Below are 72089 nucleotides of genomic sequence, written 5' to 3'. Positions count from 1 at the left end.
CTAGCTCATCATGTTGTTGGAAACACGCTCAAAAATCATTATTATTGCTCAAAGGGTGTTTACAAATGATGAAAAGGGAGAAATAATTCAAAACCGGGTTTGTAACAATTATATTTGTTACAAACCGGAGAACTACGACCCTCGGCTGTAGGTCGTTACCACTGTATCATATAAGACTGTCCTGCGACTGTCGTATTCACTGTAGCATAAAAGACTGCTTGTGTGGGTCAATGTTCTTCGTCTTCTAGGGTTTCTGCGGTAGCAGAACCAACTCTGCAACTCGATCAAACTCCTCTCTTTTCTTCCCCTAACTCTCCATATCCCTTCTATGTGATCCCAGCTCCCTTTATATACTCGACAGGTCTCAAATCTTTCGTAATAATTCCATAGAATCCTCTCTTCAATTCTTTGCAGATACGAGAATATTTTTCCTCTTTTTCTCTTCCACACGCATCTTCTTATCCCGAGAATATCTTCCACAATAACTCTGTTTTCTTTCAATTAAAGACTCGGGATTTTATTTAATCTTCCTTCTGTTCGGTTAGAAACCCTACCAAATATAGCATGTATCTCGCAGGAAAGATATCCTATTTTATGCTCCACATACTTTCTGTTTTTAACCCAAAGACCCGAGACTTCCTCTTTCCCTATGTTGTCGAGATATGAAAAAATCTTCTCATTAACGCGAGTTTAAAGCTCTTACCAATCCTGTTTAGTCGTAACAGGGTGGTATCAATCCCAAGCAGGAAACAAAACCGACCAAGTCACAACGCAGAGTCCGACCAAACCATGTTGAAAAATCCCGTGAGTATCAACCTCCACTGTATTGCTCTGCAATGGATTATCTATCCAATTTTAGCTGATTCCAAAGACCATACCACCCCTGTCTCTCTGAACTGAGCCGATCCAACAAAAATGAGCTGTTGAATCTCATGAAATCACGTTCAAAAGGGGAACCCTAATTCTGCTAGTCGCCTGCAAAAGTTTCCCGCCAAAATCCATAAACACTGTTTTGTTCAAATATTTACATTCCAACCAATTTTGGACGAATACAAGACCTTTAACATTTCTGTTTGGGTCCTAGGAATCAACCCATTTGATTTCAGCCATTTAGTCTCACTCGATCACCTCCAGAACCGAAACCCTAAATTTGCTGTCATTTTTCCCGCCAAAACTCAAAATTTGAATTGTTGAAGATGAAGTGCCCCTATCCTGAACTGGGGTGCGAATAACAGATGCCTTTTGGGGTGACCTGTGGTGCCCCTTAGTAATTGAGGTGCCCCTTATCCAACAGTGAGAGTCCGAATAACACGTGTCCTCCGGGGTACAAAAACCACTTTTCAAGCAACTTTCTCCATAAGAGCTTATTTCACAAGAATACCGACAAACAAGTTTATTAGTGATAAAATGAGTCCCAGTCAATGTATTTATGGGTGAAAATGCGTCGCACTTTCGTGCTCATCAAATTCCCCCACACTTACATTTTGCTAGTCCTCGAGCAAAAACAGAAAACTGACCCGCTACACATCTGGTCATATAATAAGAGACAGAGAGATACCCGCTATACAATTGGTCATAATTAGTTTTTTTTTTTTTTGAAGACCCGCTAAACAGCTGGTCATAAAATGCAAGAAAAAACAAACGATCCGCTACACAACTGGTCATAACCCTAATAATCATAATATTTTATTTTTTTTTTTGGAGACCCACCACACAGCTGGTCATAAAATGCAAGGAAATTCCTGAAAAAGAAAAGTAAAACATTAACCACTCCCCCACGCTTAAACATTACATTGTCCTCAATGTAATTGAGTCATCCATTGCAAAATTTAAGATGGGAAATCCATAAGATGAAAAAAAAAGTAAACGAAAATATAAAAATAAAAATAAAATAAAATACACCTACTGGAATGTACAAAAAAGGATCCCCAAAAATTAACAACCTGAAAATTTGGGGATCGACCCAAAATACAACATTTGTAAATGACAGCTTCACACTTATGCTATAACGATGCGGAGACACTGAAACTATCAAAAACAAAGATTTACCCCTAAACCAAGTTTTTACTGCACAAAGAAGTGCGTAAAGAACAAAATATGGGGATACTATTGGGACTGGGAAATTGTCAATTCGCTCATGCACGGTATTAGAAACAGGGACGTCCTCTGGGTATTTGGATGCAAAGTATTCCAACAAAATTTTTGAAGCACATAATTCTAACCCTAAATTAGGTAACTTTTGGAAGTCTAGGGGACTAGAAACAACCTCTAAGTTGGGTGAAAGATCTTGCGAGATAGGTTCTTCTAATAAATTAGACAAACCATCTACACAATCATTCACAGGTTCATCTATATATTCAGTATGGGACAGAGAGTCACTACATGATTCATCATCATCATCAACAAATAATCTTTGACATTCAAGAACTCTCAATCTTTGTTCCAAACTAGGTGGTGTGTGTTTATAATACTTCTCGTATATCTCTAAAGGAGATTCTTCACTTACCACATGTGGATCAAAAACTCCATACCGTTGCCTCTGCATGTATTCACCAAGCATCATCTCAGATGAGGATGCATGCTGATTTGAATTTCTACGCTTATATTCTGCCAATGTCATCTTAGGTGACGTCTCCTCGGAAGAAGTCATCATCCTCAAAAATTCCCTGAAAAGAAATACAAAAAGAAACACATAAAAAGGAAAAAAATAATCTAAAATAAAATGAAAATATTGTACAAATAATAATAATAATAATAAAAAAAAATAAACCTAAAAATTAATCTAAAAACAAATCCGCGTCGGCGGCGCCAAAATGATATTATTTTCTTGATTGTGGTTGTAGTAAATAGGATTCGAACTCTAAGACTTGTTAAGATTAATTTTAAAGGAATAAAATAGATAGTTAATGGGTCTAGGATTCGGCCAAACTCATATCAATAGGTTTAATTATTCATTCTCAAACAATTATCGCTCGAAAAATAAAACAACATCGACTCTTATTCTTGCCAAGGTAGATTCTCCAAACATTAGTTATAAATCGTAAGCATGGGACATCAAACATCTAAGCAAGCATGACCCATCTAATAAAATAATAACTAATTTTTTCAAATCATAATTCTAATTTAATTAAGTGCAAAATTCAACTAGAAAATAAGACAAATTCACCCATGTATAAAGTCCAGTTTCCTCCGTCGACCCAGTGTCGGGGTCTAGCTCATTATGTTGTTGGAAACACGCTCAAAAATCATTATTATTGCTCAAAGGGTGTTTACAAATGATGAAAAGGGAGAAATAATTCAAAACCGGGTTTGTAACAATTATATTTGTTACAAACCAGAGAACTACGACTCTCGGCTGTGGGTCGTTACCACTGTAGCATATAAGACTGTCCTGCGACTGTTGTATTCATTGTAGCATAAACGAATGCTTGTGTGGGTCAATGTTCTTCGTCTTCTAGGGTTTCTGCAGCAGCAGAACCAACTCTGAAACTCGATCAAACTCCTCTCTTTTCTTCCCCTAACTCTCCATATCCCTTCTATTTGATACCAACTCCCTTTATATACTCGACAGGTCTCAAATCTTTCGCAATAATTCCGTATAATCCTCTCTTCAATTCTTTGCAGATACGGGAATATTTTTCACCTTTTTCTCTTCCACACGCATCTTCTTATCCCGAGAATATCTTCCAAAATAACTCTGTTTTCATTTAATTAAAGACTCAGGATTTTATTTAATCTTCCTTCTGTTCGGTTAGAAACCCTACCAAATATAGCATGTATCTCGCAGGGAAGATATCCTATTTTATACTCCACATACTTTATGTTTTTAACCCAAAGACCCGAGACTTCCTCTTTTCTTGTGTTGTCGAGATATGACAAAATCTTCTCATTAACGCGAGTTTAAAGCTCTTACCAATCCTGTTTAGTCGTAACAGGGTGGTATCAATCCCAAGCAGGAAACAAAACCGACCAAGTCACAACACAGAGTCTGACCAAATCATGTTGAAAAATCCCGTGAGTATCAACCTCCACTGTATTGCTCTGTAATGGATTATCTAGCCAATTTTAGCTGATTCCAAAGACCATACCACCCCTGTCTCTCTGAATTGAGCCGATCCAACAAAAATGAGCTGTTGAATCTCATGAAATCACGTCCAAAAGGGGAACCCTAATTCTGCTAGTCGCGTGCAAAAGTTTCCCGCCAAAATCCATAAACACTGTTTTGTTCAAATATTGACATTCCATCCAATTCTGGACGAATCCAAGACCTTTACCATTTCTGTTTGAGTCCTAGGAATAAACCCATTTGATTTCAGCCATTTAGTCTCACTCGATCACCTCCAGAGCCGAAACCCTAAATCTGCTGCCACTTTTCCCGCCAAAACTCAAAATTTGAATTGTTGAAGATGAAGTGCCCCTATCCTGAACTGGGGTGCGAATAGCAGATTCCTTTTGGGGTGACCTGGGGTGTCCCTTAGTAATTGAGGTGCCCATTATCCAATGGTGAGAGTCCGAATAACACGTGTCCTCCAGGGTACAAAAATCACTTTTCGAGCAACTTTCTCCATAAGAGCTTATTTCACAAGAATACCGACAAACAAGTTTATTAGTGATAAAATGAGTCCCAGTTAATGTATTTATGGGAGAAAATGCGTCGCACTTTCGTGCTCATCACCCATTGCTCTGAGCGCACGATAAAATAGGATATCAACAACACAACGGTATCTGCCAACGTTCTATTAATCGCCCATTCTTCTGAGTTTTCCGTCCTATCACCAACTTTTCTTCGCTCAGCCGTTATTGTAATCACCAATGGATCTGTTCGTGTTAAATTTTCTTCCGGAATTTCATCTGCTGCAAACGTTATCTTCGTTTTTTCACTCTCCTTTAGATGAGATTCTTTTTCCACCGACGTCACCTTCTTTCCTCTATATTCTCATTTATGTATTCTTCCTATGATTCCTTCTTGAAAATCCGCATCAGAAAGTGGCGCTTTAGTTAAATAATTACATTGTATACCTCTACCTCTTCCTTGTATCGTCATGATTTTTATTTTTCCTATAGATCCTATAGATTCTTCGCTTTTCAACTTTATCTTCTCCAATATCTCCAGAAACAATTTTTCAAGATTCTACAAACTCGTTGACAGGATTTATCACTCCAAGCTGTTTCTAGAGCCAAAATGTAGTTGCAGGAAATCCTACAACCACATCCATTCAATATTATATAATTCTCTAAGTAATCATGGTGAAAGTCATTCGTTTATTAATCAAGATCTTGAGATTGAATACAAAATATTACAAAGACTTTACTTGTTCTCCAAATAAACTTTCTCTCTCCTAATTTCTTGTCTAACACTCCCCTTAGAGATCTCTCCCAATACATAGTCTCCTTCCCCTTATATAGGGTAATACATAGTGGATGACAGCTAATAAATCCCCTATTTTCGGAATCAATGTCGTTACAGTCGCTCATGTACATCCGATCAACCTCGCACACTTTACTCTTTCGCACAGATCATCACACTTTACTCATGACTATGCTGACATCATTAAACACATCATCCTAATTTACTATATGCGATGATCTTCGCTTACATTAAATGACCTTTACTTCGCATACATAACGAGTGTGCGACGTTTCATTCCTACATTCCTAATTTCATTTTGTTCTTACATTACGTAGTATTAGCCGTGAATGGATGATCTCTATTTTAAGTTAAGATGGAACTACAAGAAAAGTATGCCTATTTGCTTTTGTGTTCACTCCTCCTAACGATGTCATGTAAATACGCTCTTGAACTTCTGATTTTTTTTACTTTAAATAGCAGCAACCTGATAAATTTTGACTCTTTGAGAGTTCTACTGGGAAACAAAGGAAGCTAGATGCATGTGCTTAATGAACTCAAGTAATGTACGTGACTTGCGGATATAATTTACCAGCACGATTGAAATCAACATTATTCCCAAAAAATTTCAGATAAATTTAAAAGATATTAATAAAGCCTTTCAAGAGCTTCAAGTGAACCGTAAGATTTGTTGTCCCGACATTGAAGTAGAAAGAGTTAATCATCTCAAATCTTCTTCACTCTGGTATAGCAAAGTAAGAATCAATTATTCATTTTTATTTTTATTTTCCTTAGATATTCATACCATTTTCCCTTGGGCTTTAGTTAAAGTTGAATTACTCTAGAGATATTTTCTACGATTAGTTGACAGTAGGTTTGTCTGCCAGATGATGTCATTACGGGAACATGGTCTCTCCTCTGTCCAGAACATGGAGGTACTGGTTTCATATACTTATTGGGTCTCATTGTTTTACTTCTCTAAATTGTCCCCAGTAGTGCCGCTTACTTAAGGTCTCTCCTCTGTCCAGAACATGGAGGTACTGGTTTCATATACTTATTGGGTCTCATTGTTTTACTTCTCTAAATTGCTCCCCAATAGTGCCGCTTACTTAAGGTTGTTGTCACGTGTATTCACTTTCTTTTATAAAGTTCTAAAACAATGTTGTCATCCCAACCGTGGTAATGTCAGTAACCGTTATGTAGTGATCGAAGTCTATGAGCATGTAGTGATTTAAGTTAGAAGATGCTAGCTGCACCGGATTCTTGGTTTATTGTTATGTAATAATAGGACTAATTCTGAATTAAAGTATTAGATTACATCAGTATTTTCCCTTAATCTGCGACAGTACATTCGATTAATGTCATTAGGAAGTAAGGGTCTCACTTCATGTCGGATTCTATGCTACTTTGTTGTAGTGGACACAAATATTTGTTGTCAAAATGTTAGATGCCATTGAATAGAGAAGATATGGTTGGTAGAAAACCTTGATTATTTTTCGACTCTCCCATAATGTTTCATTTGGACAGACGTGAGCGTAGATGGGGGAGATGTTAATAACAATAAGGGCTAAGTGGCAAAATGTCTCAAAATCGACCATAAAGTTGTGAAAATGTCCCGGACGTTAAGGAAAAGATTAAAATGTCCCAAAATTTTATCAAAATACTCCATTCCGTTACTTTTACCTATAATAGTATATTTTGACTGGTCAATTGTGTTATGAATCGTCTCTTTTTTCCTTCGACAAAATCTATAATTTCAGGGTTCAGGGTTCAGGGTTTGGGGTTCAGGTGGTGGCGTTGGTGGTGGTGGTGGCGGTGGTGGTAGTGGTGGCGGTGGTGGTGTTGGTGGTGGCGGCGGTGGTGATAGTGGCGTTGGTGGTGGCGGTGTTGGTGGAGGTGGCGACGGCGGTGGTGGCGGTGGAGGAGGTGGTAGCGGCAGCGGTGGTGGTGGTGGTGGAGGAGGCGTTAGCGGTGGCAGTGGTGTTGGTGGTGGTTGTTCTAGTGGTAGTGGTGGTGGCGGTGGTGGTCTTGGTGGCAGTGGTGGTGGTGGTGGCGGCGACGGTGGTGGTTGGTTGTTCGTTTGGTAGTGGCGACCGTCCAAAACAGTCCCCCTTATGTCAGTTTATTTGTCATAAGGGTATAAATGTCATCTTTTCACACGTGCGGGACCACATGCGTACTAATTTGACCACTTAACCATCTCTAACGGTAAAAGTAACGGTTGGGACATTTGGATAAGATTTTGGGACATTTTAATCTTTTTCCTGACGTCCGGGGCATTTTCACAACCTTGAAGTCGATTTTGGGACATTTTACCACTTAGCCCTAACAATAACATATGGGTGGACTCGACCTGGTTGCCATATTTGGCAAAAGGTCCTTTATTTGTTGTGATTTTGAACGCAGGGTTGCCTTATGGGGGCCTATAAGCTTTTTCCCATTCCTGTTCTGTCAGTTGTGACATCAAGATAGCTTTTCCAAAAAGGCTACTTTTATGTATTTTTCAACACAAAATTGGTTAAAAAAATCAAAATCAACAATTTCTGGATGAAAAAGACATTTAGATTTTGATATTGTTTAAATAGACAAAAATATGAAAATAGTGAGGATGTAATCAGTTTCATTCTACCCATTTTCAAATACTTTTTCTTATTTTTAATTTACATCAGGATGCATCCAGTTTCATCCTCGCTATTTTTTAAGTTTAAATCAAGATGAATCCAGTTTCATCCTTGCTATTTTTTTTTGTCCATTTCACCCATAATAATTTTTACTCGTCCATTTGAACCATGTTTTAAATTTTTCGGACAAATGACCCATTTTCCGATTTTTCAAATTGTCTTGGTCATCGTATATTCTTATTGTTCGGTGTAGTTGATGCAGTCTTAATTGTGCATTATTGCATTTTTCTTCTATATTTGTAATTATGATCTTCAATCAAATGTGAAATTTATTTTGATTTATTAGAGTTGGATGGCATATAGAATATTGGTCGACTAATTGGCGTGCATGGGTCGAGTCCACAGTTGTTTTTTTAATGTTCAAATTAAAGTTGTTTCAGATGATAACTTATTGATTCTGAAGAACCAACATCGCAACCAAACTCCCGATTGGGAAGTTTTAAGTAAGCAGTACTGTAATCCAAGAAATAGAATTTCACCAATATTACACCAGAAACTATCCCGCCCATCCTATGGGTGCATTGTACAACAATTTTAATTCGGAGGATGTGCAGCGTCTGCTGCCTACTAACTTTTTCAATGGAATATAACCATGCGTCGAATGTGGTGAACGAAGCCAGACCTACCAACTATATGATGGAAATAAATTAGATATCAGTTTTGGAACTGTGACCATTTTGACAGCAACTGGGTTTTGGTTGTGTTCACCCAAAAACAATTTTCGAATTCTTCTGGAGGTGGAAATTGAAGATTTCGATCAAGCCTCTTATTTTTTTTTTGAGATAGTGTTTGCCGTTCGCGATATGATGGGTAGTGTGGTTGGAAAAAAATGATATTCTAATAGCAAAGAAACAAGGTTGATAAACTTTACGCTCTCTTATTATTGATATCAAGTTGTTGTTGCTTAGTTGGTGTATTAACGTAGATTCATTTACGAACATCAAACTTGATGATTCCGTCTCAAATTGGGTGAATTTGTTCAGGGAGTAGTTCGTTGTAAACTCTCTATTTATATTTCTCCATGTATCTTTATGGGTTGCTATCTTGGCTCTCTTTATCACTTTTAATCTTATCTTTAGGCCTGTCAATGGAAGAATATCCGTCGGATATTCAGAAATCCGATATTCGACAGGTTAAGTACTATCGGATATTCGGTATCCGACAATATCCTATAGGATATCAAAATCAGATATCGATTCCGATAGGCTAAGCTATCGGATATTTATCCGATAATATCCAGTCCTGAAAAAAATTGTTAAAAACCCTTTAAAACATGTTCATAATTGAAAATTTAAGTTCAATTTTTCAAACATTTCATATCGGATATCAGATATTTGTATCGGATATCAGATATTAGGGTAAATCACAAATAAATCATAAATATGGTTAGGGTAAATCACAAATAAATCCATGTTCTATCGGATATTGGATATTAACCAAACGGATAGAGCATAATCCGATTCCGATAGGTTAAGGAAGAAATATCCGATAAAACGGATAAAATCCTATAGAATCCCGAATATTCGGAAACGGATTCCGGATATCAGACATATATTGATAGGCCTACTTATCTTGCCTTTTTCAGGAAAAAAAAGTTCTGGAATTGAAGACACATTAGGTTTTCAGGGGAATAATTGACAACGCCTATGTACCAGTATCTCGTCGGCCTTATGTAGTAACTGCTCGGACAAAGGAGGAATCAAGTTGAGCCCCAAAAAACACCAATGAGTGTTTATCACCCATCAAACAGTTCATTTATTGGGGCATATTAACATATCTTTTCACACTGTAGACACCCAAAATCATGAGGAGAGAAAAGAGGAATTATACTTAAGAACTAGCCACCAAATAGAGAGAGCAAAGGATGCTGAAGTTAGGGGAGAGAGGGCTGACAACTAGAGCGCTCACAAGGGCGCCGGACTTAAGGAACCTCCTTTAGCCAGATAAGGGTCATTTCGGAAAAGAATAGCATTTAGAAACACTGTACATGTCATGTGCACGAATTTTGAAAGAAGGACAAGCGAGTACACTTATTTCTTTTTCTTTTTTTGAAGCAAGAGAGTACACGTTATCAGTCATCAAAGAGTTTTTTTTTTCTTTTTTAAGCATTATTATTTTTGAAACAACCATAAAGAATTGTCTAACGCGGTAAACAGCGTCTGTTACGACGGAGATATGGAAGGATTATTATATAGGAATCTGTATACTAGTTTTTGGAGCAGAAATTATATTATATTTAGTTTTTAAGATATTTCACACACTTTTTTAGATTGTTCGATCATGGTTAAATCAAGTCATTTTAACACGTCGCATGCGGTAAAAATCCCATAACATCGCCTAATCTAGCTATTTAGTTTTGTTAAATCGTGGACAGTGTCAATGCTTTTCATATAGTTATTTGTCCGAAAAAAGTACCCGACACACAAATAATTCAGCCAAAAAGTCTATGTTAATTATAAAAACATAAAATTAGAATATGACGACCTAGTGTGTGTCTACGTATATAGACATATCAATCAATACCACCTACATGTGTGAATAACAATATGGCATGGACCCATAGGACATAACAGTTTATAGCATACAAACAATAATAAAATAATACAACGTATGATGAAAACAGTATACGTGTAGTACAATGATCAATCAAAAACTTAAAAATAGATAAAGAATTAAAGATGAATGGGTTAAAAGCTAGAGGAAGGATCTCTTAACACTTTTGTTATCACACTATCTCACACGTTGGACGTCATTTTTGTACAACAGTAACGGATTTGAAGCTAATCCTTTGAGGATATGTTCCTCTTGCCAAGTTCTACATTCCTATAAAAAATGAGCACATTCCAAAATATAAAACCTCACGATCTACCGGTCTTAATTTCGACGGCCAGAATTCCGTTAATTTTCAACGACTCTTTTTCAAAGTAGTAGATGATGGAATTATACGTCTCAGAATATGCTTATTTTCGGTAGGAACGTAGAACAATGTAATAGTAACATATTCCCAAAATATTAGTTTCATATCCGTTAAGGTTTGATTTTTATTTACAAAAATGACGTCCAACGTGTGAGATAATGTGATAATAAAAGTGTGAGGGGATCCTCCTCTAAAAACTATAGCTAGCATATATAAAGTTACACTGATTATTGATTAAATATTAAGAAGAATAATAATATAGATCACTCATATCAACCCAAATCACTCATGACTTTACTTGCTTTATACAACATCAAATATAGACTACTTATAGCAGGACATAGTTATGACCAAAGCATAACATATAGGACGAAAACATAGCAGAAAGAGAAGAAAAAAATAATTGGAGGGGATTTAGGTATAGCTTTTCACTTCTGCGTACGTTTGAGAGGAAAAAAAATAATAAGAAAAGTACAGGCTACCATGGATCTTCCAAAGATAGTATTCACTACCCGTTGATTGATGAAAAAAATTTGTGTGGTGGAGCTTCATGCTTGATAATGTTTTGGAGTAATAATAAGAAAGAGAACAACAATAGAAGAGAAAAGAATTTTCTATTAACCAAAATGGCAGCACCATTACACAGGTATAGTATTTTATTTATATAAGAAAGGGAAAACCCTAGTACTCTAGTGGATCGCATATCCACGGGCCATAGGTCCTATAACAAATTTTGATTTTTAAAATTTTTAACTAAATAAAATTATTTTTTGTTTTCTTTGTGAATGAAAATCTTATTAGTCCTACATCGTGGAGTTTGCAATCTTAAATTGTATTATTCCACTAGAAATAACCCGTGCCGCAACGACACTGCATGAGGTTTCTACTAAATATCTAGAGATAGCTCGTGCAATAACGACACTGCTTTAATATGATATCTGACTGGTGTAGTTTTTCTTTTTTTACAGACTTTAAATCGTGTTCCTTTGCAAGATAGTTTTCTATTTTGTTTTAAGCGAAAATAATGCCCATAAATACATTGAAAAATTATCCATATACATTATCCAAAAATGAACACAAAATCATTTAAATAATAGTGTGTATGCATGTCTCACTTATGAGTTATGAATAGAAATAAATAAATAAATCTCATTTCCCATTAGATTCATCATGCCACCACTAAATCCAATTAATGCATGAATGATATATTATGATTTCATTTAATGTTTCTTTGAATATCTTGAGTTAAGAGTTTATGCAATAATTAAAGATTAATAAATTTTGATTCATAATGAGAGGGGTTACAGAAACGACGACCGTCGGATGTCTTTCGCTGGGATGAGACTGGGATGGTCGGATGCAACATTTTTCTCTCAAAATTTTATTCGTCCGTCCAAAGCTCAAAAACCTATGATGTTTTGTATTATAGATAATGTTAATAAATTTCTCTAGTTTTGTAAAATCTATTAAAAAGGGGTTTCTCTATATTCTAGAGAGACCTCAAAGGAAAAATATTTTTATATTGTTTTCTTAAGCGCTCGCGATTTTCCTTACGAGTTTTTTTGGAGTTGCCAAGCTCAAGTTGAGCATTTACTACGTATGCTAGTAGGAAGTGTAGTAGGGTATTTTACCTTGGAGATATCCGTCCTGTGAGGGCTATAGCATCACTCTTGCGTGTAGCCGGGCACTAGTGTCTTACGAACAACGTGTTAGAACACGTGACTTACTCAGTTTTCTATTGCGGAGATCCGGGGAACTCGTCCGTTTTGTCAAATCGATCGCTTCCATTATAACAGAACTAAATATAAATAATTTTTTGCTTCTTTGATTTTTCTTTGTCTTTTTAATAACCTTTTTTTAATAGGAAAGAAGATACATTAAAAATTTAAACTTTAATTTACATAAGAAGAGTATTTCATGAGATCTCCAAAATCTTGAGTAGAGACACCATTCTCTGACCTCACACTTGAGAGTCAGACTCCTGACCAACTGAGCTAACCTCTAATGATTGTATATAGTCTTTTGTAATCTAAGAAATTTAGTTCCTACGCCCATATAACTTGGTCGGAGGGATTAGTCAAAATACTCAAACACAATGGCCGAAAGAAAAAGTGAAACTAAACTTGGATACTGAATCTAAATTAAATGTAATAAGGATAAGAAAGTCATTGCCATATTTTTACTTTTGGAAGCCGTGGATGTGAAAATACAAAGAGATAGTTTTGTCCCCCAAACAAAAATTAAGAAAATGTCTAAATTCTTGAAAGAAAATTTATTTAGATTTCAAAGTTTTCACCCGCCAGATCTTTCCGCTTCTCTAGACGCTTCATACTGTCTGTTGGGTCAAATAATATCTCAACAATGTATCATCTTCAAAAGTTGTCTTTAACTTTAGTTGCCATGGCAGATGTTGCGTTTTTAAAATTTTCCTAAACAAGGAAGGAAAAAAACGTTTTACAGACTAGAGCCTTACCTAATTAACCCATCAGACCCCATCGGATCTTCTTCTTTGTAGCAAGATCTCCTTGGGACATGGCTTACTTTCACTATTTAACCTAACAATACGTTATCAAGCCCGACCATGTCATAACCATTATTCTTCTTCACTGAATCTATTTTCTTATGGATTCAGTAAAGAAAATATGTCTGTTTTGGACCCTCATTTTCGTTTTTAGGCCTATCCTTTTATTTATTGCTAGACTAGGCAAGTAAAACGGATTTCATCTATTTTTGTTATCTCGGTCAATTTATCGCGTTGACTCGTCAATATTTCGCCAAAATATCATATAGGGAGATCTCATGGAGTTGGTAAGATTACTGAAATGTCCTTCCATACTTGTGTCGGTAGCATAGTATATTTCGTCCATGTGAGCTTCTGCAGCGTCTATCTGAGATGTGAAAATCTCGGTGATTTCTAACAGCTATGATTTCCAATATACAACATCATTGCCCTATCAAGTAACAACACACTAAAACAAAATCCCTTCTCTTCGTCTATTCCATCTCTGTTAAAAATGTCTTTTTTTCTTTTTTTTTTTGCCGGGGTTCATTTTATAATATGGAAAGGTGACACAGTAAGAATATGGGAAGAAAACCTCTACAGGATCTCTCTTGTATCCCAACGCCTACATGGTCTCTTTTACAATAGTCTACCATGCTAGGTTCCCGTGTGGTTGATGTTGAGGGCATATCTTTGAATCTAGGAATCACATATATACACGGCTTTATGACGCCTAAAATAGCTGTGTTTTCTCAACTCCTCCCTTCCTCCCTTATTGGATTTTTCCTCTTTATACCCTTCGGAAGATGGTATTTTGGTGTGGACCGGAACAAATAATTAAGTCGGGAGAATATATTATTGTGAAATCTTCTTATGATCTTCAGCTTGAAGTAGGGATTCTTGGCCTCATAGGTATGCTTTATTCCATTAGCAATCTGTGTTGAAAAGGCTTCCACGTTAGATAACTTGAGAAAGAGAGGTTCAACTCTTATTAGCACCAACGGTACTAATATTCATAACGTGTTCAAGTACTGTAATAAGTCTACTGAAACCTCCGATCATATCTTTATCGAGTGTTCTTTGGCACTGGAAATATAGGATTACCTCTTGGTTTGTGCAGGTATACCTTGAACATTTCAGGGATCTCTCAAGGATCTGATCTCAAGTTGGAGCTATGAGATTTTGGAGCGCGTCCTGATGAGTACAAGCAATTCTTGAAGTGCTTATATCTGTACCGCTGGGAGATCATTTCAAGAGACGAATTTCAGAATTTGACTGGTTTCACGTGTACAGGGAATGAAGGTATATGTAGAACAACAAAGAGTACTGAGAATAGTCCAGATAAACGGAAGACTGCGAAAAGGATGAAATGGCAAAACGTTAAGGCTTAGAGGCTTCAAAATAAAAGGGAGACCTATTGAGGAACCCCATTCTCTATATCTCCTTTTAGAATGTAAGGATGAGAATCCAAGTTATAGGCAATGTGTGGTTGTAGGAAATCCTACAACCATATCCATTCAAGATTAAGTAACACTCTAAGAAATTATGGTGAAAATCATTTGTTTATTCATCAAGATCTTTAAGGTTGAATACAAGATAATACAAATACTTTTCTTGATCTCCAAATAAACTTTCTCTCTCCTAATTTCTTGTCTAACGCTCACTCAAAAGATCTCTCATTACACAGTTTGTTTCCCTTTATATAGGGTGATACATAGTGGATGACAGCTAATAGATCCCCTATTTTTGGAATCACTGTGCGTTACAATTGCTCATATACATTCGCTCAACTTCGCATACATTACACTTTCGCACAGATCACCACACTTTACTCGTGACTATGCTGTCATCATAAAATACGTCATCCTATTTTCCTATCTGCGATGATCTCCGCTTACATTGGATGACCTTTACTTCGCATAGATATGGAATATGCGATATTTCACTCCTGCATTTTTCCTCTTCTCATGTCGTTCTCTCTATAAAGTGAGCCATATGTGAAATCTCCATCCAATAAATTGTACCGAGAGCTTTGCAGGTATTAGCGAATTGATTATCTCCCATTCCATGCCAAGAATCAAAAAAGAGGCCAGAGAGCATATCCATAGAAGATTCAGATGGAGAATCTTCATTTGTAGCAAGGTCATCATTATCCTCATCATCCTCATCACTCTCGGAGTTTTCTTGAGAAGGAATATTTGAAGGAGAGGAAGAACGGGTTTTTCTCTTCTTTGAAGGAGGAGCAGTTGGTTTTTCCCTGCGAAGAGCACCTTTGCCTTTATCACCAGTCCTCGCAACATTGGCAGGTTCTTCTATTTTAGCAATAATCTTAACACACAGATAGAAATAAGAAATAGAAGCAACAGTATACTGTTTAAAATCATAAGAGAATATTTCTTACCTCATTTGTGTATGAGCGAAGAGCTAACAAGGTACTAGCCTTCCTAGTCCTATGATAGCTATCTTTCAGTTTCTAGATCTGTAGAATGTCGCAAGATTCAGCGAACAAAAGAATAAAGACAAATAAAGAAATGTAAAGTGAGCAAAAATGGAAGAAACATACCTCTTTCTCCTTCTCGGGCCAAGAGAATAACCAAGGTTGATAAGTAGCAAGATTCTCAGGAAGAACATTTGACCCAGCAATGTAAGGTCCTTTTAGCATTAAGTGAAAAACACACCATTTATCATCTTTGGATTGGCTAGGAGTTGTGTTCTTACCAGAATGCCAATCAATGTCTTGCATGAGTATTTTAGCTTCATCAATATTATCTTTCCTTTTCAAGCGAATACCCCAGCGAGTATTCTCTTTCTTCATGGAGATCAATTCATAACTTTCAAAGAAACTCGAACCTGTGTATTTTCAGCAATTATCTCCAAGCCAGCGAGTATTCTCTTTACCAGCACCACGGTTACTGAATTCTAGCATCAGATGGATGCAATCGCCACTCAATTGGAAGATAGCTCGCGAAAATCCCGAGTGAGCGAGAATTTCATAGAATAGAGGAATATCTAGTTCATAAAGAGGAATGGGAAGACCTGCGAGAATTTGACCTAGTGAAATTATGATTGATTGATCATCACAATGTTGATCAGAGAAAAGTTTGATAGAAAGAATTGTCTTGGCACTTTCACCAGGAATGCTAGAAAGTGTGAAACCTTTCTCAGCAAGATCTTTTTGGACATCTTTTAAGTTTTTCTCATGTTTGTGGCCACTTGGAGGCATATCTGAATATAGAGTATGGGAATGGATAATAAGTAAGAAGATTGAAGAGGGAAGAATTACAGTAGCAGAACTTACGGAAGAACAATAGAGTTGCAGAGATGAGAGAATAAAAAGAGAAGAGAAAGTAAAAAGAAAATGGAAAGAAGAGTAAGAAGAGTATATAAAGAAATTTTTTTTTACTCGAATAAATAAACACCATTAAGGCGAAAAGACGTGAGCGGTTGAAAAGCAGCGATTAAAGAAGACGTGTCACGAAATAAATGGAAGAAAGGATACGTGTGATAAATGCAGAATATGAAGAGATGTACAGTTGTGGCGTTTCTCTCATCATTCTCTACTTCGCATAGAAGATATCAGAAGAGGCAAGATGTAGGATCAGAATCTCGCAACAATAATGCCTCAGAGAAATTATCAACAACACAACACAACAGCGTCGTGATGAGTGCCAAATAATGTATATATTTATCCCTTTTTGTTGGCACTTTAACTCATCTTTTATGCATTAATTCTACATTTTATCCCATATTCTGTATTTTCATTGTTTTCAAGAATAAATATTTTTATTAATTAATTTTGCATTTTTAGGTAATAAATAAAGTTCGGATGAGTCGCGGAGCGAAAAGAGCGGAAAAGTAGTGAAAAGCCGGGAGAAATCACGCAAGGAAGCCGCAAAGAATGGAGCGCACGTCCAAAAAGCTGGAAATGGGCTCAAGAAGAAGAAAGTTGTTCTTAAAGAAGAAGTGGGCTCAAGGTTTTCCAAGCTCAAACTCATTTCCCAAACCCATATTCTATACCCAAAAGCCTAAAACCCAAATCCATACCCGCTTGCGTCTTCAGCCGTCAGATCAGTTCTCAGAAGCATCCGACGGTCGCTCCCTTGCTGTGCATCGAAGTTTGATATCTCCGCCTAACACTACAACACCTAACTCCATCTGGCGTCGTTGATTTTGTTGTATTATATAATCCAGCGGTCGCTACAAGCTTCACTTCATCTCACCGTCCGATTGATCTTTCATCTCCCTATCCCACGGCTCAGCGTCGCAGATCATCAAACTCGATACACTCGCCTCACACCCAAGTGCCGAACACCCTAGACCTCAAACAAACGCACCCTTCCCCTTTCTCCATCGAACCCATCTCCTCCATCACCCCCCTCTGCAGAACCACCATACTCCGTACCACCACCATGTCCGTCTCCATCATCACCACCTCACCCCAAATCACTCCACTATTTTCTCCCCGACTCTACTCTACCTAAGCCCATCATCACCATCACGTACCATCTCTTTAGCATCACTAATTTCTCTAATTTCTCATCTCTCTGCTCACTGAAACCCTAGGTGAGAAATTGGGGATATAAGTGATGATTAAAGCAACAATTGAAGCATGAGAGGAACGAGAAGAAGCAGGAGAAGAGTGGGTCGACGAGATGGAGCGAGTATCTCATCAACAGTAGGTAAATCAATTTCACCAAACCCTAGTTCTACTGATTTTGGGGGAAAATTGGGGGAAAACCCTAAATGTGTAATTGGGTATAAATTAGTAGTATGTGGAGTGTGTGAAAGACACTGTATACCTCTCTGGACTAGCCAGTAGAGAATTTGAGACAAATTTTTATGAACTTAAAATTTCAGTGCTTGTCAGTTAACAGTGGAGTATTGCATATGTTTTAGTTATTTGATATGTTGCTGATTGTGTCTAATTTATATCATATGATGAATGTGAATGTTTTATACATGGTTAGCATGAGCTAATCAGCTTCAGGCCAAGGCTCAGTGAAGCCTTGTGCACTGTCAAGTGTAAATGAGCTAGGATAGTTCTTCCCTGTATGTTTTTGATTGTGCAAATGAGAGATGCCAATGCTCATAGAGCCTGTGATTGGCTGTACTGTCAAAAGACAGCCAATGCTAGGGGTAGACTAGTGAGCAAGTTGGTGTTCTTCCATTTCTAGTTGTATGCTTAGGAATGAACATAACCTAGAAACATGCCACTTGATTAGGACACAAGGTGGATCATAAGCCTTGGCTTACCCACCAATTCCCTCTTAGTAATTTACATTTTCAGTTCTAAGTTTGCTTCCTGATCAGTCATTTTCTTCAGTTACTTTTCTTGCCTTTCATTTTCTTGCACTTTGTAGCTACTGTGCACTGAAGTCAGTGCACTGAACTCACCCTGCCCTTGGCTGCCAAGCCTTGGTTATTTGCTGCTTTTCTTGGCTGTTTCTTTGCTGCTTTATCTTCCAAGCCTTGGTTATTGTCTGTTTTTCTTTACTTACCTTGCATTCTTGTCTGTATGCCATTTACCTTGCCTGCCCTTAGCTCACTACACACTTTAGCTAGGAAAACTTCTTATATGCTCCTCTCCCTGTGGACAAACCCCTACTCCCCCTTTTATTACAAATCTTGACCTTGCATACTTGCAAGTGTATTGTGTGCATCTTAACCATCACAACAAGTTTTTGGCGCCGCTGCCGGGGACTACCAAGTTTTTGGCGCCGCTGCCGGGGAGCTGGCTGCCATATTTTTGAAGTTTTCATAGCTGTTGTGGCCTTGTTGTGCTTGCATAGTTGTGTGTGTTCATTGCTATCTTGTTCACTTGCTAACTGCTGCTGGAGCTGTGCATTATTTGTTGTTGCTGCCAAGCCTGCTGCAAAGCCTGCTGCTGCTGTTGCTGCTGCTGTTGCTGTTGCTGCTGTTGCTGCTGGTGCTGGTGCCTTCTCTGCCAAGCTGTGCTGTGCTGTTGCTGCCAAGCCAAAGTCTGCTGCTGCTGTTGCTGCTGTTGCTGCTGGTGAACCAAAGCAACTGCTGCTGCCAAGTGAAGCTGCTGGGCTGCCAACTGAAGTGAAGCTGCTGGGCTCTTCCTTTTTCTAGTGGGCTTGTACTTTTCTGAATTGGGCTTCACCAAGTGCTGCTGGGCTCTGCCTCCTTTTGTTGCTGGGCTCGTGGTCTTCTGTGAGCTGGGCTTCGTTGTTGCTGCTGCTGGGCTCTGCTCCACCTGTTGCAGCTGGGCTTGAACTTGAGCGTGAGCTTAGGACGATCCTAAAGCCCAACTGGGCTGTGCAACTAAAAGGGGACTAAAAGCCTATTTTTGGGCTTCCCTCCAAAAAACAAGTAAGCCTAACCCATGAGTTAACCCACTTGGGCCTCATTTGAATTCAAATTCGGGCTTGTAATAATTAATTTAATTATTTATTTGGGATTGTAATAATTTTTATTTATTTATTTTTTCTTTTTTTATATTTGGGACTGTAATTATTTTTTTTTATTTTTTTTTTCTTTATTTTTCTTTTTTCTTTTATGGGTTTGTTTAATTATTATTATTGTTTTTATTTTCTTTTATGAGTTGTGATAATTTATGCTAGGTTTAGTTCAAAAATTTTCAAAGCCCAAAATTTTTAAACCAAAAACAAAACCCCTTCTTAAACCAAAACCCATTCAAAACCAAATCTTCATAACCCTTGGGCCAAATTGTTTCCGATTGCTCTGTCTGACCAACATGTTAGTTAAGGTACCTACTAGGACATGATTGTGACCTACAGAGACCAGACAAACAGACTTGTTAGAATTAACCCAGACGAACCTATCGAAATTCTAAGTTCTGAGGGAGACAGTCCAGATCAACCAGAAACAATGGGAGAACCACGTACCCTCAAGGATTATATGTACCCAACTAGAGCCAGTCAACCTTCTTGTATTGTGCTCGAGGCTAATGGCCATTATGAGCTGAAATCAAGCACAATACAGATGCTTCCTATTTTTAGAGGTGTTGAGAATGAAAACCCGTACCACCACGTGAGAGAATTCGAGGAAATTTGTGGAACTCTGCGTTTCACTCAAATGACCGACGAAACCCTGAAGTTAAGGCTTTTTCCTTTCTCCCTGAAAGATAAGGCAAAGGCCTGGCTCTATGCTTTACAGCCTCAATCCATCATGACATGGGATGACCTCAAAGGAGTTTTTCAAAAAGTTTTTCCCGAACCACAAGACTGCGACAATTCGTCAAAGTCTGAATAGCTTTGTGCAATTAGAAGGTGAGACCTTAGCTAGATACCTGGAGAGATTCAATGAATTATTGCTCCAATGTCCCCATCATGGTTTTGAAAAATGGAGACTTGTGCAAATTTTGTATGAAGGTCTAGATGTGTCCACCCGAACAACGGTTGAGTCGATGTGTAATGGTCTATTCGTAGATAAAACTGCTGACGCGTCTTGGGACTTCTTGATTGAAGTAGCTGAAAAGACGCAACAGTGGGAATCCATCCGTGAAACCAGAAAGACTACATCCGAAGCAAAGGCTTTTAGGATTGAAGCGGATTTTGAGGGTAGAGCAAACATGGCATCAATAGTTAGGAGATTAGAAGAGTTAGAACTACATAAAAATTCAAAACCTTCCACCACTACTCTCCGAGAACATGTCGCTTCTGTTTGTGCTGCTTGTAACGACCCCAACCATCAATTCCAAAATTGTCCAGATTTGCTTGCAGTCCAGGAGTCTAGGCTTGAACAGGCACATGCCATGTTTCAAAAACCAGAGCATAACCCTTATTCACAGACCTACAATCCAGGATGGAGAAACCACCCTAACTTTTCATGGTCAAAAGGACCCACTCAAGGAGGACCATCTCAACCCAATCAGAGCTATCAAAACAATCAGGGATATCAGAACAATCAAGGTTATCAACACCCGAGAAACCCTCAACAACAATCAAACTCTCAACAACAATCATATCCTCAACACAATACCGACAAGAGATTATCCACCTTAGAGGAAATGTTCCAGAGTTTGATGCAAAGTCAGAAAAATCTAGATCAAAAGATGGATCAAATATGTGAGAGAGAAAAGGGTAAACTTCCGAGCCAACCCCAACAAAATCCAAAGAGGATATTTCAAACAGGCACAACATCCTGCACTGAAACCTCACCTGATCAAATCCATGCCATTACCACCCTCCGAAGTGGTAAAGTCATCGAGAACAACGTAGGCGAACCTAATGAGTCTGATACAAATTCCACGTTGTCTCCACAACCCCAGAAAACCAAAGAATCTGAGCAAGTTGGAAAATCTGACAATTCTACTGCTGTGAATGTCCCTTTGCCAACTCATCTTCCTGTTGCTCCATTTCCTCAAAGATTGATCTATCAACAGAAAAGTACCCATTACAATGAGATGTTAGATCTGTTCAAGAGAGTCAACATCAACATTCCTTTTCTTGAAGCAATCAAGCAAATCCCTGCTTATGCCAAATTCCTCAAAGACTTGTGTACTCAAAAGCGCAAGCTCAATGTGCAAAAACGTGCTTTCTTAGCTGAGCAGGTGAGTTCCATCATTCTGAACAAAACTCCACCCAAGTTTAGGGATCCAGGATGTCCAACAATTTCTTGCACTATAGGAGAACACACGGTCAATAAAGCGTTATTAGACCTAGGTGCAAGTGTTAACCTACTGCCATATTCTGTTTATGAGCAGTTAGGTCTTGGGGAGTTGAAACCAACATCTATCACTCTACAACTGGCAGACCGATCTGTCAAGATTCCTCGTGGAGTGGTCGAAGATGTTTTGATCAAGGTTGACAAATTCTATTTTCCCGTAGACTTCATTGTCTTAGACACTCAACCTGTACAAAACCCAGACTGTCACATTCCTGTCATCTTAGGACGTCCTTTCTTGGCTACGTCCAACGCGATCATCAACTGTCGGAATGGAGTGTTAAAACTGTCTTTTGGTAACATGACGGTAGAATTGAATGTGTTCGATATTAGTCAACAACCTGTGAATCTTGATGATGATGATGTACATGAAGTTAATATGATTGAAGGATTAATGCAAGATTCGTTGACTAACATTCTATCCGTTGACCCCTTTCAAGCATGTATGGAGAACTTTAACCCTGATTTCTATGATGATGCATACTGTAGTGACGTCCTATCTCTGCTCGAATCTGTACCTCAAATGGACGTCACTGAAAGGAAATATGAAGTGGAACAACCCCTATTCTCTGATTCCAAGCTTATTCCATCCATTGTTGAGCCACCCAAGCTTGAATTGAAACCATTGCCTAGTACGTTGAAGTACGCATTCCTAGGTTCTTCTGATACTTTACCTGTCATTATTTCATCATGTTTAGACACGGAACAGGAAAGTAAGCTTTTAGAAGTACTTAAGGAACACAAAGAGGCCTTAGGATGGACCATCTCAGATCTCAAAGGAATTAGTCCCACCATTTGCATGCACCACATTAACCTTGAAGAGAATGCCAAACCATCGAGGGAAATGCAAAGGAGACTTAATCCTAACATGAGAGATGTAGTCAAAGGAGAGATCCTGAAACTACTTGATGCGGGTATCATATACCCAATTCCCGATAGCAAATGGGTTAGTCCCATTCAAGTTGTGCCTAAGAAGTCAGGCATTACTGTTGTTCAGAACGACAAGAATGAATTAGTCCCTACTCGTACAATCACAGGATGGCGAGTATGCATCGACTACAGGAAGTTGAACACAGTAACAAGGAAGGATCACTTCCCGCTCCCTTTCATTGACCAAATGCTAGAACGTGTGTCTGGACACAGTCACTACTGTTTTCTAGATGGCTTTTCCGGTTATAACCCCATTTTGATTGTGGAGATTTTTGATGTTTGGGGGATAGACTTCATGGGTCCATTTCCCATGTCTGACAGCAAGTTGTACATCCTAGTCGCAGTTGATTACGTTTCTAAGTGGGTAGAAGCCATAGCAACCAGAACAAATGACCACAAGGTGGTACTTTCATTTCTAAAGGAGAACATATTTCACGTTTTGGTACCCCTAGAGCTATCATCAGTGACGGCGGTTCACATTTTCGTAACAAGTACTTTGAGTCTTTAGTACGCAAGTATGGCATAACTCACAAGGTTGCTACTCCGTACCACCCTCAGACTAGTGGACAAGTGGAAGTGTCTAATAGGGAAATTAAGCACATTCTGGAGAAGACGGTCAACCCGTCCAGGAAAGATTGGTCATTGAGATTGAATGATGCTTTGTGGGCCTATAGAACAGCTTATAAGACACCAATTGGCATGTCCCCCTATCGTCTAGTGTATGGAAAGCCGTGCCATCTACCTGTGGAATTAGAACATCGTGCCTACTGGGCAATCAAAGAGCTGAACTTTTCTCTGGACGAAGCTGGAATTCAACGGAAACTTCAACTCAACGAGTTGGAAGAATTGAGAAATGAGGCTTATGACAGTGCCAAGCTGTACAAGCAGAAGATGAAGATGTTTCATGACAAGCGTATTCTACGCAAATCCTTCACTCCTGGTCAGAAAGTCTTGCTGTATGACTCCCGATTACATCTTTTTCCAGGAAAACTGCGTTCCAGATGGAAGGGTCCGTACCTAGTACGCACAGTTTTTCCTCATGGAGCTGTAGAGCTGGAGGATGTCTCCAACAAGAACGTTTTCAAAGTCAACGGGCAGAGATTAAAGCCATTCCTTGAGCCATTTCCACCCGACATTGAAACAACCGACCTGGAGGACCCAGTCTATGTGGACTAAACTGGTCCACTCTTTCCCTAAATAACCAAACAGTTTTCCAAATGTTTCCCTAAAAACCAAAATTTTTCGTTTTCCCATCAAAACCAAATGTCTCCCAACAAAACCAAATTTTTTCCAAAAAGTCCAATCCCATTAAAAACCAAATTTTCTTGTAGATAATGTGTTAGTTAAATTTCCTTTTGTATATATTTGTGCTCATCCATTGTGACTGCTAATATGATGGATTTTTGCCTTGAATAACGGAGTTTTAATCGAGCTACCACCGTACAATCGGGTATTCTCTCTCCTTTTACTCTACTCAGCATGTTCCTCTTCATATATTGTTTTATAATTCTTTCCATTTTGAAACATTGAGGACAATGTTTAGTTTAGGTTTGGGGGTATAGAGTAGATACCATGATAATTTGCATAATTGAAAACGAACTCCTTCTTTTTGAAAAAAAAAATTGAAAAAAATTCAAAAAAATTGAAAAAAAATAAAAAAAAAAATTAAAAAATGAAAAAAATCATAAAAATGGAGCTCATTTACCTTGAAATGTTGACTCTTGTGCAAATATGTATTTTTATTAGGAGTCTTAGTCTAGATATTTAGGCACCCTGATTCTAGCACAATTCACATAGTGATAAGAAATTTGCACGCGCACGATCTACCAATACATGTATGGCCTCGATCTTCAAGGTGTTTGATAGGAAGTTACGATTGCCAATCACTTTAGAATACTGAACGAAACTTGACTAGCTTGTTCTTTGGTTGGTTGGGATAGAAGGTGGAGGTTACATTAAGAAAGACAACCATCGAATTTAACTGGGTGCATCAAAAAGGGCTACCTCTTGCAAAGTGTCATGTAATCTTTTGTTTCCTTTTGTATATGTATCAAAAGTGTTTCCTTGAAAAAAAAAAAAAAAAAAAAAAAAAAAAAAACGATGTATATATTCAGAAAAAAAAAAAAAAAGAGAAAAAAATATCAAAAAATACAAAAAAATCAAGTATTTATCAATTCCATCATCTCTTGTTCCAAAAATAAAAAGAGAATAGTCAATGTAAATAAGAGTCATGTAAATAGTCATCTTTTGTTGTTTTTGTAATAAGCAAGGAGGGTGTATGCCATTGATGTACAACGCGAGTAATTGTGAAATACCTCCAACTCATTCACAATTCTCGTAAAGTCCGGACAGCTAGCTAGATTTCGACCTCAGTTCTTAGCCTGAGAAACTATCTCTTGGTGATTAGTAGTCATGACTTCAGATCTTTCTTTACACATGTGTAGATACACTTTACACTCTTATCACATGTCTTTTTTTGTTATCAGTGCTAGGATTGTGCCTTCGATAGCTAGATTGACATCTCCATTTTGCGTGAGCTTAAACTGTTTTGCACATGTCACATTTGATGGAATCTGAGCTTATATTTGACCTAGAACTTTGTAGGTACGTTCTAAGCAAACCTTCACGAGACTTCAACTCGTCCACTAGGGACACTTAGTGGTTTAAAAGGCTTAGTGCATACGCTAAATGCATTCGAGAGACCAGCGACAGTGGTATAGTTAGGATTTCCTTAGTTTTGTTTTACTTGAGGACAAGTAAAATTCAGGTTTGGGGGTATTTGATGAGTGCCAAATAATGTATATATTTATCCCTTTTTGTTGGCATTTAACTCATCTTTTATGCATTAATTCTACATTTTATCCCATATTCTGTATTTTCATTGTTTTCAAGAATAAATATTTTTATTAATTAATTTTGCATTTTTAGGTAATAAATAAAGTTCGGATGAGTCGCGGAGCGAAAAGAGAAAAGAGAGAAAAGTAGTGAAAAGCCGGGAGAAATACGCAAGGAAGCCGCAAAGAATGGAGCGCACGTCCAAAAAGCTGGAAATGGGCTCAAGAAGAAGAAAGTTGTTCTTAAAGAAGAAGTGGGCTCAAGGTTTTCCAAGCCCAAACTCATTTCCCAAACCCATATTCTATACCCAAAAGCCTAAAACCCAAATCCATACCCGCTTGCGTCTTCAGCCGTCAGATCAGTTCTCAGAAGCATCCGACGGTCGCTCCCTTGCTGTGCATCGAAGTTTGATATCTCCGCCTAACACTACAACACCTAACTCCATCTGGCGTCGTTGATTTTGTTGTATTATATAATCCAGCGGTCGCTACAAGCTTCACTTCATCTCACCGTCCGATTGATCTTTCATCTCCCTATCCCACGGCTCAGCGTCGCAGATCATCAAACTCGATACACTCGCCTCACACCCTAGCGAACACCCTACCTCAAACAAACGCACCCTTCCCCTTTCTCATCGAACCCATCTCCTCCATCACCCCCTCTGCAGAACCATACCGTACCACCACCATGTCCGTCTCCATCACCACCACCTCACCCCAAATCACTCCACTATTTCTCCCCAATCTCTACCTCTAACCCATCACATACCATCTCTTTAGCATCACTAATCTCTCAATTTCTCATCTCTGCTCACTGAAACCCTAGGTGAGAAATTGGGGATAAGTGATGTTAAGCATCAATTGGAGCGGGAGAGACGGAAGAAAAGAAGAGTGGGTCGACGAGATGGAGCGAGTATCTCATCAACAGTAGGTAAATCAATTTCACCAAACCCTAGTTCTACTGATTTTGGGGGAAAATTGGGGGAAAACCCAAATGTGTAATGGGTATAAAGTGTTTGTGAGTGTGTAGGGACACTGTATACCTCTCTGGACTAGCCAGTAGAGAATTTGAGACAAATTTTATGAACTTAAATTTCAGTGCTTCAGTTAACAGTGAGTATTGCATATGTTTTAGTTATTGATATGTTGCTATTGTGTCTAATTTATCATATGATGAATGTGATTTTATACATGGTTAGCATGAGCTAATCAGCTTCAGGCCAAGGCTCAGTGAAGCCTTGTGCACTGTCAAGTGTAATGAGCTAGGATAGTTCTTCCTGTATGTTTTTGATTGTGCAAATGAGAGATGCCAATGCTCATAGAGCCTGTGATTGGCTGTACTGTCAAAAGACAGCCAATGCTAGGGGTAGACTAGTGAGCAAGTTGGTGTTCTTCCATTTCTAGTTGTATGCTTAGGAATGAACATAACCTAGAAACATGTCACTTGATTAGGACACAAGGTGGATCATAAGCCTTGGCTTACCCACCAATTCCCTCTTAGTAATTTACATTTTCAGTCTAAGTTGCTTCCTGTCAGTCATTTTCTTCAGTTACTTTTCTTGCCTTTCATTTTCTTGCACTTTGTAGCTACTGTGCACTGAAGTCAGTGCACTGAACTCACCCTGCCCTTGGCTGCCAAGCCTTGGTTATTTGCTGCTTTTCTTGGCTGTTTCTTTGCTGCTTTATCTTCCAAGCCTTGGTTATTGTCTGTTTTTCTTTACTTACCTTGCATTCTTGTCTGTATGCCATTTACCTTGCCTGCCCTTAGCTCACTACACACTTTAGCTAGGAAAAATTCTTATATGCTCCTCTCCCTGTGGACAAACCCCTACTCCCCCTTTTATTACAAATCTTGACCTTGTATACTTGCAAGTGTTCTGTGTGTTTTCCATTGCCACACCACGTCGCAGAACAGTTTCAGAAATGACATAATAAACGACGTCAGCTAAAATCATGAGAAAAATGTGATGGTTCTGCGAAAATAAGAGAGTTTGCGAGATTAACATTTGTAAGGTTGCGAGAATGTCGCAAGCCATATCCGAAAATAAAGGACAGATTAGCTGTCATCCACTATGTACTTCCCTATAAATAGTCGTTCAGTTGTAAAGAAAAGAGAGAGATCTTTTTCTGGGTGAGAAGCAAGTAAATAGGAGAGAAAATCGAGAGCAGTGGTTATTCTTAATTTCTTTATCTTTTCTTGTAAGATTGTTCAAAGATTCATCAATAAAATTAAGATTGTTAATCTTAAATGAGTTAAATGTTAATGAAATCATATGAGGGGTGTAGCGTAGGATTTCCTGCAACTACAATATAATTGAAAAACAACTTAGGATCCCTCCCATTTGCCGGATTATAGTAATACAAGGTTAATACTCAAACACAAAGGAAGCAAGAACAAGGTGAAACTAAACTTGGGGTTTACTAAATCTAAAGTAAATGTTACGAGATAAGAAAGTCATTGATTTTTTTTGATTTTTTTTTTGAAGCTATGGATGTGAAAATATGAAGAAATAGTTGTCCACCGGAAAGAAAAAATTAAGAAAATGTGTAATTCTTGAAAAAAACTAAACTAGAACTTAAGATAAAAATTTCTTACATAGAAGACAAGTGAGCAACAAGGTGCGCCGCAAGTCCTTTTTGAATTTAATCCTTGTAACATCTAATTCTTCAAAGAATTTTGTATTTAGATTTCAAAGTTTTCACTAGCCAATTCTTTTCTCTTCTCTCGACGTTTCATAGTGTCTGTTGGGTCAAATAATATCTCAACAATGTATTGTGTGTCTCTTGGGGTCAAACGGCGCCAGTAGGTCAACCAGACCATTTTCAAAAGTTGTCTCTAACTTTAGTTGCCATGGCCTGTGTTGGGTTTTTAAAACTTTCCTAAGAAAAAAAAAAGGTTTTTAAGCAGACTGAAGCCTTACCTGATTATCTCGTTGGGACATGGCTTACTTTGACTATTCAACCTAACCAGGTTGTAACCATCATTCTTCTTCATTGAATCTCTTTTCTTATATATACATGCTTACATTTTCTTCATACTCTTCATTAGCCTGCACTTTCTTCATACTCTTCATTACGTAATACTGTTGTTTAACAACTCCGTAGTGATGGCGATTGGAAGTACTGTTGGGGTTGAAAATGGAAAGACTGATTCTGTACCGGAAAGTTTCATTCCAGGAGGTATGACACCAGAAAATGGAGTAATAAGTAGAGAAAAAACAGGAGAAAATTGTGTCCGAAGAAATGTTCACGATGCAACACTTAGTCATGCTATTACAGAGCCTGAAGCTGATAACGAGAACACTGAAGAAAGAGATGCAAATATGGCTACTGTGCTAGCTAAGTATGAAAATTATCTTCTTGAAAGGGTCAAGCATCAGTTAGGCACGTACATATACGCTTAAAAATATTTAATGTTTTCAAAAGTACAAGTATAATGGGTAGGCACATTGCGCCAATGCCTAGCTATTAAATGTTCATCGAGTAATAGAACATGCTTCCTGACAAAATGCGAACACTTAATTACTTAAAAAATATGATATTCCATTGCATCCCCTTGATAGTTCCCACAAGGGCGGGTTCCACTTTCTGTGAAAGGGATGATGTTGGTGTGGTTAGGAAGTTGGAACTACGGTCGATCTATATGGAATCTGATTTTGATATCTCTAATGTAGTTCTTGATTAGATATTTTAAAGAGCTGTATGAATATAAAAGTTTTTATAAAGATTTCGCTGGATATATTATTTTTTAGAGTTATTTTATTTTTGTGTCAGTATAAGTGACCCATATGTGTGTTCTGGTCAAATGGTCGATAGAAATCCTCAAAGAGCGTTACTACTCCGATTTACGCACTTTGGCTATGAAATTCAATAATTCTTTTCGAAAAGGTGTTCCATTTCCTTGGCCAGATGCCATCATAGGGGTTTCTTCGAGTCTTCAAGAGGGGTTTCATAGTCTTCAAGAAATTACATAAATGAACGTCAACTTCATTAGTTAGGCGTTATATCTCTAATTCCATCTAAAATTATGTGATATATCTAAAATTATGTGATATTAATGAAGTTTAAAAAGCGTACAGGTTACCCTGTGAATATGGACTTGGATCATGGTACTCCTCTTGCTTGGCTTCAACGTTTCCATCTCAACAATTGTGGTGATCCCTTTACTAAGAGCAACTTTGGTCTCAATTCGCGACAGTTCGAATTGGGTGTGTTAGACTGGTTTGCTCAACTCTGGGAAATCGGTAACTATGAATATTGGGGTTACATTACAAATGGTGGTACAGAAAGCAATCATCATGGTATCCTTATGGGGTGAGTTTTATTGCTAAGTAAAAAAAATTAGGGTTCATGAAGTTGATTATTTCTTAGTTGTATAAAAATAACTTTTTGCACAGATGACTGACTGGGAGCTATAGATACGTATCTCCGTCTGGTTAAACTAAACATGCCTGTAAACAGTTAGTAATGAAAATAATGTGCTTGTAGGAGGGAGCTTTATCCTGAAGGAGTTTTATACGCATCGCAAGATTCACATTATTCTGTCTTTAAATCTGCACGAATGTACAGAATGGAATGTGTTAAAGTTGATACCCTTACCAATGGGGTAATTGATTGTGCCGATTTCAAAGCTAAACTACTCCAGAACAACGACAAACCAGCTATCATAAACGTCAATATTGGTGTGCCTCTATTTGTTAATTAATGTCCTTATTTTATTTACTTTTTTTCTTTTTTTTTTTGTTATTTCATGCATGTGAATGATATCAAAAGAAGGTTTAGTTTTAATGTTCTAGCTACATCTTTGAAAGGAACGACTGTTAAAGGAGCTGTTGATGATCTCGACCTGGTTATAGCAACCCTTAAGGAAGCTACTTTCTCAGAAGATAGATTTTACATTCACTGTGATGGGGCGCTATCTGGGATTATGATGCCATTTATCGAACATGTAAGCTCTATCTCTCTCTCTCTCTGGTCAACTACATGTCCCCTATATCTATATGTGCGATTCCAAGTGAATAGTTAAAAAACATTTGGTAATAATTGGAACTTGTTCAAAGAGTCGGTAGGTAAAACATGTCTGTGTAGCTTTCCGAAACAAAGATTTCAGATAGAATTAACAAAATAAGAGGGGTAAAAAGTTTTGAAGTTGAAGAAACTAGTTCAAAATCATTTCCGAAGCTCTAGTTATTTCATTCTTTCACCTAAATTTTTTTTACTAACCAATGTTGCTTGCTTAACTAAGTTATTTGTGGCATTGAGCAGGCTCCAAAAATCTCATTTAAGAAGCCAATAGGGAGTGTTAGTATTTCTGGCCACAAGTTTATTGGTTGTCCAACACCTTGCGGTGTTCAGATAACAAGGTTGGATCATATCAATGCCATGTCAAGGTATGTTGAATACATTGCGTCCATGGATGCTACAATCACGGGAAGCCGCAATGGTCATGCCCCAGTCTTCCTGTGGTACACCCTGAACACTAAAGGTTATGGAGGTCTTCAGAAAGAAGTCCAAACATGCTTCAGAAATGCCCATTATCTGAAAAACCGTTTACGTTCTGAAGGGATAAGTGTAATGCTTAATGAGCTCAGTACTACTGTTGTATTTGAGAGGCCAAAAGATGAAGAGTTTGTTCTTCATTGGCAACTTGCTTGTCAGGGCAACATTGCTCATGTTGTGGTTATGCCCCATGTCACTATCAAGATACTGGATGACTTCTTGAATGATCTGATCGTGAAACGCTCGATTTGGCTCCAGGATGGAAAGGTTCAACCTACTTGTGTTTCAGTAGATATCGGAAAGGAAAATTGCGCTTGTCCTCAGCATAAATGAAGCTCTTTTACAACCTAAAAATGATAACGTACCATATTATACTTACGCACATCTATACGTACGCACATCTCGGCATGTATCATCAACAACCTTTCAGTAAGGCCATAATAATGTATTTGTAAAACAATACAGATTATCGGGATTATCGAAATCCTAAGTATTAATTGTATAATAAAATGCTATTGGTACCTGTTAAAAGTTGTAGCAAACGAATTTTTTGCCGGCGACCAATTCATAATACGGAAAGGTGACACAGTGAGAATATGGGACGAAAACCTCTACTCTACAGTATCTCTCTTGTATCCCAAACCCTACAGGACTCTTCTGCAATAGTTTATCATGTTAGATTCCTGTGTGGTTGATGTTGAGGGCATATATTGGAATCTAGAGATAATCAGATAACTCGTACACGAGCCCAATTTTACGTGTTTATACCCTTTGCAAGTTGATATTTTGATTTTGGTGTGGACCGGAACAAATAATTAATTCAGGAGAGTTTATTAATGTTCTTATGATCTTTAGCTTGAGCATCAACTAGGGACTCTTGGCCTCATTAGTATGTATTATTAAGTCAGGAGAGGCTAATAATGTGGTTGTTTTTTTTGGTAGTTGGAATGACGGTTTCTAAAAACAATTGAAATTATCATGCCTTTTATACGACAGGAAACAGAAGATTACATATTCGGAAGAGTATTAAGGCATCATCAGCAAGAAGACAAGTTCATTATTTCCCGCCAGATACTAAATTTCAAGCAAGAAAGAACAAAGTTTCTGTCTTCAGGAGAAAGGGGATGCAGAATTCTTAGAATTGCTCTATTGACCGAATCCAGTACATCGTAAGAGTATAAGATGGTTCTTCTTACCCTGCATTTTTTCCGAGATCTCCTAATTTGACCATTAAAATCCCACTTCCACACTTTACGAAGAAAGATGGCATTAAACTAGAGTAAATTATACTTTCACAATGTTCAGCTGATATGACAGCTTCAGGGTTCAGATATGGTCAGAAAATGACCAGCTGAAGTTTAAAGCTATCTGAGGGACCTGTAATTTGGTGAGATTCTACATACCATGAAATGTGTAACTGATACGATTTCAACAAATTGAACCCAAAATATAAAGAACAAAGAAACTTGTATTTAACAGAAAAACAGTAATAGCCGAGTATTAGATTATCGACAGTGTCATGATCATAAACAACAAATGAACTCTTAGATTCACAAACAAGACTTGTAGAAATAGGAAACTAAGTAAGACTCACATGGGCAAATGAAAAAGACTTGTACATCGTTTACAGGTAATCTAAGAGTTGCTTCTTAGTCAGAGTCCTCCATATGTTTCTGCCTTGATACACAAGTCTTTCAATCAGCATATTCACGTAGGTAAGTCCCCGTGTTAAGTGAAATCTGGCTCTTTAGAAAGATAGAAGTGTGTGAAGAGCAGCAAAGTCCCGGATCTAAATACTCGTAAAGGGTTGTAACTGTGTCATACTGTGGGTCATACAGAACAATAAAAGAACCATCATCGATTTCTATGCTTAATAAAACTTCACCGCTCCCAAAATACTGTAAAGGCATTAAATTTCTAACATATCCAAAGTGGTTTTGTAATTTAATAGTGAACAATTCAGTCCCTGATGTTGTCTTTCCTTTACCCTTTAAGTTTAACTCCCCCACTTTACCAGCAAAACGGTCAAAATGCTTAAAACCTAATAGGCAAAGAGACTCTTTCAGAACACACAAAGTTGTTCTGTAACTTTCATTGAACAAGTAAGCCATCTTCTTTTCTTTGAATTCTTCTTTCTCAAAATCAAAAGAAACAATAACTTTGAATCCACTTTTATCTACTATCCAACTGAGTGTTCCATTAACAGGTATACGAGCCATATCAGGTAGTGAACCGAAAGAGAGATCTTCAATAACGAGATCCTTCAATCTTTCCCATGAACTTGTTCTTAACCTAAATCTGAACCTCACTCCATTTTTCCCCCTAATAGCCTCTATGCTTACCACTTTGAAGTCTTCAGCTTGAGAATCATAACCAATTCCAAACTCTACAGAGGCCATATCTATATCTGATTCAAATGGTGGGTAAACAGGTAGTTTCTTAAATTCATCTGTACATGGGTTCCAAATGACAAGAGTATTGCCAGAATCCCTTGCAACATGCCTTAACAAAACCAAACCCTTACAACATTCAAAAAAATCAAATCCTCTCTTGTATTTTCCAAAAGGGTACCGGATACGACGAGAGTGTTTACATTTAGAATTTGAAGTCTCATAATCAACCATTTTCTATAACATTCTCGTTATGGATCATGATCTTATAATCCACATTCAGTTTTTTATCATGTTTTCGTTTCTCCTTAACAAATTCATCATCTAATACCATACACAATTTTTTGTTTACGCACCTGGATCGTGCTATCGACTTCATTGGCACACGAAGAAAGATGTCTTTTAGTAAATCCCTTGGTAAGTACAGCATTCCTGCAAACAAAGGAACAAATTTCGAATTCATTTCGTAAGGTATTGAGTCAAATCAGCAATATCATCCTTTCATTGACAAATCCCACACTATTACCAACAATTCCTCATTGGGACAATAAAACAAACACCTTATGCTCACAAACTGAAAAACCCCAAATCGCTTTAAATTACAGAAAAGAATGATGTTGTTACCATTTATAGGTGGCTCTGCTAGAATTTCTCTGGCTTCAACTGAACTTGAAGATGATGATTCTGCTGCTGTTTCATCATCTTCTCCTCCAAAGGGATTCAATGATTTGAAAAACGACCACATGCTGAAATTTTTCTTCTTTCTGTGTATACTGAGAGTGTGAGAGTCAAATTTGGACTCATATATCGGTTCGTATAAGTTGGAAAGCAGAAAGCAAGTGAGTTGGACTTTCTTTGGCTGGCCCAAACATCTGAACTGCCACAGAGTGCACATCTGTTTTGGCAAATGACTTGGGCTACGGCTAGTTCTTCAAAACTTTATTTTTTTGGATGCTATTTTAGATGGGAATTATCTACTTAATTTACAAATAACTTACGGAAATAAAAAGTCTACATTCAAAATAAGGAAGGTGTCTATACCGCATTGGCGATTTTTCGTATTAGCCATGTTAGGTGGCGAGATAAACTCGTCCAGCCAGTATGGGAAATGAACTGAGTGATGGAGTCGCTATCGTGCAGTAGAAACTCTACCGTCAGTGATGAGTGGATGGATATAGAGAGTCCGTCGCTCGGTGAAGACTCTATTTTTGGCGGCTCTTCTTCTTTCGTTTGTATATATGCAAGTGTCCATTTACACCTGCATTTTAAACAAAAGGCAGATTTAGCAACCCGATTTGATTTTTCTTGGTAGTCATACTTAAAGTTGCTATCAATAAGATATTTGATAGTGGTAAAAAAACAGACCGCACCTGTTCACAGGGACGAAAAGAGTTATATACAGGGCCAACTTTTCATGGACTAAAGTCTATGACTATGGACCAAAAGGAATAGTTATTCTTAGAAAAAGCAACCATTTAGTTTGACCATTTCTTTGTTTATTTTTGGATATACAGGCCCGATCTCCACCACCACCGGAGTCTTGTAAAGTTACAGGTGGTGTTTGATATTTTTGTGCTTCGGGTTATGGATCATTAAGGTATCCGATAGAAAACATTGCTAGCTATAGAGTGGGGTTCTTCTTAGTGAGGTGGTCCGTGGTTAAGAAGGCAAAGGTCCCAGAGTTGAGCAGGAGGAGAAAAAGTTTTTTTTTTTTTTTTTTCTTCTTCTCTCTAATGAAGATGAAGGAATATCTGGTGATGGTCATGGAGGAAGAGGAGGTGGGGAAGAACGCTGAGAAGATTTTTTTTTTTTTTTGTGGGTTTATGTTTCATAACAAATTAGTACTTTGAGTTGGCAAGGTGAAAGATTGAAGAGGATAAGCTTTGTGTATCAACAAGAGAAGAAACTGAAACTTAAGAAAAATCTGACATCAGTACTACATGTGCTCATGATACGATGAAGAATTTGTGTTTTGTCATAACTAACCGCCTGTAACGGAGGAACAGACTTGAAACTTTCCGTTGAAAGGAAGGAAAAAATATCCGAAACTCAGGTCATCAATACCCATTTAATAATAAAATCTTCCACCTCTGGGATTTGCAATATCTTAAAGTTATCTTCTCATTCCATTTTGGAATATCTTGAAGTAATCTTCCATTGGCAAATGAAGATGTTCTCTCTGAAACATTGAAACTAAATATCTTCACTCTATAGTCTATATATACTCACTGAAAAATTGGTAAGATTCTAATTATGGGTTTGATGTTCTTGTTGTGCAGAAGGGATCCTCAGAAGACCATTAATTTTCCTAGTATTTTTAGGGGCCACTCAAAAGGAATTAGGGGTCATCTTTTTATTCCCATCCATTGAAGGGGGTTAAGGGGTGCCTTAAAAATAGAGAATTGTCTATATTGTCCCACACCTTTATATCAAATCTAAACATATATCCTTTCATTTTATATCCTCCTCTTCTTCTCTTTTCTACTCATCAATTTTTTTTTCATCATTATAATTTTGATCGAAAACAAAGATCGTCGATCGAATAAATGTTATGATTAATTGTTTAAAATTAAAACTCAAAATCCATTAACCTTAAAGTTGAAACTTAGAACATCAAAAGGAAAAAAATGAGTTAAACAAACAAAACGAATAGATGATAGTAGTTGTGATTCAAAATTGGGATTTGATTACTTGAAATCAAAATTTTGATCAGAAAATTTTCTTGGATTTACAGTAGCAGAAACATAATCGGTAGATAAAAATCTATTTTACCTACCGATTATGGTTGATGTTCTTGAATTTACAGTAGCAGAAACATAATCGGTAGATAATACTTTAGGTAAATTGATCATGTCTACCGATTATTCGTGATTCAAAAATTCAATTTCTCTGTACTAAAAGTTACCTACAATCGGTGGATAATGAACACCATTAACTACCAATTGTGAAAGTAGAAAATTTCGAAATTTTATTAAGTTTTGAAATTTTGAATTTGGGGCCGTGAACACAATCGGTAGATACTAAGCGTCACTTATTAACACAATTTATAACCGATTATGGTCGTACCAAAATTCGCAACTTGAGTATATTCGGAGGTTAAAGTAACACACTTTACTACCCATTATGGTTGTACCAAAGTTCGAAAATATTAGGATTTTGGCACTCACATTTTGGGGCCAATATACATTCAGAAGTTAAATTTACTACCGATTATGGTAGTACTTAAAAAGTGATATTAAGCATCACTTATTAACACAATTTATTACCGATTATGATCGTACCAAAATTCGAAAATTGAGTATATTTGGAGGTTAAGATAACACACTTTACTACCGATTATGGTTGTACCAAAGTTCGGAAATTTTAGGATTTCGGCAAAATCACATTTTTGGGCCAATATACGTTCGGAAGTTAAATTTACTACCGAGTATGGTAGTACTAAAATTCGAAAATTGAGTATATTTAGAAGTTAAAGGAACACATTTTACTGCCGATTATGGTTGTACCAAAGTTCGAAAATTTTAGGATTTTGGCAAAATCACATTTTTGGTATACATTCGGAAGTTAAATTTACTACCGATCATGGTAGTACTAAAATTCAAAAATTGAGTATATTCGGAAGTTAAAGTAGCACATTTTACTACCGATTAAGGTTGTACCAAAGTTCGAAAATTTTAGGATTTTGGCAAAATCACATTTTGGGACCAATATACATTCGGAAGTTAAATTTACTACAGATTATGGTAATACCAAAATCCAAAAATTAATATATTCGAAGGTTAAAGTAACACACTTTACTACCGATTACGGTAGTACCAAAGTACAAAATTCTTAGAATTTTGACAAAATCTCATTTTAGGGCCAATATACATTCGGAAGTCAAACATACTACAAATTATGGTAGTACCAAAATTCGAAAATTGAGTATATTCAGAGGTTAAGGTAACACACTTACTACCGATTGTTGAAGGGCAATTTTGCCATTACGAAATACACGAGATAAGGGCTAGCTTCAATTTAGATTTGGGTGACCGTATTTTTTCTTATTGTTGGCCTCTAATTCCTTTTGAGTGGCCCCTAAATATGCTAGGTTAATTTTCTGTATAAGAAGATTTGGGGGAATAATTTTAATTTTGATAAGAAGGGTCTTAAAATTTTCATTGAATCGGAAATCTCATCTTCAATTTCTCATTGTTCATTTTTCTTTAACTTTCATAAAGAGAGGAAGAAAGAATGTGTATTCAGAAAGATGAGCAGGAAAAGATCCGTGTGAAGAAGATCAGGAGGAGGAAAACAGAGTGGTGGCCGGCGTCGGTTGGTTTTCACCTTTTTCATCCCTGATAATTTGACGCGGCAGAGACGTGTGTGTATCAATTACAAACCAAACCTCTTCTATATTGGCCCTGTTTCGAAGTCGGTCGTGTAGATAAGATGATGGCCTTGTGAATATCTGGGGTCAAAAAACATAGGTAAAAGGGGAAAAAATAAAGTTGTGGATTAGAGCTGGCAAACCAGCCAAAAACCCGCGGGTTGACCCGCCTGTCCCGTGAAAAACCCCCGCCCGTCCCGGCTTGGCCCTAAACAAGCCGGGCACGGGTTGGAGAATTAGCGGCTTGTGAGAAAACGGGTTAACCCGTCCCGGCCCGTAAATCCGCGGGTTAAACCTATCAACCCGTCCGCTCCTAATAATTCAACCGTATGATTACTACCTTTAATCATGTCCGTTCGTTTGTGATATAAAACTCAAAAAACCCTAAAAAATTTGTTTTCTTTCTTTCCTATCTTTTTTCTTCTCCACTCTGCTCTCTTCCTCTGCGCATCCAGCACCACCTCCATCTTCTTTTTACTTTCTTTTATTCATTTGTTCTTCTTTGCATGTGTAAATCTAAGCTTAACAATAATGGATCTGAGCTCAAGTAACTGATGTGGCTATTTGCTTCTTCACTTTTCTTTTTATTTTTGTTTTTGGGTTGAGTTCTAGTGATCTAGTCGGCTACTGATGTGGGTTCTGAGTTGGAGATTGGAAGTGAAACTGAGTGATTAAGGGTGGGTTTTAAAAGTAGAATATGAAGAAGAAGATTATCATACATTCATACTAATAGTTAGGATTAATTTCAGCGAAGAACTGGAATTGATAAATCCAGAAGAAATTAGGGCTTCAATTGAGTTTGTGGTTTTATGAAATTGAGAAGAGAATTGAGTTTATGATAGAAGAAGAAGACTAGGGTTGTGATTCAATTTGTATGTACAATTTGTAAGAGGTGGTGGTCAGTACTATGAAAATTTTCTGTTGTTTAAGAACAAGAAGTTGTTGTTCTCTGTTGAAGATGAAGATTGAAGAGATTGATGAAGGTTAGAGGCTTATAGCAAGAATACGTAGTCTGTTTTTAGTGTGAACTGGAGCTAGATTTCTAGCATTTTCTTGTTTGATTTTTTGGAATCGATGATTTTCAATTCCCTGTACAGTAAAAACCTATTATATGTGTTTTCCCTTTTCCCATTTGAGAAGATGAGTAAATTTCATTGGTGTTGAATCCGTTGATTGAATTGAGTTCGAATTTGATGAATGTTAGGTTGCAGGAAGGATCTTTAGATGGCCTGAATGTGTCTGTGTTTCTTTAAATGCAAAATTAGTTTAGTTTTGCAATTTTGAGTTTTTTAATTGATATACCAAATGAATTGGATGAATGTTAGGTACTTAGGTTGTAGGAAAGGAACATTAGATGGCCTGAATGTGGAAGGAAATAGCCCAGAAATCGATTTCTGGCGAGTTGACTCAACAAAAATCAGTTAACCCGTGAGCACCCGTGAACCCGCAAGCTTTAGCCGGGACGGGCAGGGGTTGGATAAATGACCACCCGTTAAGAATTTCAACCTGCAAGCTTAGGCTTGTATTAACCCGTAACCCGCGGGTTGGTCACAAGCCAGTCCCGTCCCGCCCGTTTGCCAGCTCTATTGTGGATGTTAAGCAAGTGAAATCTTCGACCGAAAGGAAAAGAAAAGTTCAAAGACGGAAAGTCATAGAAAAATAACATTCAATAGTTAACCATAGTAATAGTCGCAAAAATGAAGAAAAATCTTCCCAAAAGGCGCTTTTATTGAAAGTTGTGTAAAATGAAGTGATTTAGGATCGGCTAAAGATTGTCTGATGCCTTTGAAGTCTTTATTAAGTTTTATGTTCTAAGTTTATATCTTGGAAAATGGCCAGTAACGTTAATTAATTCGAAAGTTGGACTAACAGCAAGAAGTAAAGTTGCAAATTAGACTTCATTTTTAATTTATTGGTAATATTTAATTATAATTCTAGAAAATCAAATAACTAGTTACATAGCAGGCAAGCGAGCAACAAACTGCGGTGCAAGTCCTTTTTGAATTGTAAAATTTATCCTTTTAAAAACAAACTCTCTCGACCGGGAGTCATGACATTGTTAAGCATGACTTTCTGAACTCTCGTAAGAAGTCCAACCGCCTCTCGAGCCAAGTACCCAAAAGTATCAAAAGCAAAAGGGATAAAAGCATGTCCATTATCGGCACATGCTTTGTTATCTTACCTGAGGCTGCCTTCAAAGCTGCTTGGTCCACCGTGAAAGAACCGTGGCCAATGCCTACTAATGGTGAAACCCCTGTAAGGTCAACACATGCGTGTTTCTCATTAGCCCATACAAAAATAAGAACATCCGCCGTCCTAAGTGTTGATCTCCCCACAAGTGGGTCTGTCAAAAAATTGACAGCCGCTTCTTTCTTCGCTGAAATACCATCCCTCCATAGAACATCATAAAAGGTATCTGGCACATGATCATGTCTATATTTGAAACCGGGATCTACCTTGCAATGGACTGCATGTTCCCCATATGCGTCTAAGCACCCTGTGATGCAAGAAGAGCAACGTAAATAGGAGGGTACAGAGGAATCATTAACCTGTACATAAGAATGGACTGATACTCCACAGGTGACATCTTTTGTCCAAGACCCTCAATCGGAATAGCAAGAAGAAAGTCTTGAACATGCGCTGCTTGCACGTACCCAAAAACAACTTTCTGTGTAACCGATAACTCATAAACTCTATCCATATCTTTAACTACTTTACTAAGCAGAGCACTTGTCAGGTTGCTTTGTGCTTTAATTGGGGCGGTGTCTTTATTGGTAAAGCTGCTAAAATCTTGATCAGGTAGAGTTGCTTGTATTGTCTTCAAAACCATATAAAAAATTATCATCCATGCCTTCCGCTCCACTATCCAGGAGTATGTGATCTTGTAAGCCCCAAGTTTGCACCCGTGATGCTAGAAAGGCATATTGTGATGCTTCCTTAGTCGTATATAAACCCATGCCTCCATATCGAATAGGTAAAGTAGATAGCCTCCATTGTAACTCCCCGAAGAACGGACCTCCACAAACCACAATACCCTATATCGGCTCTCTCATTAGTGTCTTCTGGGCAACAAATACGAAGACCAAAGATGAGCTTCTAAATACCCATACATGCACGTAGGAGTAAAAATTCACTCTGAGGGTCACGAAGCTTGGATAAACCTGCATCAACTCCACAGATTTATCTGCTCTCCTAATCGCAAGCCCCTTCACAAACCCATTATCAAGACTGACTGCACCACCTAATAATTTGACCCCATTGTCTGGTCTCGAAATCTCAGAAGGAAACATACCATTCTGTATCCTCCGTCCATCACAAGAGGGCCAAAAAATCTTCAACTTTCGATCATGATTTGTTTAATCACTTTCTTGATTTGAATTTTCTCAACCAACAATCTTCAACTTTCGATCCTTAATCTCCCTGTTTCTAGCGCCATTATGTAGTTGCAGAAAATCTTACAATACACCCCTCGTATGATTTTATCGTTGATCAGCCTATTTTTAGGTTTACACTCTTAATTTTATTGATTAATTTCTGAATATTCTTACAAGAAAAATAAAGAAAACAAGAATGATCTCTTCTCTCAACTTTCTCTCTCCTATTTACTTATCTATCACTCAAAAAAGATCTCTCCCTCCCTTTACAACTCGAATGACTATTTATAAGGGAAATACATAGTGGATGACAGCTAATTTGTCCTTTATTTTCAGATATGGTTTGCGACATTCTCGCAACCTTACAAATGTTGACTTCGTAATCTTTCTAATTTTCGCGAGACTATCACATCTTTCTCATGATCCTTGATGATGCCGTTTCTAAAATTGTTCTGCGACGCTTTTGTGCAATACCATTGTTAACTTTGCTGAGATATAACTGTTGCGTGATTCTGATCCTACATCTTGCCTCTTATCATATCTTCTCTGCAAAGTAGAGAATGATGTGAGAAATGCCGCAACCGCTTATTTTCTCATATTCTGCATTTATCACACGTATTCTTTCTTCCATTTATTTCTCGACACGTCTTTTGTAACCGTTACTTTTTAACCGCTTAAATCTTTCCGTATTAACCATTTTTATTTTCTCGAGGAAAAATTCCCTCTATATATATTTCTTTTCATCCACTTCTTCTTTCTTTTTATTCTCTCTACAACTTCATCGTTCTTCTGCAAACTCATCGTTGCAACTTTTATTCTTTCTTCTTCAATCTTTTTTAAATTCTTCTTCATCTTCAAATTAGATCTTCATAGTTCGTGATCTTCTTCAAGATAATTTCCCTGCTATCATCTTTCATGGATTCATCAAGGTTAGTCTTCTTTTTTCTTCCTTATAAATTTTGGTGAAATTGATATATTTGAAATTGATCTTGCTTATTGACTTATGTGATGTTGTTTATGTGATTCCCATACTCTTTTTATTTCAGCAAAAGCGGCTCCAACACTAAATTTTCAGTTCAGAATCCTAACAATCCCAAATCACAGCATAAAGTTGTCGTTCATAAAAGGAAGTCTGCGAATGAGAAGGTAGTAAGAAACACTATCTTTTTCTAATAACAATATTGTTGCCTCTGTTTCTTATCTAGATTGTAATTCGCAGGGTGATAAAGATCTTCATAGACCTCACAAGAAATCTCGCCACCTCAAGGCTGTTCCAAATATTGTTCCCTTCCATCTACTCATTTCTTCTGAATCTCCTGCGACATCTTCGCAAGATAAACCTTTATCTCCAATTCATGAAGACGCTGCCTCTGACTTCATTTCTTCCAAATCTCCTGCGAATATTCGCAAGATAAACCTTTATCTCCAACTCGCGAATGCTGCCTCTGATTTCATTTCTCCAGTTGATATCCTATGACTGAAATTCCCCTTGTGGTTCCTTCTGCGAATGAACCTCTTCTCTTCCCATTGAGAATGTTTCTCAACCTTCTGTCTCTACAGTTCTCTCCTAAGTCTCCTCTTTGTCGAAAGAGACCGTGGAAGGGATAAATATTGCTTTCAAGGTTTTATCTGAGATTCTGATGATGGCAAGAAGTCTTCACTGATCCCATCAAGTCTAATGTTTGCGAAATTCTGAGCAAGCATTTGGGTTCTGACAAAGCTGCTTCGCAGACAACTTTAGAAAAAGAATGTAATGCTCTTCGTCTTGAAAATCAGAAACTTCAGAATGTTTTGCTGGATCGTGATAATCTTCGCAAGAAGAATGATGATTAAGAGGTATGATTTCCTCATCTATGTCTTTAATTTGCCTTTTCGATGGTTTTATCCTTCCCTGCTTAATTATCCTTTAAATCCCTCTTTCGCATGTTAAGCATTAAATCAGAAACGAGTAATGGAGAGATATCAATTTGAATCTGCTGTTGAAGAAGCCCGTGTTGATAAAGAAGTCTTAATGGATCAATATAACCAATTAGATAATCTCTATTCATATTCTCTTGATCAAATAAATAATTACCAATGAAAATACCCAATTAGTTGAAAAACAAGATCTATTAAGTAATGAAGTATCTCGTCTTTCTTATTCTTTAACCAAAGCTAATTTAGGGATGGAAACTTTATCAGATGAGAATAAAACCTTGTCTCAAGAGAAGCGAGTTTATTTAAACAAGATGGCGATATCTTCGCAACAACTTAATATTCTCCAAAAAGTATGTGCTGACCAAGAAAATCTCTTCGCTCTTTAAGAAATGAACTTAAAGAAGTAACAGAATCATCTATCACTGAAAGAGATTCACTCATTCAAGGTAGAATAGCTTTAAGTGTGAAGGCAAATCAGCTTAAAGATCAATATTCCAAATTAGAAGAATCTTATTCTTCTCTTGCGAAGAAAAATGCCTTCCTTGTTTCTAAAGAGAAAAATCTTCAGTCTCGACTTAAAGGTTTAGTTGGAGATAAATTTGATGACGCAATGGATCATTGGGAGAATAGTTGTCTATCCTTGGTTCAACATCTTATTTCGCAAAAGGAAGGTAGTCATAATAGTTTGACTGCCTTAATTATCTTTCCTTTGTCATATCTCTCTGAATTCCTTATCTTAATAAAATTTTGTATTCTATTTTTCGCAGAGTCTGAGAAGAATCTTCATTCTTCTATTTCTGATTTGGAGGCTAAATATGCTAAAATTCGCAAAAAATGCATTACTTGCTCTATCTTACTGGTTCTCGCGACCGGGCAGAAAGAAGACTTGATTATCTTGCTTATTTTAAGGATATTCAAGATAGGAATCATCAAAGAGCACTTCTTCGCCAAGTTCATCTCCGGGCTGAAGTCCTTGTAAATGACATTTTATTGTCCAACTCTCTTCCTCCTACATCAATTGATCCTTTAGAAGTAGATGATGATGAAGTTCCTCGTCCTGCTGATAGTGATTACGATTATGAAAGCGGTGCAGAGGATAATTTCCTGGAAGATGAAGAAGAAGTTCCTTCTAAAGAAGTATCTGCTGGTGTTAATCAGAATGAGAAAGAAATTTCTCCGAAGAAGTAGTTGCTGGCGATATCAAGATGCTAATCAAGTAATTGCTGGCGATAATCAAAATGCTAGTCATGAGAAGATCAAAGCCGAAATGAAGGAGAAGCTTGCGAGAAGAACTTCTGTCATCTCCTGCTACTGATATTGATATTGAAGCTTGAGCTTTTTTCTAGCTTTGTTTTCTTGAGCTGTCTTATTTTTATTACTTTTGAGAGCTATTTTTCAATCGACTTTGGAGTCAACTTTCTTTTAATATTTTGTTGATAAGAAAGATAATGCTTCTTGTATATCGATTCCCATACTTGCCTCTCATTATCTTTCTTGCAAAAATAATCTGTTATAAATGCTTATAATTAGTTTGTTTTATTATATGGTCTTATTTTGCCTTCCTAATTAAAGGTCTTATTATGCCATCTCTTGTCATTGCGACAAAATCGCAGGACGTCCTTGCACTTTCATACAAAAACCCATTGATCTTGTCTTAACTTTTTCTTTTGTATTATGGCCTCTTCAGGAATGTTGCGACAATATGACAGGCCTAAATATTCTTGCGAAAATAAAGCCCCATGACATTGCCGTCTTGCGATGAAATCGCAGGACGTCTTCGCACTTTCATGCGAAAACCCATTGATCTCATCTTATCTTTTCTTTTGTATTATTGCCTCTTCAGGATGTTGCACAAATATGACAAGCCTTAATTATCCTTGCGAATAATAAGCCTCATGACATTTGCGTCTTAAGACACTTATCAGCTCCCTAATGGAGGGTGCCGCCCTTATCTTCCCCCTGGTTGCCCCTTCAAGGAGGCGTACTTCTACCATACAAGGTTAGCTCCTCCCATCCAGTCTTAACAACAACCAGTTGTTTTCGCAGCCTCTTATCCCTTTTACCTATAGGGCTTATGGTTACGAGACTGCACCCTAAGTGGGGTTTTCTTCAGGCCGAGTGCAGTATAAGCCAAGACTTGTCAAGAATGGCAAGGACGCTTCAAACGCCCTCGGCACTCTTGACTCAACCGTGTACCTCGGCGCCTTGATCAGATCTGCACTCCTTGGGAGAGTCCTTATTACCTTAGTCGCCCAACCTAAGTCATATGCTTAAGTTGAGAATCCAAGGTGCCTCTCCCGGATGGGTTTATTGACCCCAAATCTCCATGACTCAGGTTCCGGTGGCGGTATAGCCTTTCCCTGAGTCATGTAACAGGTACCCCCTAATATGACGTACTTTAGGTCTTACATTTGCCTCTTGCGAAATTTTATTCGCGAACTAGGGTGTACGCCATAAAGGTTCGCCCCTTTCTTTTATGTCATTGTTCTCTGCGAAAATTTCGCACATCATGATCTTGTTTTGTCATGAATAATCCTGCAATTATTCTTTCAGAATTCATAACTTCTCAAAGCTTCTTACGGATAATATCTTTTCAAGTACAATCTGTTCCATGGTCTATCTAATCTATGACCAACATCTCTTCCTTCTGGGTCCATTAATCTATAAGCTCCTGTTCCAACTATCTCCTTATGATGTAAGGTCCATCCCATTTTTTCGCTAATTTTCCACCATTTTCTCGCTGATATATTGGTGTTTCTCGCAGAACTAAATCTCCTGGTTGAAATTCACGTATTTTGACACGTTTATTATATTCTCGAGCAATCTTCGCTGATAATTCTCCATATGTTGTAAAGTTTTTCTCTTTTTTCTTCTAATTCATCAAGTTTGTTTAGAATTAAACCCGCACTAAGATTTTTCTCCCAAGCTTCTCTTTTTGTTGTCGGAATAACAACTTCTGTTGGTAACACCGCTTCAACTCCATATGTTAAACAAAAAGGTGACATTCCAGTAGCTTCTCTTCTAGTTGTATTATAAGCCCATACTGCATTATGTACTTGTTCACACCATGATCTGTGATGTCCTTTAATTTCTTCTTTAATATATCTGCAATTTTTTATTTGTTGCTTCTACTTGCCCATTAGCTTGTGGATATAAAGGAGTGGACTTTCCACATTTTATCTTGAATGCATTGAGTAACATTTCTATGTTCTGCCCCTCAAACTGTTTCCCATTATCAGATACCAACTGTGCAGGAATTCCAAATCTGCAAATGATATTTTCGAATATGAATGTAAAGATATCTTTGTCGCGAATATGTTGTACTGCCTTCACTTCTGTCCATTTTGTGAAATAATCTGTTGCGACTATTAAGTATCTTCTTTGTCCAGTTCCTGGTAAAAATGGCCCCACAATCTAAGCCCCATTTTCCAAAGGGCCACACACTGGTTGAAGATGACAATGGTGCTCCTGGTGCATGTATCTTCTTTCCATGCCGCTGACAATCTTCGCAACGTCTTGATATTTGTTTTGCATCTTCATGCATGTATGGCCAGTAATAACCTTGCATTTTTGCTCTATGTGCCAAAGATCTTCCTCCACTATGATTGCCAGTCTCCACTATGTAACATTTTCAGCACCTTTTCTCCTTCCTCTCGTGTCAAACATCTGAGTGATGGTCCACTAAAAGATTTTCGGTATAACAACCCATCTCTTAATTCATAATTCGTTGCTCGGCTTTTTAACTTGTGTGTTTCCAATCTATTTCTTGGTGTTTCTCCTTTCGCCAAATATGCGTGAAGCTCCATTCTCCAGTCTGCGACATTATTTATTTGTTCTTCTTTTCATTATCTATGACCATCACATCCACATCTTCCTCTTCTTTATTGACTGATGGTGACAGAAGTGTTTGTATTTTTATGCATCTCGCAGTTGGATCTGTCATCATACTTGAGATGAAAGCAAAAGCGTCTGCGAGTCTATTATCCTTTCTTGAAATGTGCCTCCATTTTATTTTTGGGATTTTCGCTGACAATTCCTCAACCAGCTTCTTGTATTTCTTCAGGGATGGTTCATTTGTAGTATACTCTCCTTTTATTTGGCGAATAACTAGCTGCGAATCACTAGTGATCCTGGCGTTTTCTAGTTTCATTTCTATTGCGAATTTTAATGCATGTATCACAGCTTCATATTCTGTTTCATTATTAGTGGATTCAAATTCCAACCTGAATGAAAAAGCCATCTTTATTCCTTCTGGCGAAATTAAAACAATTCCAACTCCATTTCCTTCTCCATTTGATGATCCATCTACCATATTTCCCATCTATTTGGTTTGTTAATAAATCTTTTGGATCTCCATGTTTCTTCTACATCCATCATTTCTTCTACTGCTTCATCTTCTTCTAAAGGAAATTCTGCCAAGAAATCCGCAACAACTTGTGATTTTGGTGAAGAAAACTTCATATTTAATATCAAAATGGCCTACTTGTGCATTCCATCTCTCTACCCTTCCTGATCTTTTAGAATTCTTCATCACTGATTCAATTGGTACTTTTGTTAATACCTTATCTTGTGTGCTTGAAAATATATGCGGAGCTTAAATGATGCATAAACTAATGCTAAGATAACTTTTCAATTTTGAGTAATTCTTCTCTGCGGTATTAAAAGTTTTGCTAATGTAATAAATGGGTTTCTCCACTCCTGCGTCTACTCGCAATACAACACTTAATGCATGCGACGTTGTCGCAAGGTAAATCAATAATTCTCTCCTGGTTCTGCCTTTTGTAAATAGTTGTATTCATAAGATGTTCTTTGATTCCTTGAAAAGCCTTTTCACATTCATCACTCCATTTAAATTTCGCACCCTTCTTGAGTATATCGAAAAAATATTTGCATTTGTCTGATGATCGCGAAATGAATCTCCCCAGCGAAGCTAGAAGCCCATTCAACTTCTGTACATCTTTTATTGTTGCTGGTGTTGGCATGTCACGAACTGCTTGCACTTTTTCGGATCAACCTGTATTCCTTCCTTTGATACAATAGCCTAAAAATTTTCCCGATGCAACTCCAATAGTACACTTCTCGGGATTCAATTTAATGTTATACTGCCGCATTTGTTCAAAAATCTCCCTCAAGTCTTGTACATGGTCTTAGCTTCTTACTCTTTACCAACATGTCATCCACGTATACTTCTAATGTTTTGTGTATCCATTTTGCGAACACCTTCTCTACCATTCTTTGATATGTTGCTCCCGCATTTCGCAAACCAAACGACATTTTCGTATAACAATATAAACCTCTAGGAGCAAAGAAAGCAGTATGTTCTTGATCTTCTTCAGCGAGAGGAATTTGGTTATACCCTTTGTACCCATCTAAAGATGATACCCTATCATTTCCTGCTGCAGATTCCACCATTTGAGGAATATCGGGTAACGAAAAACTATCTTTAGGGCAAGCTTTGTTCAAATCAGTGAAATCTATGCAAATCCTGATTCCCTTGTTTTTCTTTGGGACAATGACCATATTCGCTATCCATTCTGGGTATTTAGCTTCTCTTATAATTCTTGCCTCCAGCATTTTCTGTAATTCTTCTTCTATTTGGGAATGGTAAGTTGTTGCGATTTTTCTTATTCTCTGTTTAAATGGTCTCACATTTTTGTTAATCTCCAGTCTGTGGCAAGCAATTGTTGGATCTATTCCTGGTATCTCATCCATGTTTCCTGCGAAAATATCTTTATATTCTCGCAGTAAATTGACAGTTCTTTCTTCTTCTTCTTCTATATCCATTTTGGTTCCAATTCTCAACACTAGAGGCTCCTCTTCAGTCCCAACATTTATTTTTTTTGTTGGTTCTGCGGCAGTGTAACTGGGTTTAGGTTCTCCTATTGGTGTGGGTTATTTAATTGTTTTTGTGGATCCTTCTCCTTCTTCCGAAATTTCGCTGGGTATTCCTTTGCCTTCTTTCTCCCTTATCATATATACTCTAAATTCTTCTTCCTTCTTTGCTTCCTTTACCAATTTTCTGCGAAATTGTTTCCTTTTTGCTTGTTCTTCATAACGCCTTATTTCAATTTGATGACATAATTTCGCATTATCAACATCTCCTCTTATTTCACCTATTCCACTTGGAGTGGGGAATTTAATACATTGATGCAACGTTGATACCAAAGCTTTTATCGTATGTATCCATGATCTTCCTAATAACATATTATATGGCGATTCCATATCCACCACGCACAATGTCACATGTGTTTCGATTTCTCCAAGTGGAATTCGTACCACTATTTCTCCTTTAGGTTTTGTTGTGGATTTTCCAAAGCCGTGAACAAAATATGTTGAATTTGACATTTCTTCATCTTTAAATCACACTCCCCGAAATGCATGATAAAATATTATATCAACTGAACTTCCTGTATCAATTAAAGTTCTGTTCAACATCCATTCTCCTTTGGATTTTATTGTTGTATCCTTCTCTTTTCGTGTAATAGGCACTGTGACAACCAATGGAGATGTATGATTCAAATTTTCTTTTGGTATTTCTTCTGCCATGAACACAATTCTTTGCTTTTCCCAATCTTTCAAAGGTGAAGTTTTTTCTACCGCCATAATTTTCTTTCCTTCAAAATTTCGTTTATGTATTCTTCCTTTGATGTTTTCATGGAATTCATTAACCAAGCTTTTTGTTATCATATTACACTCAATTTTTTGCCATTTTCATTAATTATATTCATCTTTCCTCTAACTGATTCACTGATTTGTTTAATCACTTTCTTGATTTGAATTTTCTCAACCAACAATCTTCAACTTTCGATCTTTAATCTCCCTGTTTCTAGCGCCATTATGTAGTTGCAGGAAATCCTACAATACACCCCTCGTATGATTTTATCGTTGATCAGCCTATTTTTAGGTTTACACTCTTAATTTTATTGATTAATTTATGAATATTCTTACAAGGAAAATAAAGAAATCAAGAATGATATCTGCTCTCAACTTTCTTTCTCCTATTTACTTATCTCTCACTCAAAAAAGATCTCTCCCTCCCTTTACAACTCGAATGACTATTTATAAGGGAAATACATAGTGGATGACAGCTAATCTGTCCTTTATTTTCGGATATGGTTTGTGACATTCTCGCAACCTTACAAATGTTGACTTCGAAAGCTTTCTAATTTTCACGAGACTATCACATCTTTCTCATGATCCTTGCTGATGTCGTTTCTGAAATTGTTCTGCGACGCTTTTGTGCAATACCATTGTTAACTTCGCTGAGATATAACTGTTGCGAGATTCTGATCCTACAAGCGATATAGATGGACATAACGTACGTACCTCAAGAAGCATGGTTGTACGGTCAACTAGGTTAAAAGCATTGGTGAAGTCCACAGTCAACATTGTGAGGCTAGCGTCTGTGTGATGCTTACTAACAAACCTGTTTACAACATGTAGAATTGCCTCCGCACCTCCGGAAACCCCCACCCCAAACTGGAAATCCTGCAAGTAAGTTGCCATATCTTTGACAACTCCCTTCATTGCTACATTAGACACAAGACGGCGCCAAATCGTCCCAACTGCAATGGGGCGGATGATTTTGTCTGGTTTTAGGAGAGGAGTTAAGGGTGATGATGCAATAAACTCTGCAAGATTAAGTGGGCATCTGCCACTCAACCACAAATTGACAACCCTTGTTATTTCCGTGACTAGGTCAGCAGCTACAGAAGAACCTTCCCCACAAAAAGCATCTAATAAGTGTTGTGCCCGGAGGCCATCCCTGCCACGAAGTCCCTTTAGGAAACGATTTAATGCAGCTCAAAACGATGCCTTCTTCAGCTAGTAAGGGTGTCTCATTCAGTGGGATGGTTTCTGTGGAGGGGGCATGAACGGGTGTTTATCTTCAAGGGCCTTCATTGTATCTGCATTGTATTTTGCCACCCCTGAAGAGCTGATGGCTTTAACTGCCGCAGTGAAATGCCCGTCTGCCACTTTACGTAAACATGCTGAAATATTAGTGCTTTGCCTGCTGTCAGTCTCCGTAACCTCTTCCAGCTTAACACCCCCAGAACGCTGTACTTGTAGAACATCCCTAACAAGTCTTTGAACTCCACCAGCTTCACCCCAAGTTACCAAAACATTAAGGATTTGTTTCTGCTGTAACACCTTACGGTTCCCTGACTTTTTCTCCGTTCTACTTTGAGGACTGAAAACACGCAATGCGCACCGTGGTAGCAACAGCAATCTGGCCCAATTCCTGAAGGATTTTGGATCTGCCGCAACTTTCAGGAGTGTAGCTTTTAGAGAATAAGAAAATGCGATCCTACACCCTTTGGGAATGCTTTTGACAGTGTGAATAGGAGCCTGGAAAACTGCATGTACTGTCTCGATGACAGTGTGAATAGGAGCCTGGATCCTGGTAATATTTAATTATAAATTACATTTAATTCAATAAAGTTCAAAATTATGAGATCACATATATAGTTAAGGTTATTAAAGCTAAAACATCTTAAACACCTATATTGAGTTTAGGCAGGTAAAAATGGATACGAAAAGAACTTGACAAGCGTAAATATTTCCAGTGAAGACTTTGCCATTCCACTAACGATCTCCTGGTCATACTCTCATTGGTTTCACCAATCATTCATACTTGATTGAATTTCATGGGTTAAAGCCACATTCTAGCACATCTTTGTTGATCACGCAAATACGAGCTGTCAACCCTTATGCATCATGGTTTCTGAGGTTGATGGAGTAAATTCCTGAAATATGTTTGACCAAAAAGGTTTTCCCTGCAATGCACGTACCATTGATAGCATCCTGTTTAAAACGACATATTTCCTACAAATGCATTCATCTTTGGTTATAGTCAATATTGCACCCCGAAATCTACTTCAGCCAAATTGAGGTCGGGATTGAGAGTCATACTACAATGAATTAGAACATGTTGTATTGTAGAGAATGTGTGAATGACATTGGTGAATTTTACTTTAGATCAGAAGAAAATTGATTAAAAAATTGATAAGTGTAGAGAAGATATGGATAGAAATTTAATAAGGTTGAAATTGAATATTCTTGGCGGATAGAATTTGTAACGTTGGATGATAAAAAAACTGAGAATTGAGAAAGTAAATTTTCATTTAACCCATTATGTTTTTCACTTTTCCTAACGTTCTCATAGTAAGTGCAAAAGTGGAAAATCCAAGCATTTGCCCCATGCATAGGAAAAGTAGAAGATTATTTTTATTCTTATTAATTAAGGTATTGAATTATGTTTCCTGTATTTTCGTTCTTATTACTTATGTTATTGAATTATTGTTCTGTTGTTCTCTATCGCATGATTTTATTTGCAGCACAATAATAGTTTTGATGTTCCTGCTCGTCGTCGTACTCGTGTTCGTGGTGTGTCAATTTCTGGCGATTCTTTTACTGATACTTTGGTATCTTCCGACACATGTCAGATTATGCTTTTTGCATGATCATTGTACTCACGTGCTGGTGATCTTAGGACTTTGGTTCGTCTCTTTAGGGATGATTGCTTGATTCAGTGACTACTCTTAATAGGATCGAGGTTCTTCGAATTATTTTGCACGCTGCTAGGATCTTTATGGATAAGTATGACATTTATGCCGAGCTTATTCCAGAAGATCTTATCTTTTTCGTAAACTATCTGGATCTTCCTACTGCTTCGGATGCATGTAAACATAAACTTCATAGACTTCATAGATTTTGTATCTTCCTTGAAGTATATTCATGGATGCATGAATGTCCAGTTTTGTATATGTCTGATATGGTTCTTTGTAAAGAAAGTGCTTTAAGACACAAAAATTGCTAACTTATCATGCTTTTAACTTTAACTGCTACGTGGTTGCAATCTGGCATACGCTACGAATCATAGAGTTTGTTTACATACACAAGTTACACTAGGAAAGGTATTTCCTGCGACTAATCAAGAGAAGAACCTCTCATTTTTTGGGTATGTTGTTCATAACTAGTTCATGGAGACCCAACCAAATCTCATGTCGATCATATAAATGCAGGTACCCGAAATAGCTGTGTTGCAGAGATTTTAGGTACAAAATTCTACTAGAACATGAATAAGTTCCCTAAGAATTCGAGCTATTGTTGGTGATGTTTTATTGAGTTCTTAACAATGAGTATTCGCTATTCAGTTTTTTAGTGGTGTCTAATTTTCTACAAGAGTTCTATCAGATTACATTGAGGGCCCTTAAAGAGGCAAAAAATGTGGTAGATAAATATCTCTACATACTATTGAAATCACACAGATATTGAAAGATGAATTATGTTACAATGTTGCTAATACTGCTTACGTTATTCTCCTTTTTTGCAGAGTTCGTGGTTTAAGACGAATTACTCTTTGCAAAATTTGGTTTGACTTGGGTGAACGAATAAGGTAATTGCTTAGTCTAGACCACTAAGTTTCTTCTTAAAATTTTTTTTTATGACTCCTGGTCAATCCTTTTCATATCTTCGATAAGACTGAATCGTATTGTTGTAGCTCTACAAATTAATGCATACTTTTGGACTTCTTGTTACTTTTGTCTCAGAATGTCAATTATTCTTTAATAGCAAGCATAAAACTATGTGATGGTGTAACTATGTTTGCAGTATAGCATGGAGAGAAAGGGAAAGATATAGTGTATCAATTGATGGTGTTCCTCTCCATTGGTAGCAGACGATATCACATCGTTGTTTCAGTACAAAATTTCTCTGGTAAGTGATGTTCCTGCTAACGTCAGAGTGTCGCTCTATATGATGTCTTCACGATGCAATGGTACAATATCTGGTGTCTGATGAATTGTTCTTCGTCCGGTGTCCGAATGACATGCTCGAGTAGACCATTCCGCACAACTTTTCGAGATCTATCTAACGATACTAGATTTGTATCTAAATTTTGTTAGATTAATTTTTATTAATTAAGATTCATCTCTAATTAATCGAGTTATTAGCAGCTTAGTTGTCTCTTGATCATCGGTAGACCAGTCAAATAGCGTTGACGAGCTTGAGGGTCCTTACAGCGATCGCGTGTAAACACAGCTCTAGCAAGTAGACTGAGCGTACTGAGTCTAACTACTAGGATCAAACCTAAATTCACAAACCCTAAAGCATTCGGTGAATTACATCTTGTAAGCGTACCTCAAGGTGGTTCATACGAATAGAATCTGGTAATTAAGTGTACCTGTTATCCAGTGATATAAGGAATTTTGGGAATAGCTAAGCATACATGTTATTCTACGGTTGGTGATAATCTATGATCAATGATGAATAAATGAATATATTAACTCATTGACGGTTTATTAATGAATAAGGATTCCTCGATCATATCTCTTTCTATTGATTGCAATACAGTTTTATTTGCTTTGATTATTTATTTTGTTCACAATCTAAAACAAAACCCCCCCTTTTGTGACACTTTGACAACTAAAACTCATTGATCTTCATGGGAACGATCATTACTTCCATTATATTACCAGTTAATTGTGTGGAAATAAGATTATTAATTTGTTGAGCCTACGACACCCATCAAATTTTTGCATCGCTGCCGGGGAGCAGTCGGTAGCTTTAGTTGTTATTTTTATTAGTTTTAATCTTGTTTTTGGAATTTCTTTTTAGTTTTTAATTTCGTTTTCTAGATTCTTTTATTTTCAGGTACTTAACCTATGGCACCTAAAGACTGAGAATACCAGAGGTGCGGAATCCAAACTCGTAGAGGAACGATACTTCAAGCACGTCAGCAAACACAACAAGAAGAACCTTCTACATCAACAATGGTGAACGACGGTGAAAATCCTCCACCACCTCCACCTCCGGAGAGGAAAATGTTGAGAGATCTAACATCCCCATGTTTAGAATCTCAACCACTGTGTATTATTGTAACTGACACAGTGGAATTTAAGTCAAATCTTCTTCATTGGATTCCGAAGTTCAAGGGACTACCGGGTGAAGATCCTAATCGACACCTACAACAATTTCAGAATACAATAAGAAGCATGAGAAAGACTAACGATGATGCTGATACAGCTTTCCTACAAGCGTTTCCGTTCTCATTGGCGGATCAAGCAGAATCATGATTATATTGTCTCCCTCCTAGAAGTATTACCAAATGGAACGGAATGAAAAAGTTGTTTTTAGAGAAGTACTTTCATGCTTCTAAAGCTGCATCTATTCGTAAGGAGATTAGTGGCATTATGCAATTTAATGGAGAATCTCTGTATGAATACTGGGATAGATACAAGAGATTGTTGGCGAGCTTTCCAAACCATCAAATACCACTGCAACTCATGATCACACACTTTTATGAGGGTTTACTACCACATGAGAGACACTTGATTGATGCGTCTAGCAGTGGTGCACTGGCTAATAAAATTATCGAGGAAGCTACTAGTTTGATTGAGAGCATGGCTGCAAATACTCAACAGTTTTACACTCGAGATTCCTCAACGGTTAGAAGAGTTAGCGAGATGGGAGATTCTTCACACATGGAGCAACGAATGAGTAATATGGAAAAAAATGGTACAACTTATAACATCTGCAGTTGTTCCTTCATATGAAGAGGATGCCGAGGTGAATGTCGTATTTCCTAATCAGAGGCCAAGGTATGACCCATACTCAAATACTTATAATCCTGGTTGGAAATATCACCCAAATTTTAGTTATGCAAATAAGCAAGCTGCAGCCTCTAATCCATATGCAAAACAAGGTGGTTTTCAACAACAATTCCAGCAACCACAACAACATAAAGAGATGGGTTCTTCTATTGATGATAAACTGAGTGCCATGATGCAAGGTATTACCTCTTTGTTCCAAAAAAATCAACAGAAAACTGACTCCGCCATTAAAGAATTGCAGACTCAGATGGGGAAAATGGCGACAGATATGAACCAAATGAAAGCGCAAGCTTCAACAAATTTTTCATCACAACATTTTGTGAACCCAAGAGAGCACGTTAATGCAGTAACTCTAAGAAGTGGGATACAAACTAAAGATCCACATCAACAAAAAGAGGTTAGTAACGACATCGAAAAGGAAGTAGAGGAGGAAACCGTCCCAAAGGGAAAGCCAACATCAAACATCCAACCTAAGGACACGGTTCCCACTTTTACCATACCACCTCCTTTACCTAGACGTTTTGCCAAGTCGAAAAAGCAAGCTCAAGACAAGGAGATCATGGATCTTTTCAGCAAGATACATCAACATCCCATTTATTGAGGCCATCAGAACCGTACCTAGGTATGCCAAGGTTTTGAAGGATTTGCATACAAGGAAGGATATGTTGATTGATAATGAGATCACTTAAGTAGGTGAAAGTGTTACATCTATGCTACATAAGAAGATGCCTACAAAGTGTGAAGATCCTGGCGGTTTCAAGGTACCTGTTACCATTGGTAACCGACGATTCGAGCGTGATTTGCTTGATTTGGGAGCATCCATAAGTGTGTTATGTCAGCCGATGTTTATGATTCTCTGAATCTCGGACCTTTAAAAGAGGAAAATATTACTATTCAATTGGCTAACAAATCCAATATATATCCTAAGGGAGTCGTGGAGGACGTGTTAGTTCAAGTGAATTAGTTAATCTTTCCGGTTGATTTCTACATTGTGGATATGCACAATGGAGATAATTTTTCATCTACTTCATTACTTCTTGGGAGACCGTTCATGAAGACTGCAAAGACGAAGATTGATGTTGATAGTGGTGCACTCACTATGAAATTTGATAAGGAGATTATACGATTCAATATTTTTGAAACCATGCGTTATCCTAGTGATGTTCACTCATCTTTCTCCATTGATGTTATTGGTTCATTAGTGCAACAAATGTTTGATTTGAACACTGAAGATGAACTTGGAGTTGTGCTACGGAATAACATTAATTTGGACGTTCATGGGCATCCAAACATGGACGTTGAGATATCCAAAGAACTGGTGGAGATGTGTGGTGCCTTAACATTACTACAAGAAGAAAAAACAGGTCATATTTCTTATATTTCGTTACCCATAACTAATGAGGTTCCTTTACCTTCTATTGTGCAGGCACCGAAACTTGAATTGAAGTCGCTTCCATACCACCTAAACTACGCGTACTTGGGTGATAAAGAAGAACTTCCGGTGATTATTGCAAATAACCTCACCCCCAATACAAGAAGAACGTCTACTTAGGGTTCTGAAAGAGCATAAAACGGCTATTGGGTGGACAATTGCTGAAATCAAAGGCATTAGTTCATCCATGTGCATGCATAGAATACCAGTGGAAGATTATTTTAAGCCCGTATGTGATGCTCAGTGTACGCTTAACCCCCCAATTTGATGGAGGTCGTGAAGAAATAGATCCTCAAATTGCTAAGTGTGGTGGTGATTTACCCAATTTCTGACAGCAAATGGGTTAGCCCGGTACAGGTGGTACCTAAGAAAGCAGGTGTCACTGTTGTTACAAATCAAGATGATGAACTTGTTCCTACAAGAGTTAAAACAGGATGGAGAGTGTGCATAGACTACATAAAGCTTAATGCCGCAACCCGAATGGATCACTTTCCTTTTCCTTTCATTGATCAGATGTTACAGAGGTTAGCGGGACACTCATATTATTGCTTTTTGCACGGTTATTCGGGCTACAATCAGATTGTTATTGCACCAGAGGATCAAGAGAAGACTACTTCCACTTGTCCTTTTGGTACTTTTGCCTATAGAAGGATGCCATTTGGTCTTTGCAATGCGCCTGCCACTTTTCATAGATGTATGGTCAGTATATTTTATGACTATGTGGAACGCATAATTGACGTATTTATGGATGATTTTAGTGTTTATGGTGATTCATTTGATATTTGTTTAAAAAATCTTGAACTTGTGCTTAAAAGATGCATAAACACTAACCTTGTTCTTAATTGGGAAAATGCCATTTCATGGTAAACCATGGTATAGTGCTAGGTCACATTGTGCCATCTCGACTGCTTGAAGTTGACAAAGAAAAGATATATTTAATAAGAAATTTACAGTATCCCACTTCGGTGAGGGAAATTCGTTCTTTTCTTGGTCATGCAGGTTTTTACAGGCGATTTATCAAGGATTTCTCCAAAATCTCAATGCCGATGTGCAAATTATTGCAAAAACAGGTTATTTTTGACTTCAACAACGAATGGTAGGATGTCTTTGATAAAATGAAAGAATTTTTGACAACTGCACCAATCATCAAGCCACCGGATTGGAGTTTACCATTTGAATTAATGTGTGATATGCAAGTGACTATGCAGTTGGAGCCGTTTTGGGTCAAAGAGTAGACAAGATGTCTCATGTGATATATTATGCATCTAGGACCCTAAAAGATGCACAAATCAATTATTCTACCACCGAGAAAGATTTTCTGGCTATAGTGTTTGCACTAGAAAAATTTAGATCCTATTTGGTGGGTTCAAAATTGGTTGTGTATTCTGATCACGCAGCACTTAGGTAAGCTAAGCCAAGACTTATACGGTGGATACTACTATTGCAAGAATTTCATTATGAAATAAAGGATAAAAGAGGTGTTGAAAATACTGTTGCTGATCACCTTAGTAGACTTGTTGTTTCCAAAGAAGAACTTCCTTTACAAGATCGTTTTCCAGACGAACAACTTTTCTCAATTGAAGATTCAACACCTTGGTACGCGTATATAGTGAACTACTTGGTTACAAGACAAGTACCTAGTATAATGTCTAATTTTCAAAAGCTTAAGCTTAAGAAAATAGCCAAGCAGTATGTGTGGGATGATCCCTACTTTTGGAAATACGGTTCTGATCAAATCATCCGCAAGTGCCTACCTAATTCTGAATTTCAATCTATTCTTACTTTTTGTGATACTTATGCATGTGGCGGCCACTTTGGTTCTAAACGTACCGCTTTCAAAGTACTTGAAAGTGGATTTTATTGGCCTACCCTATTTGAAGATGCATATGTTTTTTGCAAATCTTGTGATAGATGTCAAAGAACGGAAAATCTAGCTAGGTGCTCGAAATCAAATGCCACTCACACCAATTCTTGTTGTTGAAGTATTTGATTTGTGGGGGATTGATTTTATGGGTCCTTTTGTCAATTTTGACGGAAAATTTTATATACTTCTTGCTGTGGATTATGTTTCGAAATGGGTGGAAGCTAAAGCCACCCCTACTAATGATTCTCAAGTTGTTTGTGAGTTTGTGAAGGAATATATTTTTTCTAGACATGGTACACCAAGAGTGGTTATTGATTATAAGATTTTTCGTGGTTGTAGTAATGATGATAAGGGGTATCGTTCAAACTCGAACTTGTGAAGGATAATTTTTTTTAGAAAATAAAAATATATACAAAATTTTTGTCACAGGATCAAGAGACACTAGGACTCAGGATTCCACCATTAATCATTCACACAATTCATATATTTATTCGAAACAATTATAGCTCAAATCATAAGGACTCTCATTCTTGCCAAGGTAGATTTTTAGAATATTTATTGTATATCACTAGCATGACGCATCAAAAGCACTACGACCAAGCATACATCATCATACGATATCACAACCAATTAAGAAAAATCATAAATCGATTAATAAAAAGTGCAAGTAGTCAAAAAGAATTAATATAATTATCATATGCGTAAAGAACGGCTTCCTCCATCATCCCAATGTTGGGGTTTAGCTACTCATATTAATCATGTTCTCAAAATACATTTTTATAGCTCAAAAAGTTGATTAAAAGGTAAAGAAGAACTAAAACAGTGAATCTGCGACCAACATAAGGCGTCCAGAAAACAACGATACTTTACCACTGCTGTAACAGAAACAACGATACTTAGCTTCCACTGTCGCTGTCGCTGCTGTTTTAAGACTGCTAAGAAACGACTGTTCTGGTAAGTGTGTTCTTCGTGTTCTTCAGGCGTGTTAATGGCAGCAGCAGCAGCAGGTAACTTCTCTGCAACTCCTCCTGCGCCTCTCTGCTCGCCTCCAAACCTCCCCAAACTCTCGACAACCATTCTAGTAGACCCAAAGATCATATTTATACTCAAAGACACGCTGAAATCCCTCGCCATAACTCCAAATAATTCGTCTTTACTCGGCAGTGAATAACATTATTTTTGAATATTTTCTTACCAGATTTAGAATTTCACACGTAAACTTGATCCTGAACGCTCTAGTAAGGCTTATACATGCCTCATAATCATCCAACTCCTCCAAAACACTTCCATGCACAACCAAAACACACACAACACCGTGTACAGGTCGTGTTCACTCCGTGTAGCTCTGTTTTGAGCTCGAGAATCAAATCGATATTTCCAGCCAATTCCGATCAAATTCGACACCCAAATCTTCCTTAGGCTAAATCACATCTTTCTACCAAAATTCAGCCATTGAATCGACCTACCACTACTTCATTTCTTTGATCGAAAATTCTCCTGTGTGAACATTTTCCCGCCAATTTTGAGTTTGAAATTGTTGAAGAAGGTGCCCCTTATCCTGGACTGGGGTGCGAATAGCAGATGCTTGGGGTGACCTGGGGGTGCCCCTTAGTAATTAGGTTACCCCTTATCCAAACTTGGGAGTCCGAATAACACGTGCCTCCGGGTGCCAAAATCAACTTTTCGAGCCGAATTTTCTTAAAATATTTATTTCCAAAAAATACCTACACATAAAATAACAAAATTAGTACAAAATCGAGTGCCAACAATATATAGTATTGAGAACAAATTGGACACAAAATGTGTCTATCAAATACCCCCAAACTTATTATTTGCTAGTCCTCGAGCAAAATTTATTCTTGAAAAGTGACCGAGTTAATCTCGGGTGGGTTTATCAGAGGTGTACCCACAAAAACCAATACTCCAGACCTAGCTATCTACGCAGAACCTTGGAAAGCACTAAAGAACCTCCTTGGTTGGCATACAATTATTGATTTAAGAGGAAGAACCCTGATGCGAAATTCCAATTGTTGTACACGAGTTTGCACTCAAGCATACTAAAATTCATATAAGTGACAGAGCTCTACTAAGATAGTTTCACGATGGACATCATACTCGGAGTCAGACTAATCACATGAAAAGATTAAGAAGATGGAAAAAGAAAAATGTAGATGGTTGAAAAGTGAACGGTGTTTCCCATATCTGTCTGAAGGCCTCTGCCAAGATGAACCTAACCTAAATGACTGAGATACCGGTCTGACTAATATTAACACACTGGCATATACAAGGGAACCAGTGGTCAATAACTTAAATCTAGATCAACAAACTGGCAAATACAAGGGAACCAGCAGTTGACTACACATAACAATAACCATTTTTTTTTTTTTTTTTTTTTTTTTTAACTTAACGGCATGAATAGATCTTTTGATCCAAGCGCATGCTTCTTGTCAGCAGATTACACGATAGTTCCCACGGGTCCTGCATTCCACGCTTGCTTAGGCGACGGAAACAGGGAGAACACACGCATATTGCTATCCAAGTGTTAATACTTATTCCGATTGGTCTAACTGGTCCGGTCTAATTTTTTTTTTTTTTTTTTTTTTTGAAAAGGTAACTCAGTCACTCTATTTCACCCTAGCAAAGGTAACAACTTGAATCGTGTGCCCCACCAAATCACTTGAAATAAAAGAAAAAATAGAACGTGAAAAGGACTCGACGAGATATGGCGAAACTATCATGTTATTTCTAACACCTGAGCTCTGTGCTTTTATGAATAGACTCTATAGATGTTTCCATCTAGTCAGATTGGTTCCTCAACTCCTAAAACAAAAATGTTTCCATCCACTTAGATTGGTTAGTGCTATCCTTAATAGGCATAAATTTCTAGGCTCTGGAGTTTATTTATTGCAACTAAAAAGTTTCTCCCATACCCCCAAACTTAAATCTAACATTGTCCTCAATGTTCTAAAGATGAAACTAAAAGCATGAACAAGGAGAAACTGTTACCACTTGAAGCAAAGAGATAGGAAGGATATTACCGTGTCGCAAGAATATTGGGTTACCTCCCAAGAAGTGCTAAGTTTAAAGTCTTCAGCCAGACTTAGGAAAGGATTAGTCAACTCGAACCATAAAGTAACAGTCGAAATAACTGTGGGTCTTCAAAACCAATAGAGCTGACCAAAGGAAACTGCAGTGAACCAAGAAAATGACAAGAATAGCATGCCCTTACTAGTTTCCTGAAAACTATCGCTAATTGCGGTTCAGGTTCAGGTTCTATGAAAGGGTCTAAATAAATATTTTCATTGGCTGCGTTTCTTCATAGATGGATCCAATCATAGGTCTAGAGTTGTGAAAACTCAATACGAACTTAGAATCACGAAGTAATAACCTAAATAATGCGGATCATCTAAGTCAATCAGATTGACTTACATAGTTGACCACAGTGAGAGTAGTGGTCATTCTTAGGAAATGTGTCGATTCCATTAACCTAAGTACTTAGGCTTAGTCTCACAACTTAATATTCGACTCATTTGAAACGTTCCCACATTGGAAGAAAACTATTTGGTGGGAAAACAAAGTCAATCTGGTATCATAGCCTGGGAAACCACATCAACCAGAGGATGGGTTTCTAACGACTGAACTCCTTTTGGACATCATTAGGTTCGGAAAACGTGTATGAAGATAATCTTGTAAAATGGTCGAGGCAGAGATATCAAGTCTAAGTGTGGGGACTTTCTGAGAGTTAAAGGTAAGGCACTAGGGAAGTGATAATCACCCCCAAACTTAGAGTTTTCAGTGTCTCTAGATAGACCTCTAATTATTCTTGAATTTCCGTATCTTCAGAGTCTTAAAATATTCAAGAGATTCTTCTAAGTTATTATCAGGTAGTGCATCTTTACTCATATCTACGGGTCTATCTTTTCTTCCAAGACTATTGTTTCTAAGTCGCTAGACTCTAAAACAGTATTTTCGAAATGAACCCGTTCCTCTAAACCACTATCGGCTTCGTAAACAGGAAATACTACGTCGTCTAAAACGGTGGTATCCCTAATCAAATCCTCGTCCTTTTGAATAGGTGAATAATCATAAAAATTATTTGGATTTGAACTAGAAATAATATAATCATATACAACTCAATTGGATTACTAGACTCCTGATCACTATGCCTACATATTTCAGATTCTTCATTACTGCTATCCTCATCATCATAGTACGAAAATGATTGAACCTTATCTAAATAAGTAGTGTCTTTTATTCTAACCTCGTCCTCTAAATTAGGCAAATATTCACTATTTATCAAGGGTAAATTGGAAGCACTATTTTGGAAATTAGATTATTTCGAGCAGCATTAGCTAACTGTTCATTTTCTGCCTCTAAACGTGCTTGAATTTCACTGAGTGTAACACTTATACTTTCACAAGTCTCATTGAATATCTTAGACCGCTGTGTACTCTCTTCTCTTGAACTAACTGCACGTTCATACTCCCTTCGAATTTGTTGGTAGGTTTCTTCTAAGATTGAACAGGTTTAGAAATGTCATAATCAGGACTAGTTTTTAAGTAATTTTCCAAAAACGCATGACTAGTACTATAATATTCCTGATTTTCTTGCTCGTAAGACCAATTCGTGTGTGGATATAATTGGGCTCACTATGGTATGAACCATAACCTTGAAAAGGTTGGCGTTCCCAACTACTATTCCCACCATGGTCATAAAACTGATGATGTCCATATTCAAATTCAGGTCGATACTCATTGTATTGGCTTCTATCATACCAGTTCGACATTCTTAATTGCAAGGGAATTCTACACAATCACAAACAAGGCCGACTCGACTCCACCAAAACAAACCTAAAGATTTCTAGCAAACAAAAAGCATGATGGCTCCACTTAGATTGTTTCTAGACCAGCTTCTATCTTTCGAAAGGGAATTCGTTGCAATTTGAGCAAACCCCTCTGGAATCAATCTGAGTCAAAGTAAGTTGAATAGAGGCGAGGGAAGCTCAGTAGCTTTGATACCCAAGGCCTCACCGCTATCACAAGGCGGCGCAGTCACGCATTCAACTCACAGAAACCATCATGAACTTTGGAGTGTGCTTAAAGAACAACCAATATTTTTCGAACGAGTTTCCTATTAAGCTCGTTACCCTATCGGTCTCGTTCTATTCCAAATTTTAAGCTTGGTTCGCGTTCGGTTTCGTTTTCCTAAGGCGGGCAAGAAGAACGGTGATGAAATCCGAACCCTTATCTTGTTTAGGCCAGGCCTTGCCCTTTACTAGGAAAATAAAGACAGTCCGGTTCGTCCTCAAACAATTATCACCTTAAGGCAGACAGTAACCCGCTTGCAGGAGATTCGCGGGTGTTTCGATTGGACTTACCTCCCGTACCAGACGGGCGATGAACCGTTGTCGTCGACTCGGGCCACGACTCCTATGCCGTGTGCGAACCCGAGGGGCCGAGACGATATAGTAATCGTCGTCCTTCCCTGCAACAGTTTATAATATTTTTTTTTTTTTTTATATAATACCCTTCCGTAGGGTTAAAAAAATTAAGTCCAATGTTAAAGTCCAAAGTCCAAAAATAAAAAAAAATTATAGTTTTCCTCACACACTCTAAAAAAAAAATTAAAATTAAAAATTAAATCCTAAAATTGTCCTTTTTTCTTCTCTTTTCGCTTTTCGCTTTAAGCTTTTTCCTCTCCAAGTCCTTAGTGCTCCACTTCGAACCTGTAAATCAAAGACAAAAAGACAAAGTAAAAAGGAACAAATAATAAAAAAAAAAATAAACCTAAAAATTCTACCTAAGCACAAATCCCCGTCGGCGGCGCCAAAATGATTAAATATTTTTCGTGGTTGTAGTAATGAGGTTCAAACTCTCGGACTTGTGAAGGATAATTTTTTTTAGAAAATAAAAATATATACAAAATTTTTGTCACAGGATCAAGAGACACTAGGACTCAGGATTCCACCATTAATCATTCACACAATTCATATATTTATTCGAAACAATTATAGCTCAAATCATAAGGACTCTCATTCTTGCCAAGGTAGATTTTTAGAATATTTATTGTATATCACTAGCATGACGCATCAAAAGCACTACGACCAAGCATACATCATCATACGATATCACAACCAATTAAGAAAAATCATAAATCGATTAATAAAAAGTGCAAGTAGTCAAAAAGAATTAATATAATTATCATATGCGTAAAGAACGGCTTCCTCCATCATCCCAATGTTGGGGTTTAGCTACTCATATTAATCATGTTCTCAAAATACATTTTTATAGCTCAAAAAGTTGATTAAAAGGTAAAGAAGAACTAAAACAGTGAATCTCCGACCAACATAAGGCGTCCAGAAAACAACGATACTTTACCACTGCTGTAACAGAAACAACGATACTTAGCTTCCACTGTCGCTGTCGCTGCTGTTTTAAGACTGCTAAGAAACGACTGTTCTGGTAAGTGTGTTCTTCGTGTTCTTCAGGAGTGTTAATGGCAGCAGCAGCAGCAGCAGGTAACTTCTCTGCAACTCCTCCTGCGCCTCTCTGCTCGCCTCCAAACCTCCCCAAACTCTCGACCACCATTCTAGTAGACCCAAAGATCATATTTATACTCAAAGACACGCTGAAATCCCTCGCCATAACTCCAAATAATTCGTCTTTACTCGGCAGTGAATAACATTATTTTTGAATATTTTCTTACCAGATTTAGAATTTCACACGTAAACTTGGATCCTGCACGCTCTAGTAAGGCTTATACATGCCTCATAAGTCATCCAACTCCTCCAAAACACTTCCATGCACAACCAAAACACACACAACACCGTGTACAGGTCGTGTTCACTCCGTGTAGCTCTGTTTTGAGCTCGAGAATCAAATCGATATTTCCAGCCAATTCCGATCAAATTCGACACCCAAACTATCTTCCTTAGGCTAAATAACATCTTTCTACCAAAATTCAGCCATTGAATCGACCTACCACTACTTCATTTCTTTGATCGAAAATTCTCCTGTGTGTGAACATTTTTCCCGCCAATTTTGAGAATTTGAATTGTTGAAGAAGGTGCCCCTTATCCTGGACTGGGGTGCGAATAGCAGATGCCTTGGGGGTGACCTGGGGGTGCCCCTTAGTAATTAGGTTACCCCTTATCCAAACTTGGGAGTCCGAATAACACGTGCCCTCCGGGTGCCAAAATCAACTTTTCGAGCCGAATTTTCTTAAAATATTTATTTCCAAAAAATACCTACAAATACATAAAATAACAAAATTAGTACAAAATCGAGTGCCAACAATATATAGTATTGAGATCAAATTAGACACAAAAATGTGTCTATCAGTTATCAGTGACGGAGGCTCACATTTTAAGAAATCCTTCCATGCTCTACTTAAGAAGTACAACATAACACACAAGGTTGGTACGCCGTACCACCCACAAACTAGTGGGCAAGACGAAATCTCGAACCGTGAGATTAAATCCATTCTTGAGAAAACCGTGAAAAATACACAGAAAGATTGGAGTTATAGGCTTAATGATGCACTTTGGGCATATAGAACGTACGGCGTACAAAACAACGATTGGTATGTCTCCATATCGATTGGTTTATGGCAAAGCTTGTCAATTTCCAGTTGAACTTGAACACAAGGCATATTGGGTGATAAAGATGTGCAACATGGATTATGACAATGCGGGGAAACAAAGGAATTTACAACTCAACGAGCTAGAGGAGATACTTAATGATGCTTATGAGAGTTCTCGTATATACAAGGAAAAGACGAAACTTTTCCATGACAAGATTATTTCTCGGAAGAGTTTTTTGTGGGTCAAAAAGTTCTTTTATTTAATAATCGTCTTCGATTATTTCCTGGGAAGCTAAGGTCCAAATGGATATGAGCGTATGTTGTTACTAATGTTTTTCCTTATGGTGCAGCTGAGATTACTAGTACAAAAATTGGAATAACCTTCAAAGTCAACGGCCATAGATTGAAGAATTATTATGAAAACTTCTCTAAAGAGAATATAGAAGTAACGAGACTTCAAGATTCACTCCCTCCGGAGGAATAGCATCACTAGAATGCCAAGTCGGGCTGAGGACATTAAACTAAGCGCTAAAAGGGAGGCAACCCATCGGTTTTGTATCTATATCCCTTTTGTTTTTAGTTTTCTTAGTTTTTCATATTATATCTTGCATTCCCATCTTAAATTTTACAACTCCTATATCTATAATGAAAGTTTTGACGAATTCTCATCAGACAATTCTGACTGCGCACTTGTTACGAAAATAGCCTCGAGACTTCATACAGAGTCCGATTTGAGTGGTTGACCCTAAATTTTAAAGAGGACAGACATACCTTTATTTTAAAAAATAAAATATGAATTTGGAGTCTGTTAAGTTGGACCGATAGGCCTGAACATTTGAGTTTCGGTATTTTTTCTTCAGAACTTTTTCAAATTGCAAGTCAGTCAGTCCGGAGGCCATGAAAGTCAGACCATTTATCAAAACACTGTGAAATTATGACACGTTATATAAAAGATGTAGTTGAACAACTTTAGTTTAGGATGTTTTTCTTAGTTCCCTACCCATTGGTACAGTGTTTGAGTTTTTCAGGTCTGTTATGTCACAAATCAGAATTTCGGTTTTGAACATTGAGGACAATGTTGAGTTTAAGTGTGGGGGAGTAGTTAAGCATGTCTGGTTTGCATATGAATTAAATATCACGCAGTTTCCTTTTTGGGGGAGACAAAGAGTGGTCGGGATGGGTTCTTGAAAAGACAATTAGTGGTCGTGATGTTTTAATCCAACAGGAAAAATATGCAACGTCGGTTAACTAAAATGGATAACTATCTACCGTCCATTGAACTCTGTTGGTTTGTATCCATTAGGGTTTTATTTTAATAAACGATATACTAAACGGATGCAACCCACTACCATCTTCAGTTGCCGAAACCAATTCATAACTTGCTCAACTTACGTGATTCTTTCTTATAAATTCCAAACTGCTATACCATTTTTCTCATGTCTTTGTTTTCCATCGGTGTGTTTCTCATTCAGTCCGTAGTGATCCAAACTGATACAAACTGATTTCTAGAAGATATGTATGCGGTGAAATATATGCACAACTATGTCTATCGAAGACGTGATCGCACGAAAGTGGTGTTAAGGACTGTTTCCACCGATTCTTCAACCATAGGTATGCTCAAATTTATGCACAACTACATATACAGGAGCCATAAGCGCACCAAAATCGTGCTAAATAGAGTGTCCGGAAGCGAGCCACCAAGTCATTTAGTACGATTGCATTTGCAAGAAAGCTGATGCAGTTGAACAAAGAAGAGGAACAGATTCGGAGATGGGACACAGCCCTGCAAATTGAAAACCTTAGAGCAGAGAAGTTATCCAGTAAAGAGGACAACTATGTTGATAAGAACCTGGCGATAAATTTATTAAACTTCTAAATTGATTTGTGATTAATGTTTTTGAGAGTCGTTGTTGTAGTAAATAGGATTCGAACTCTCGGACTTGTGAAGATTAAATTTAAAGATTTAATAAAATTATATACAAAATTATTAACAATGGGTGCGAGAGGTAACCAAGACACTAGATTCCACTATTATTCAAAATTGAATGATAAATATTTCAAAACTCTATTCAATTCTTAAGTCCCCTTTTATCTTTAATTCACTATCAATCATACAGATTCTCAAACATTATTTGTAAACCTTAAGCATAGATTATCAAGAGATTAAACCAAGCATAACCTATCAAACTGAATAACAAATAATTAAGACAATCATTCAAACAATTTAAAACTCTGCAAAAGCAGCGATTAGGTGAATTATATAATTAAATGAAATAGTTACCCATTTATGTTGCGTGAATAGCTTCCTCCATTTCCTTGGTTACGAGGGAATTAGCTCATCATAGTATAAATGCTCTCAAAATAATCTATTATGGCTCAAAAATGGTTTACAAATGATGAGAAGAAGAGAAAATGGTGTAAAAAGCTAATGTGCGACCCACAGGAAGCGTCATACAAGAACGATAAAAGAGAAGTTCTATTGTCGCTATGGTTCTAAGACCCACACCTATGACCCACGAAGACTTGTCGTTGTCACTGTTGAAGAACGACGGTTCCTGGACGTCCGTTCTTCATGTTCTTGAGTTGCAGCAGCAGAAAACTTTTCCTGCAACTCGTGATTTCTTCGTTCTCTTGTCTCTGCTAACTCCCCAAAGTCTCGACACCCTTCTCCTCAACCCCAGCAACTTATTTATACTCAACAAGTCGACCAAATCTTTGTAATAACTTCAATATAATCCGGCAGTAAAGAGAATATTTCCGATATATTTTTTTTATTCTTCTGACTTGTTACGGGATTTGTTTCCTGGTTTATCTCTTTCACGCGTCTTCTCTGAGCTGTAGAATTTGTTTCCAACCAATACAGTCGACCCATGCACGTATCTTCCATCCAAAAATTCCGAGAATAGAATATCTTCCATGTTTTGAGAATATCTTCCCTGTTTTGCATCGCACAATTATCCAGCCCAAATAACTCGATTCGAACACCCATACCATCCATGTTAGGCTATAACAGGTCCAACCCAATGAAAACTAGCCCTTGAATCTCCTTATATCACGTCCAAAATTTGCTTCAACAATTATGCAGGTGAAGAACTATTTTTCCCGCCAAAACTCGGTTCAAATGGGGAAGAAACTGGTAGCCACCTATCCAGAGTAGGGGTGCGAATAACAGCTGCCTTGGGGGTGACCCGGGGGTGCCCCTTAGTAATTAGGTTACCCCTTATCCAAAAGCGAGAGTCCGAATAACACTTATCCTCCGGGTGCCAAAATCAACTTTTCGAGCCGAATTTTCCAAAAATGTTTGTTTCCTAAAAATACATAAAAACACAATATTAGTACAAAAATAGAGTTCCAACAATACGGACATTGAGGACAAATTAGACACAAAAATGTGTCTATCAAATACCCCCAAACTTATTATTTGCTAGTCCTCGAGCAAAACTAATAAAAAATAAATAAAACCGATTTTATCTCGGGAGGGTTTACCAGAGGCGTGCCCACAAAACCATTACTCCAGACCATAGCTTATCTATGCAGAACCTTGGAAGGCACTAAAGAATTTCCTTGGTTGGCATACTTATTGACTATAAGAGGAAGTACCCTGATGCGAAATTCCAATTGTTGTACACAAGTTTTCACTCAAGCATACTAAAATTCATATATAAGTGACAGAGCTCTACTCAGATAGTCGCACTATGGACATCAATATCCGGAGTCAAAACTAATCACATGGATAGATCAAGAAGATGGATATAGAAAAACATAGATGGTTTTGATGTTTACTAAGTGAACGGCGTTTACCATATCTGTCTGAAGGCCTCCACCAAAATGAACCTATCCTAATGGATTGAGATACTAGTCTGACTAATATCAACACACTGGCATATACAAGGGTACCAGTGGTCGATAACCTAACTCTAGGTCAACACAACTGGCATATACAAGGGTACCAGTGGTCGAATTTATTGAATTTATTCCTTTTGGTCAAATGGTCTGGTCTCAATTTCTTTTTTTTCTTTTTTTTTTCAACTGTTTTTTTTCATGGTATCTCAATCACTCTAATTCACCGTAGCATTGGTAACAACTTGAATCGTGAGCCCCACCAAATCACTTAGAAACATATTTAAAAAGAAAACAACAATAAAAAAAAGAAGTGAAAAGGACTCAACGAGATATGGTGAAACTATCATGTTATTCCTAACAACTGAGCTCTGTGCTTTTATGAATAGACTCTTTAGATGTTGCCATCTAATAAGATTGGTTCCTCAACTCCTACAATCAATATTTCTTCCGTCCACTTAGATTAGTTAGTGCAATCCTTAATAAGCATAAATTTCTAGTCTCTGAATCTTATTTATTGCAACTAAGAACTTTCTCTTATACCCCCAAACTTAAATCTAACATTGTCCTCAATGTTCTAAAGATGAAATTAAAAGCATGAACAAGGAGAAACTGTTACCAATGAAGCAAAAGAGATAAGGAAAGATATTACCGTGTCGCATGAATATTGGGTTACCTCCCAACAAGTGCTAAGTTTAAAGTCTTCATCCATACTAAGCAAGGATTAGTCACCACGTAGAATCATATAGTAGTAGACGGAATAACTGTGGGTCATCTGGATCAAAAAGTGTTACCCACAAGAAGAGGAAACTGCAACAGACCAAGAAGATACCGAACATACCCTTGCTTAAGACAACTACATCTAGTTGTGGTTCAGGTTCAGGCTCTATAAATGGGTCTAAATAAAAGGTTTTCATCGGTTGGATTTCCTCAAAGCTAAGATCCGGTTCAGGTATTAGAGTCTGGAAAAACTCAACTAAGAACTTAGAAGCACATAACAACAACCTGAATAATTGGGAATCCTCTAAGTCAATTAGATTTGACTCACAAAGTTGACCATAATAATGGTCATCCTTAAGAAAATGTGTCGACCCTAATATCCTAAAGTAATTAGCTTTAGTCTCAAAACTTAATATCCGACACATCTGAAAATCATATGTTTCCACAATTGGAAGAAAAGTTTTTGGTGGGAAAACAAAGTCAATATTGGTATCATAGCCTAGGTTAACCACATCAACCAGAGGATGGGTTTCTAACAACTGAGCTCTCCTATGGACACAACTAGGTTCAGGAAAAAGTGTATGAAGATATCTTGTAAGATGGTTGAGGCACAAATTTCAAGTCCCGGCTG

General features: G+C 37.5%; 2 protein-coding genes across 2 annotated transcripts; one reads left to right on the top strand and one right to left on the bottom strand.

Annotated features, from left to right (window-relative positions):
- Positions 1 to 28965: 28965 nt before the first annotated feature.
- LOC113352777 (serine decarboxylase 1-like) lies at positions 28966 to 31690 on the top strand. The gene is made up of 5 exons (XM_026596553.1): positions 28966 to 29242; positions 29938 to 30172; positions 30347 to 30540; positions 30670 to 30806; positions 31124 to 31690. Exons 1-5 carry the CDS (start codon positions 28966 to 28968, stop codon positions 31688 to 31690), a joined length of 1410 nt encoding a protein of 469 aa, XP_026452338.1.
- A 1133-nt stretch (positions 31691 to 32823) lies between these two features.
- Positions 32824 to 34701, bottom strand: LOC113354510 (putative F-box protein At3g23260). The gene is made up of 2 exons (XM_026597824.1): positions 34372 to 34701; positions 32824 to 34179 (listed from the first exon to the last, which is right to left on the bottom strand). The coding sequence occupies exon 2, from the start codon at positions 33979 to 33981 to the stop codon at positions 33052 to 33054; it is 930 nt and encodes a 309-aa protein (XP_026453609.1). The 5' UTR covers positions 33982 to 34179; positions 34372 to 34701; the 3' UTR covers positions 32824 to 33051.
- Between the last annotated feature and the right edge of the window lie 37388 nt (positions 34702 to 72089).

This window comes from Papaver somniferum, chromosome 2, assembly GCF_003573695.1.
Source record: "Papaver somniferum cultivar HN1 chromosome 2, ASM357369v1, whole genome shotgun sequence".
Classification (NCBI taxonomy): domain Eukaryota; kingdom Viridiplantae; phylum Streptophyta; class Magnoliopsida; order Ranunculales; family Papaveraceae; genus Papaver; species Papaver somniferum.
The sequence above is the reverse complement of the archived record's forward strand: the minus strand, read 5'-3'. Positions and strand labels throughout refer to the sequence as shown.

Excerpts from the sequence above, each read along its gene's own strand:
- LOC113352777 (XM_026596553.1), top strand. The coding sequence starts at position 28,966 with ATGGCGATTGGAAGTACTGTTGGGGTTGAAAATGGAAAGACTGATTCT. Across the intron at positions 29,243-29,937 it reads AAGGGTCAAGCATCAGTTAG|GTTACCCTGTGAATATGGAC; the intron begins GCACGTACATAT and ends AAAAGCGTACAG. Across the intron at positions 30,541-30,669 it reads TATCATAAACGTCAATATTG|GAACGACTGTTAAAGGAGCT; the intron begins GTGTGCCTCTAT and ends CATCTTTGAAAG.
- LOC113354510 (XM_026597824.1), bottom strand. The coding sequence starts at position 33,981 with ATGGTTGATTATGAGACTTCAAATTCTAAATGTAAACACTCTCGTCGT.